Source organism: Ambystoma mexicanum, chromosome 12, assembly GCF_040938575.1.
Source record: "Ambystoma mexicanum isolate Mex_15411 chromosome 12, UKY_AmexF1_1, whole genome shotgun sequence".
Classification (NCBI taxonomy): Eukaryota; Metazoa; Chordata; class Amphibia; order Caudata; family Ambystomatidae; genus Ambystoma; species Ambystoma mexicanum.
In genome coordinates, this window is record NC_090936.1 from 549,225,287 (window position 1) to 549,297,375 (window position 72,089).

Sequence of the window (72,089 nt, forward strand, 5' to 3'; positions counted from 1 at the left end):
CGTAACAAAGGCAAACAGTTTTAATTCATTTTGCAAGGTAACTCATGACAAAACTGAATTGGTGTAACTAACCAACTGTGAATGGGAGTATTTCCCAATGCATTTTCATGGTGCCTTTCTCCAAAATAATGACACTATAAGAAAACATGCCCATGGTGGTTCTGCTATCTGCCAGTACCCCACGTAAGAACATAGTCCTGTTGGCTTTGCCATTAAAAATGTTGCGTAGTAACACTTAATATGTTAGTTTTTATCATAGATGCCCAATATGAACAAGTTAGATACTATAGCTAGACTGGCTACACCAGTATGGAAGAAGTCTAGCCACAAAGTAATGCTTATCATGCTTGCTTTATACTTGACGACCAGTAAATATTGACATGCCACAGAAAGAAATAGGTATAGTGACTGCACCAAAAATCCAGTCTAGCCACATAATATCACTTATCATGTTTGCGTTATCATAGAACCCAGGAAAATATTGTTATGCCACAGTAAGAAATAGCTAGTCTGTCTGAACCAAAATGCCAGTCTTGTCACATAATACAACTTAGCATACTTTCTTCATCATAGATGCCTAGTAAAATATGTCATGCCACATTAAGAAATAGCTAGACTGGCTGCACTAAAATCCCTGTCTAGCCATGTATGTAAAACATATCATGTTTGCTTTATCATGTATGCTTAGTCAAAAAAATGTCATGGCACAGTAAGTAATGGTTATACTGGCTGCACCAAAAGGTCAGTATAGCCACATAATAATACTTATCATGCTTGCTTTACATAGAGGCCCAGTAAGATGTGCCATGCCATAGTGAGATATTTTAGCTAGACTGGCTGCACCAAGAATACAATTCTAGTCAGATCATAATGCTTATCATGCTTTCGTTATAAATGATGTTCAGTAAAGGATGTCATGTCACGGTAAGAAATGGCTTGGCTAGCTGGGCCAAAATTCCAGACTAGCCATGAAATAAAAATGATTATACTTGCTTTGTCATAGACGCTCAGTAGAAAATGTCATGCTACAGTGCACAATGGCTAGACTGGCCTCACCAATATGCCAGTCTAGCCCTGTAATAACACTTATGGGGTTGCTTTATCGTCTATGGCAAGTACAATATGTCATGCCACAGTAAGACATGGTTTGACTGACTGCACCAAAATGAAAGTCTAGCGGCATAATACCACATATCATGCTTGATTTCTCATAGATATGTACATACACCAGGGTCCCTGTGTAATACAAACACAAGGGAAATTACTAATTAAGCCCGATATCTTCGTAATATACAAAAGTAATTCAAACTATGATTGTAAATGGAGTGCAGTAAAATTATTTTCTTAAGTGTGGCTAAGTAGCCTACTCTTTACTAATGGGTACTAAACCCTATAGTACCAACCTCTTTAGTTCGCCATAAACACAAGACATATCTTGCTACTGTGGTACTTTCTGAAAATGTCTTCACTTGTAAGGGTGTTTTCTATAAGCAATACAAGGCACCTCAATGGGCACTGCCATTGCTGCTAGTTTAGCAAATGTGTTAGTTGAACAATTTGAAGTGACTAATATTTTTACTAAAGAGAATACTTTTCTGTCATCACTAAGGTTATACTGTAGCTATATTTATGATATTCTAATAATGTGGCATAATTATTTGGAACTTCTTACCTTGTTTATATTGCGGATTAATTTTCTACAGTTTATGGCTTCATATAGCCAAACAGACATCCCGATTTTAATCGATTTGCTCATTAGAGCCAGTGAAGGTCAGCTAGAAGCAACTCGGTTTCGAAAACCTGCAGACATAAACACTATTTTACACAGTAATATTCAACACCCTTTAAGCCTGAAAATATATACTCCATTTAACCAGTTTCTGCGGGTTCACAGAAACTGCACTACCCTATAAAAATGTGTACTGAAAAGACAACATAATGTTGGCTCATTTACTCCTACAAGGTTATCCTAAACAGCTTTTGAAACACTCATTTAATAGAGCATGGTGTTTCCCCTAGTAACCGTCTAGTATGTGTTACTACATTTTGCCATGAGTAGCTTCTCAAGGAATCTTGTGCTACGAAATGGGCACACTTTACAAGTTTACGACACAGTGTTAGCTAAACCTCCATTCGCTTTCAAAAGACTAAGCTAATTTACGGCAGTCCCTTGTAAATGCTTTGAGCAAAAAAGATTAACCAATTTCATGCACACGCTACATCTTTGGGCTACCCCCAGTTATTGGTAATTGTAGTGCGTGTGGCCAATGCACAGTCTGTCAGTTCACCACAAAAACCACTTAATATGAACCCTTGGGTAAAGTTTGGCCACTCCCAAAATTCGCTAACTGCAAGACATCTGATGTAATTTTCATGATCTCATGTCAGAAAAAACACGTGACCGGTGCACAATCGAATCAGTGAACATAGGTCACAGATTCATAATAAGGTAATGACAGCTCCACTAGTCACTAATTTTTGCAAATATCAACATAGGCAAGATGATATAAAATGGCTAATTATTGAAAACGTCAGAGAAGATATCAGAAATGCATCCATAAATGCTTTACTAGCTAGGTGAGAACAATTTTGGATTAGCAATTTGCGTACACAAAGTGTGGGATCAAAGAACCATATGGAAGGGTCTGCACTGTCATGAATGCTGTAGTTTATCCTGGAGAAAACATGTCTTTGTTATATTAATATTGTTTCATCAGTAACTATTGTCATCAGTACCCATTATGTATTATTGCTTGAGCCTTAGTGCGGATTAATGTTAGCTTTACGAATCACATGCGTTGTCTGCATGAATTAGAATATACGTTAACACATAATTGTGCAAATGAATGGTCTTTGGTTAAAATATTTTTTGTGTCCATTTCCTTCATTCATTTGAGTTTGGGTTCACATGCTCTGTGGATATATGTTCCTTAAACAAATGATAGGTCTCGCTCTAGCGTGGAGTTTTTTGACATGTCGTGATGTTATGTCTATAACGTTACATTATGCACTGCGCTGAACTGACATTTTTCAGGAAGTGTTCTAAGTGTATCGGAGGAATTTAGGAAATCTATCCATGCCACTCAAGGGTAAGCATATGTTTAAGCGTGTGATTTGCTAAGAGGAAGGTGTTATATTTGCACATCGCGGCATTTAATTTTAAAGTTAATTCTTAGGTGAATGTATTTTGCTTTTCTAGACTATTCTGCTAAAAAGTTGGAACAATGGCTCAAACAGCAGCCTTGTGCCTTTTTCACATGGCACTCAAATTAGTGAAGAGGTAATCCTATATCCTGTTCCCTCTGAATACAATTATACTCTATCATATTCCACACAATGATTAATTGTTAGTTGTTGTAGAAGAAACTTCTCTAATGGAAGACTGATAGCACCAGACTAATATGAAGAGCGCTCTTCAGGTAATATACTTTGCCTATATAATCATTCATCTAGTTCGTCCAGGTTCACAATGCACATCTCCTAGCTAATTGCATGTATCTATTTATTTTCTAGTTTTCAATTGGCCCTGATGAAGACGAAGGCTTTTGAGCTCTTTGTGAAAACGAGTACTCTTTCACTGGATTCATCAATCTTGATTCAGACAAATGTATATCAACCTGTATAATGGGAAACAAGTATTGAAATCTTGGACATAAAGGAGACTACTAATAGATCTGGCTTGCTCACTACATAGTGGCTGTGGTCTGGTATGTACATTACTGAGTGGCTGTTGCTACAACCTACATTTCTATATTCGGGTTACATGTTCAGAAAGACATAAAATATGTGTATTGCACTCATGTGTATTGCACTCTATTGTAAGAACTTTCTGCACTTTGATTAATTGGTGCTCTCAGTACCCAACACAGTGGTTTCGGTTTAGGTAGAATTGATTTTGAAATTAGATATGATGTTTAACTTGTGCAGCTTCTGCCGTTGATGTATGTCTGTTTAATTCTAAGGGTTAGTATTGTCCTGTTTGTGCCATATTGTTAGTCAAGTATACAATTTCAAGGTGAGAGCCAGTTTAATCCATTTCCAATAGTTTGATTTTCACACAAAGACTCTTTATTAAATTTCAGAGCTTTCAATATGCATTCTCTTCTGAGCTTTCAATGAACACTCTCTACACGTGTTTCACCCTCTTAGATTCAGGGGGCTCATCAGGAGAGTATCTGATAAAAAAGAAAGATTCATGAACCTTATGTTACAGAGTTGTTCACTCAAATATTACATAGTAAGAACCGTAAACCAAAAAAAACATTTAAGAAATAACATCCGCCTTCTCACATTTCTGACCTGTTCAGGTCAATCTTTCAAGTTAGTGTATTGTTTAAAACATTGCCTGTCTGCCTATCTAGTTGGGTTGGAAGAGTTGTTTGAGTAGACAACTATAAAGGCTACTCACCTTATACAGTTTTGATCACTTGTGTGTACTTCAAAGGTAATTTTACACTTTCTTCAAAATGAATAGTTTTCAAAAATAGTGGAGTCTTTAAGGGTCCAGAGCATGACAGTCACCGGAACTAGATGAGGTGAGAAAAGAAATTGGTAAAATTGCTAAAGATTCAAGCGGTTTAAATTTAGACGTATTTGGAATATGGGAATGGGATTCAGAATGGGATGCAGACAGCCAGCTATTTAGTTTACCTTTAGGTTACGTTTTTAACCTTTTTTCAAGCAGGATACAATTGTCGATTGGAACGCTGCAACTGGTCTGCTGCATTTGTCCCCAGTCGATTTCACCGTCATTTAAGGCGCTGCACGATGCCCGGGTGACGTCATCACGCTTTTTAGAGTACGTGCGTGATGACGTCATTGCGTCATGTGTCGCGGCCATCTTGGGGGTGAATTTTAGTGTGTTGTTGTTGTCTAAACAATCTTCTATGAATTAAAATGCAATTTTTGTGACTGTTAACCAATGATTCAGATAAATCATGTATCTACACAATTATTTATGATGTAGATTAGAAGGCTAGGTATGTAATTTTACTTTTATCATTCAATCGAAGTTTGCCCTGAATACCTGGGCAAACTTACACGGTAAGTTAATGAATACTGAATACTGGTAACGGTACACGGTTTGGAAGATACTTAAAGAAAATGAATTTACTGTGTGTGCACAATGCTTATTTGTCTTAATAGGATCACTTAGTGATGACATAACCTATTGGTCCTGAAAAACATTTCTTAATTTCCTACTTAGGCCCTAATACATCATTATGAACACTGGGTATCATATTCTTGAGAGATTGCAGATGCTAAGCATTACTGAATTCATCATAAACAAAGGCTTGAGAGTATTAGTTACAACCAATTGTAAAACTCATTATCACAATGTAACCCTGTGTCGCATGTGTCCATGAGGCAAATCCATTTAGCTTCTTTTTGCCTCATTAATAGCTCCCTATTACCACCCCTGGGTAAGTCTTTAATCTGTTCTAGCCCATTGATTGTCATCTGCTCTGCATCAGAGTCTGGATGCTCCGTACAGAAATGTATAGTTAAACTAAAGGGTATCTCAGATCCTTATTTCAAATTGCAGGATACAAATGTCCTTGGAAACGCTACAACTGGTCTGCTGCATTGGTCCTCAGTCGATTTCACGGGCATTTAAGGCACTGCATCTACTATCCAGAAAATACTAAACAAATCCTGGCACATCTTGAAAATAGATGACAATGTTCGTAAATATCTGGATGCAACGCCACATATTTGCTATCGGAAAGCCCCACCCAAAAAGAACATGATTAGCCCTAGTCATCTGAAACCCTTGAAAACAAAAGACCTAAGGAGCATGTTGAACCAGAATACCTTATTTGGAATCTACAGATGTGGAAACTGCAAACTATGCCCTCAAATATCCAATGGAACTAAAAGCATTGCCTTACCAAATGGCAAAGAGAAACAAACAGTACAACTAATGAATTGCAACAGCAAATTTGTAATGTATGGAATAGAATGCGATTGCAAAAACTTATATACTGGTAGCACAATTAGGACTCTCAAAACCAGAGTATTTGGACATTTACGAGCAATTTGAAATAAGGATCTGAGATACCCTTTACCTATTCATTTCTGTACGGAGCATCCGGACTCTAATGATTTTGTTTGATTATATTTTATTTTAAGTAATGCCACTACTGGATTGGATAGTGACTGAATGAAACTTGAAGTGGTCGATTTATACATTTTTTTCATGTCTTTTTTGGTGCTTATTTTTGGGCACTGCCTCTACTGCATTAGAAATCTCTAATTTTTCATTCTGTTTTTTTTTTATCTTCATTGTGCTTTCTTCTTGGACAGCCAAAGATGTTTTTGCAGGGTCTTTTGGGGCCGGGCTCGTTGAGTCGCCTTCTTCTGCCAGATCTTTGCTTGTCAACAATCTCCTCGCTCTTCACTACATAATGATAATGATGTTTTATTTATATAGCGACTTTATCCAAAGCGCTTTACAGAGCACATATTTACATGCAATATCACCCAACAGAAATTGGTACTCATTTATCGACCTCAGAAGGATGAAAGGCTGAGTTGGTCTTGCCGGAATTCGAACCTGCGACCTGCAGATCACGCTCAGATCGCAGCTGCAAGCACTCAACCCACTGAGCTATCTTACCAGCATGCGCCAAACACCTGAACTCTTCAAGCACTGAGTTTGATAGAGGGGTGTCTTCAAAGATTGTCATTGTCGATGTTTCTGCCAACTCCACTGTGGCCCCACCTAAAATTCCAGTCGGCTCAACTACCGGCGTAGATTGACTGTCAGACTTTTCCAGAAGCTTTTCTAGTTTTAACAGGGGTTCCAATGTTAATACCTTCTTTGCTACCATCTCTCTTGAATGATTAGCCAGATCCGACTTCAAATCCAGGATATTTGTCATAATAGAGATGTTTATTACATTTTTCCAGCCCTGTCAAAGAAGAATCACACTCTCTCATTTCTTTTGTGAGTTCCATAAGAATTCCCAACTGGTCCTGAACTTCCCTATTTAGTAGGTCAAAGAAGTTTACCAATGAATTCTGTACAAAGTTCAAGGCCTGCAAGGTCCCTTCCATAGCTGCCACCCCTGGCAGGTTTTCCATCATTGTTTGCAAGGGGGTAGGTAGTTCTGATTCCTGGTGTCATGGGGGGAGAGGCCAATATTCGAATTAAGTGGAGTAGCGATTCCGAAAGCCCTCCCCAGCATATGGGAGACTTCCAATTTGTCTCCTTCTCTGGTGTATCAAAGATTGGTCATCCGCACCCCTCACCTCCAGATCCGGAATACTTGCCTCCCTCCTTATACCCACCAACCCCAGATCTCCCAGACTTCTGCTTCTTCTTTTTTAGAGAAAAAGTCTTGGATTTTAATTTTAATAGTGGTGGTCGTAACTGTGGATTCCAGTCCAGGCAAAATTAGTAAGCTTTGTTGTTGATTTAGGGGTGTAGTCATTCCTCCTATGTCCCACATAACGGGTGAGACCAGGTCGCCAACCTTAACTGCTCGTTTTGCCTTGATCAGGGGAAGGCACCAGGCTCAGTTGTGGGGGGCTATCAGTATTTTCATAGACTTGCGCCTGGATTTGCAGGGAATTCGAGATCATGGCCTGCATCTGTACCAGTGAGCCCTGGGAACCTGTCACAGTCACCTCGGCAATGATGTTCCGGGGCCTGTAAGTCATCTATTAGGGCCCTGCTTCACAGGAAGTAAATAGAGGCCATATATCTTATCCCTCAATGAGAAGAGAGAAGAGGGGGGTGCAAGCAGGAAAGAGGCACCACAAAGGTGCCAAAACCTCTGATGTGCCTCCTTAGTCCCAACAGCTGGCAAGTACATCAAGTATAGCACAGTAAAAGGTAAAGTTAAAGGTACCCCCTCCAGGCAGCGTCACTCATTGTCTTCTCTAGTAATTGCTCACCACTCCCCCCTCTCCTTTTTGCTTTCCCAGACTTTCCTGCAGTGTAAACAGTGCAAACAGTAAAAGCAGCCCCCAGACCACCAATGCAGAGACGTTGGAAGAAAAGGTGAGTGGAACAACTTTACCAGGCTTGCCGGAGCTCCTCTCACGGCTCACAACATGCAGCTCTCCTTATGGACCTATCCGGCTACGGGTACAGGCCTATGCTCAGACTGAAGCTCCTGGCAGTACCCGGCACCTGGCACTCGGCACCATGACGTTTCTTTCGCCTCTTGACTCTCGGCAAGGCAGGATGCTAGAGGAATATAAGATTATACTGACAAACCAAGCCATTGAGGTCATCAGTTGTAATGTAGTGAACCCAGTGGAATGTATCGCACAGGCGAGTACAATCACGACCATGCATCTTACATGGACAGACTAGAACGGAAATCCCAGGTGAAGGAGTAAGCAATAGGGAGGGGACATGATCTTTGTTGATGGGTCATCAATAATAGATTTGAACACTAGGAGCAGGCATATGAGTGCTGCGGTGGTGGGCCACATAAGGTCAGAATTTTACGTTTACTTGCAGGAACAATTGTCGGTTCACAGTCGAATTGGTGGCCCTCATAAGAGGATAAGGCATGTCAGAAGGGCACATGGACTCTGTTTACGTCACATCCACAGTGCATTCATTGCTAGCTCCATGGAAAAGGATGGGGTTCAGGAGAAGCGATGGGTCCCCGGTCCAGCATGCAGAGTTATGAAGCAGCTAATTAGGGTACTATAGGTTGCATTAGAGGTAAAAATAGCAATAGTAAAGGGCTCCACCCACACAGGCGTGCAGGACTTTATTTCCCAGGGGAATGATAGAGCCGATAGAGCTGTTACGATACGGGGAGCACCGACCCCTCCTGGGACATCTACACTTAGCCCTTATCGTGTCCGGAGGCATACTGCCAGACATGGCACATTTCTAGCGCACAGAATATGGCATTTTGCCCCTTCCTGTCTCTTGGAGGGTGCATCCAGTGTTCTACATCTCCCTGCTGAAACCCTGCTCTACCTCTGTTTGTCTCCTGGCTGCTCCTACCCCAGTGGATGTGGCGGGTGACAAGGAATTTGAGGTGGCTGGCATCATGGGATTCCGTTTCCGCAGGGGCCACCCGTACTATCTGGTGGATTGAAAAGGATTTGGCCCTGAGGAGCGTACCTGGAAACCTTTGGGCAACATCCACACTCCTGATCTGTTGCACGGCTTCCATTCCCGCAGTGGGTTGCCGCCGCCTTTGGGGGTGGATTCTGTTACGATACGGGGAGCACCGACCCCTCCTGGGACATCTACACTCACCTGTTATCATGTCCGGAGGCATGCTGCCAGACATGGCACGTTTCTAATGCACCGAATATGGCGTTTTGCAGCCCCATTTTATAGACGCTGGAGGTTACAGCAATACAGGGCGTAATGTGGATGAACTACGTTTCCCATCATTCTTGGGCTTCCGGGTTGTGTCATCCAATGAGAAACATAGAGCCTGGCATTGACTCGTATTTTACGTTCTACGTAATGCAGAAGTTTGCTTCCTATTGAAGTTACTACAGTGTTTTTGTTCTTCCGAAGTTCCGTCTTCCTTACGTTCAGAACCTGTTTCTAGTAGTGAACTTTGCCTACTATTGAGGATCCCGAAAACTGGTTCCTCCTTCTTTGCAAGCTCCCGGTTGTTCCTTAGCCGTGGTAGTCCCTTCATTACCTCTGGACTTCCTTTTTATCAGCCTTTTCTGTGTACCGGACCTTCAGACTGCCCACAGACTACTCCCTTGGAAACTGCAATTGTCACTGGTCTCTCCTTTCTGTGTACCGGACCTTCGGACTGCCCAACGGACTATTCTGTTGGAACCTGCAATTGTCACTGGTCTCTCCCTCCTGTGTACCAGATCTGTGCTGTTTAACGGATTGGCCTTGGGCGTCCCTTTTCTGCAGCGGGTGCTGCCAAGTATTTCTTACCTGGGTAACCTTTACTTTCTTTCAGTGTTTACATTCCTGTACTGTTATCCTTGTCTCCTACAACTCTGGTTGTGTGTTCTCTCCTGCCTGATACTTACCAGATTCCCCGTGCACAAGAACGCTCTGCAGGGAAGTGCACCACCCCGACTCTAGTGTGATCCACGTGCTGTTGGGGTTAACTCCCTTACTTACCTTCCCTGTTTGTTGGTTTGCACCAGTTGGTGTGGACTTTTCCTTCCCTTTCTGTAATCCTTCACTTTTCTTTCACACAGTAAGACTATAGAATCATTCCCAGTTACCAGACATCCATTGACCCTATTTTGTATAGTTGAGCATACCCTTAATTAAATTGTATTTCTGTCCCCAGGGTCAGGTTACCTAGAAGAAGATTTTGCTGCTAGTTAGTTCAGGTATTGTTAATTATGATAAATCCCTGTTTAACTCGTTATCATTACCTGATATTAAAACCTTGTTCTTTCCTTTACAGCCGGTGTTTATAGCAGTGTGTGTTCCCCCTCTTTTGAGTGATCAGTCTCCTTGATTGTCTGTTTAACAGTCTGGGGCCATATTGCTTTAAAGAGGTTTTATCCCTCAACAGAGAGGAGGCCCTTGGTTTAGGTCTAACTAAGGGCTCTACTATCAAGTAACCGGTCAAGTTCTGCAGTTTCACCAGGAATACCCCCCCGGTGAGTGACAAGAGCAGCCATTGAAGCGGCCTACCTGCCCGAAGGAACTACCAAGCTATTTCCAGTTACAAAAGAAAAGGTGCCTATGAAGGTTCAAGGTTAAAAAAGGACTGAGAATGCAGATGCTACAGAATCATTAAATGCATTGCTCATTGTCCAGCTGATTGAACTGCAGGGAGAAGCACCCCAGGAAGAGAAGGAGGTATGAATACAGAGGGGGTATTCTCTTTTTCCCACCAACTTGGTCTGGAGACTAGCAAAGGAAATCCAGTGATGCTCAAAAAATTACTTACTGTAGCATTAGAGCAGCTTAATTCCCGGCCCACGTGTCAAACAAACATGTGGATGCAGAAATAAACAAAATATGGTTTGTTCCAAAGTTTCCTGAACTAGTATCTGAATATACAGGAAATTGCATAACGTGCCAAAGATTTCTGGTTGAAAACATGTTAAAAACTGTTAAGGCAACACTTCCTTGACCAGATATCGATATGCAAGACAGATGTAACTCTTACAGGTACATGCTTGTTGTTGTCTGTCTTTTTTTCACATTGGGTTGAGGTGGGACCCTGTGCACACAATGATGCCAAATCGGCGGCTACATTTTCGGGTGTTGGAGGTATTTCCAAGATGGGGTATATGCGATGAATTAAGATCAGACAAAGGGCAACCTTTTTCCAATTACCTTTTCAAGGAGGTTACAGCCCTCCTGGGGATAAAGTACTGCCTATGCTCACTTTACCAACCACAAGCTAACAGCATTCTTGAAAGACTAAATGGTCTGCTTAAAGAGTGGTTGGCAAAGCTAACTACTAAACTTGGCAAAAACTGGCTTTATTGCCTTCCTCTTGCACTGTTTGCATTACGTAACTCACCTAGCGCGGATCACCATTTGACTCTGCTTGAAATTGGCACTGGCAGCAACATACATGCACCTTCCTTCAATATATGTATAACCCCTCAGGTAAGCCCACAGTCAAACTGGCTGGCCATTGAGACATCGCCTGCAAGCATGCAAGAAGAGGACTTAATCCCACCAACTGCCCCCCAATATCCGGGCGACAAAGTCTTATATGGAATTTTACGAGGAATTGGAAAGAGCCTAGGTAGAGGGGGCGCACACCATGGTGTACACATCCCCCAACACCATAAAAGTGACTGATAAGGGACCATGGATACATCTGTCAGACACCTGTCAAGACAACAGCCACAACAGCGTCAGCAGCACCGGCTACCCCGGAGAGGGGCACACCAACTTGATGGGAACAATCCAACAGTTGTCATTGACATTTTTCTCTGCTTTGGATTTTACAGGAGACCCATGGAGGAGGAAGTAGATTTGCCTCGGAATAATGGTGGCAATATACGAAAGCAGAAAATTAATGTATTATGAATTGTTTTGGCTTTTTCTGTGTCTCTCTTCTCTGGATTTTGATCAACAAAGGGACAGCAACTCTAGAAAAAAAATTACAAAGATATGAGAGCAAAAAGGAGTGTATTCAATTCAGATGTCCTCCACAATGCTATTGGGGGCAGGCAAGACACGACATCTGGCAATGTCTGCTATGATGATATGCTGTATGTGGGGAGAGAGAGGACAAATGACACTTGTTATATGTGCTCTCTCATCCCACACGTCTTGGGGCTCAAATTCTCCTGCTGCAAGAAGTACCAGTGGGGGAAGGGATATGCTTAATTTATTTATTTTATTTATTGTTTGCTTGTTTGGCACTTATACAATAAGAAAATACTGTTTCAAAGTGCCCACAGGGCAGGGAGGGAGCAAGGGTAGGAAAACATTAAAAACACAATATTTAAGAGCAGAGGGGGAAAAGGTAGAAGGGACAAACAAACTATGCCTTGTGAGTATTCAGAATGTGCAAGTGCAGCAAGAAGAGGGAAGAGGTGGTAAGTGCTGGGGAGTCTGAGCTCATGGATGAGCCACAAATGAAGTGCTAGGAATGTTGGGTGCTACAAGGACTGGGACCGCACGAGGTGTAAGTGCAAACTTACAGGGCAGAGGGTGTGCAGATGCAAGTGCTGTGGTTCGACAGGAACTGGGTAGAATTGGTATGGGAGGTCAGGGCCCAGGACACCGATTGCAGCAACTGTGGGAATAGCGGAGGAGAGAAGAAGGGAAGGAGGAGGAAAAGAGGAAAGTCTTAAGCAGCTTCCAGAATTGGAGAAGATCCTGCTCAAGGTGCAGAGGGAGGCTATTCAATAGGAGGTATTCCATAGCTTAATGCACTTGTCATTGTGTAGGATGCACAGCCTCTTTCAGGGCCACTCTGTGACAGTTTATTGGATAGATGAAGGGGAAAAGGTATATGCTGACTATATAAAGCTAGATAGGATGGCCACAAAAGAAGGTATATACCAGAAGGTGCAAGGAAATGAGAACAGTTGTTCACCAGTCACAAGAGAGTGCAATGCATCAGGGCATGATATCCTGTGGTGCCACACATGCCCTTTGATGGGGATAAGGAGGCAGTACTTATGGATGCAAATGGGAGGGGGGAATGGTGCAGTGTCGAGCAGAAGGACTAGTGGGATTTGAAATGGATGTAGTAGCAAAAATGAATGACACTTGCAGGGCAGTGTGGGATAAAAATGTGTGTGCTTTAACGTGGTTAGATGAGAGACATCAAACAGTCCACAAAAAGCCTCTTACATGATTTTCCTTATGTTTCAGGTCAACATGGACAACACATCTGGGGGCCAATGCAAGGTGCATGAGGGTGATGAGTACCACAGGACAGCGGCAGTGATGGACCACTGGTGGTCTTGTGGGACCAAGGCATATGCCCAGCTGCCTCCTGATTGTGGGGGACTGTGTTCTCTCATCATGCTCAACAGCCTGGCCCTGGTAGTGCCTCAGATGGACCAGATACCATTCAGTGATCACCCAGCACTGTTGAAAAGGAGATTGATGGAGGAAGACCAGGAACAAGAAGTGTAGGGGCACACTTTGAATAGAAGGAAGCAGAGTAATAACTATTGGTTGGAGGTAAGTATATCCTATCACTTCCGGATTTTCTCAAGGACATCTGTTTTCTTCAACTCGTTCTTGCTTCCTGGGGTCCAAGCAGCCACGGATGCCAAGTGGTTGCAGGTGACCAGCTACAATCTCTTTGCAGCTGGCAAATTCGACAGAGAAAGGACTCAATGCAGTGTCAGAAGAACACAGACTGTGGTAGGGGATTCTTGGTTGTAACTCCCTCTTATCGTGGGTCCACACTTGGCTTGCAAATTTGTTCAAAGTGACTGTCCCCCTGTTCGTCCTGGTGCTCATCAGCTTCTGTGGAGGCCAGCTGTTATTACAAAATTGCAAATGTATAAAGGGAAAAAGGAGATACCTAATGTCAATGAAGGTGGGTGGGGAAGAGGCAAAACACATGGGGATAAAGAAAGTCCCACACATTCTGAGGCAACTCAGGGAGATATGCAAGTGATGCTTACAGTGCCAACTGTGAACATGGATGAATATGATGCTTTTTGGGTGGCATGTTCCGCAAGTGGACACGAGTCTATGGTACTGGAATCATCAATGGGGACATATGTTATGTTATTGTACATATGTATAGTGCCTTATTTACCATTGGTATGATCCCAAAGCGCTGTCAGTTGAACACCCTCAGCGACCGTAGTCCAGGTCATTGGAGAGAGTAGGGTAGTTTATAGTACTTGGGTGCACTGATTATATGTGCAGCCCGTGGGTTTTTGGTGGTGAGTAGCTGCATTATAATGGTCAGTGTGGTACCGCAGTTGTGTGAGATCAATAGAATGAGTGTGGCAAGGCCATTGACCTCATAGTCTGCATTCTTGCGATGGTGATGAGATTATGTGTGCAGCTAGGCCGACTTTCTCGTGGGGTACAGCTGCGTTCAATTTTTTGTTGGTGCAGAGAAGAGAGTGAGCACATCGGTCTGTGTAAGGGATACCCCTATTCCTGATTCCCCTTACCGTACCTACTCTAGAGGTTCAGAGCGTTGGTTCTCTGAGTCAAATCATCTGACTAATGCAGAGTTTGCTCTAATTACCGGGCTAGGTGTTGTCTTCTTTGCTAGCCCGTGTCTTTGGTGACTGAGCTGCCCTATTGCTAATCTTTATCATGTAAAGTGAATTGCAGGTCTGTTGTCATCCCTGTATCTTGTTGAGTCTCCATAGTTTATTGGATGATACATTCTCGTTTTGCAGTTACATCCAGTTATCTTCTTTTGTATAGGACTTACGAATACTAACTAGTTTTGATGATTGGTGTTCAGTGGACTTGAGGACCAGCAACAGCTGCTGTGGTCATCTGTGTGTCTTGTAGGGTTTGCAGATTGCCCATGGGTTGACATCATCCCAGTGTGCATTTACTTCAGTTTTGTTCTTTCAGACATATGAGTAGATCCTAGGTAGGAAGCCTGGTACTCAGAGAGCCCGAAGGTCAAGTAACATAACAGGCCGTGATGCTAGTTGTGTGTCTGACTGCCATTGATATGCAGTGGGGTTATAATGTTCCTGATGTGGTGTGTTGTTGTAGTGTTTATCACAGGCGGCCACAGCTCATTGTCACTTGCAGGGACTTGCATGGGCTTTCCTTGCCAAATTCCTCACCTGCTTAAGAGCATATTCCCTTAATGTGGAACAGAATAAGTTTGTTTCTGAAGCTCAGTTATGAGTGCTAGTGGGGCCATTTCCCGGGTGCTGGGTAATTGTTTATAGCCGGTGGATGGATATTTCTGTCATGGTTTATGGTTTTAGATGTGGAATTATATCGCATCATTGTCCTTTCCAAGAGCTAAGAGTGCTAAGAGCCCATCTGAATGGAGGGTGTAGTGCATATCTGTAAGTGACAAAGAGCAAGTCCATCCAGGCATACTTTATACACCCGCCTGATTGAAGGAGTTCATGGCATCAATTCCAAGGCAGATTAGGGTAACCTGACTTGATCAGAGACAACCTTGTGTACCCGGTAGATGTCCAGTCATAGCGTTTGAAACATATGTGCTATTAGGCTCTGGGATTGTAGTTCTGCACATTAATTCCCAGATAGTAAGGCATATGAGGAAGAAGGGAGGGACATGACCTGAGTGACAAGATTGTGGGTCCCCAAGAAGGTAAGTAAGAACATGGTGGGCCAAAATGTGTTGATCACTAGATGGATGTAAGTGGGGAATGCGGTAAAGGTGCAGATACTGCGCTGCAAAGGGGGGATCAGTCGTGGGAATTATAGGTAAGGGGAGGGGGCAGCCCTAGAGGGGGGAACACCATTGACAGCTGCACCATGTACATTATGTACCCCGTGCAGAGAGGCAGCTTGACAAGTTAGCAGGATAAAACTAGAGGTGCGGTCACCCAGGGTGGGGGGAGCTGTGGGGATAGAGACCCTGAGAGAGGGGCAACAGGCAGTGTGGGTTGCCCTGTATAATTTGAACTATACAATTGCTACAATGGCATATAGGACACAGGTAAGAAAAGCCACTTGGGTTTCCACACTAACAGACCCTGTATTTTGTGGGCTGAAATGAACTTCTCGAGCACTCAGCCCTTGTAGTATGCTGAAGAAATGTTGCAAACTGACCATTCCCAGTTGACAGTAGGTGCTGGGAGATGGGTCCAGCTGATACTTTCGAGGTCAGTGAGTCAGGCTTCTTGGCCCTGGCTGGGAAAAGCAGATCTTTAGTTAACAAACACTGGTAAATAGAATGAGCATCACAGTGGTGTTAGCGATTTCAAATCAGCACTTAGCAGATGGGCGTGGGTAGAGGGCTGTGGAGTGAGAGGATGAGCCGGGAGGGGACAAATCAGGTGGAGAGTTTTGATGCCCTGAGGGTGCAACAGTGGTTTGTGTCCTTGTCGACATTAGCAGGACACCTCATTGGTTAGATGCTGTGTAATTGTCTCAGTTTGCATTGTGTTTCTCATGAAACTGGCCCTTGGCAGGCGGATAAAGTTCTAGTGGTCATTACAACTATGTCATGTATTTATTTATTTATTTTATCTATACAGCGCGATACAAAATTCTGTACACATGGAAGCACTAAACAGGACAAACAACGAAAAACAGTGCATTTTATAGGCAAGTCAAGGGAGCAATAGATCAATAAAACAGAGTTGTTTTCAATCCACGTTTGAAGACAAAAACTGATGTACATGTTTGCAGATCGAGTGTCAGCGCATTCCTCAGCCTAGGGACTGCATGCGGGAAAGACCTCTCTGCCACACGAGAGAGTTTGGTTCAAAAGGTGACTAAAAAAGAGGTGTTATTCGAACACGGTTTCTATGGGCAGGCAACCATAAGAGGCATTTGGCCTCAGGACCTTCACCATAGAGTCATTGATGTATTATTTGGTTTACACAAAACAGTATACGGCTGCTCACAGGGAGCCAATGCAAGGCTCTTCTGGCCTAAAGAGACATGGTTGGCTCTGAGCAACTCCTTCACTACATACAACATTGTTCTGAATGACCTGTAACTGTAAAGGTTCCCCTTTAGCAATCCCTAACAGAAGACGGCTCAATAGTTCAGCTTGACTCCAATGATGGTGCGTGAAATCATGGCAAAGTTGGGGGTGTTCAGAAAGGGCCAAAGCTGAGCCAATAGTTTCAGATAGTATGATGTACAGGAAACCAGATTACTCACCTGCACTTTCATAGACAGGTCTTGATCCAGAGTGAGTCCCAGAGTCTTAACCATGAATTGTGTTTTAATGGAGATGCCTACGATATCAAACTGGCAGTACTCTTGGCTTAACTTCTGCAGTTGGTGGGGTGTGCCTACAACCATGAGCTCGGTCCTAGGGTTATTGAGTGCAAGAGTATTGACCTGCATCCAGGTTTGAATCCGACCGTACGTAAGGTTCAGGGCAGTGGAGTCGAGGGCATAGTCTCCTTAAAGCGGCATGAGGGACTGGGTGTTGTCAGCATAGTTTGCATAGATAATACCTGTTGCATCCAACTGATTGAATAGTGGGTGCATACATATATTAACAGCATACAGATATTAAACAAAGTTGGTGACACACAGGAACCCTTTCATATGCCGCGAGGGACCAGAGACCCTTCTCCCATTGATTCCTGGGAGAAAACTCTGTCCTTGCAGTCAATTAGGAAAGATTGAACCCATCCAGCAGCTGAAGCAGAGAAGTGTGCTGTGCTACATAGTTTGTCCGTAAGGATGGAGTGATCCGCCAGTTCAAATGCCACAGACAGCTCTAGTAGCACCAGCAAGGCTGAGTTACCCTTATCAAATATGTTAAAATGTTTAGTTTTTAGATCAAGAAGAGTTGATTCTGTGCTATAGCCCGATCAGAACCATATTGTTTTTGGCCCAGACTATTGTATTGAAGCAAGAACTCTTAGATCTGCAGATGAGCCACTTTGTCCAATATTTTCAACACAAAAAATGTATGATTGGCTGATAATTGACTGGCACACTCTGGTCTAAAGTGGGCTTTTTGATCAGAGGGGAAATCCAGGCTGTGGATGTTAGAAGGGACGTTGCTTTCCCTAAAGGAAGCATTTCTATATATGGAAATCAGAGGGGCAAGTTGTACACCATACTCTTTGACTGTGGAAGCGGGACAGACATAACACTTACAGTTTGTTGTTTTATTTACGTAAGGTCTTCAATAAAAGGTTGCTCAGTAATGGACTGGAATTCTAATTTTGGACAGTCAAGATTAGTGCTTGGGAATGGAGTGCCTACGTTAGCTCGTCCTCACAGATTCGTTTTGGTGGAGAGGTCTTTTTGAATGTTCTTTAGTTTGTTAGTCCTAGCATTTTGAATAGAAGAACACCAATTAGAGCTTTTAGTAACCTGTGAGGAAAGTGGCCATGGGTCCTCCGGTTCTTTGAGTATTATAAATAGTTCCCCAGAATTGGGGGTTGCCTCAGCGATTCTTTGATCATAGTAGCATTTTCTGGCATCCAAAATGCCTTTTTTGTGTGCTCTTGCTAAAGCTGAATAAAAGAGTTTTGTCTTCTCTAGAATTTGTTTTTTCCCATTGTTTCAAGGCCCTGAACGTTGATGTTTTTAAGGTGTGAATATTGGGAGAATACCATTTTTTATAAGGTTTGGATTTAGACAATGTTTGTCATTGTGGGGTGGTTTGGGAAGGTTTGTGACATCACTGAGAGGGGTCATGAGTAGAGGGGGTTAAGTGTGCTTGCTCCAATTATGTTTGAATAACATATGTCTAGCTATAGGGGAAGGAAGTAGTTCCACCAATACATGTTTTAGGATGATCAAACTGTGTTGCTAACTTTGTTTTAAGCTAATATTGTCTAACCCTATACAAAGTTCATCTGTTGGCGCTGACAGCTCCCTTCTTTCAGTTCTGTTCTACCATGCTGATAGAATTGTGCTCTCCCAACTGTATCTGGACCTGCAATAAACAGTGTTACTTCTTGCTCAGTGTAACCTCCTTTTTGGAGTACTTTGGTGTTCTGACATTACCTTCCTGAGAGTACCCCTTTTACAAAACCATGGGTATTGTTGTCAATACTAATCTATATTTAATGGTTATATCTCCTCAGAAATTCAACATCTGCAGAATGAATGGAGGGGAATAATAGGACCTCTGTGACTGAATTCCTTCTCTGTGGACTCACTGATGACCCAGAGCTTCAGGTCCCTCTTTTTGTTACCTTCCTCCTGATCTATGTTATCACACTCATTGGCAACATTGGCATCATTACTCTAGTTTGGAAGGATCCTCGACTTCACACACCCATGTACTATTTTCTCAGTAACTTATCCTTCTCGGATGTGTGTTACTCCTCAGTTATCACACCGAAGATGCTGGTAAATTTCGTAACAGAAAGAAAGACAATATCTTTTTCAGGTTGTGCTGCACAGTTATATTTCTTTGGTCTGTTTGTGGGATCAGAATGCTTCCTCTTAACTGTGATGGCATATGACCGCTACATGGCCATCTGCAAACCTTTGCTTTACCCTGTTATAATGAGCAACAACACTCAGCTTTTATTAGTAGCAGTTGCCTATCTTGGGGGTATCCTGACCTCGGTGATCCATACAAGCTGCACATTCCGTCTACCCTTCTGTAACTCCAACAAGATTCTTCATTTCTTCTGTGACATCCCACCACTTTTGAAGCTCTCTTGTGCTGACACCTATACTAGTGAAGTTGTCATGTTCCTTCTGTCCAGCTCCCTTGGGTCGGTATCAGTACTGGTAATTACAATTTCTTACACTTATATCCTGTCTGCAATCCTCAAGATCCAGTCCGAATTAGGAAGACGCAAGGCATTCTCCACATGTGCATCACATCTTACAGTGATCTTCCTTTTCTTTGGTACAGCCATCTTCATGTATGTACGTCCCATCTCAAGCTATTCAGTGGACCAGGACAAGGTGGTTTCAGTCTTCTACACTGTTGTGATTCCAATGTTGAACCCACTCATTTATAGTCTGAGGAATAAGGATGTGAAGGACTCTCTAGCAAGAACATTGATTCACAAACAGAAGCATTAGTGGCACACTAGATTACCTTAAATATGAGAATTTCTGAATAAGCAGTGAGTAGTGGAAGGTGGCACCCTCCATGTGGATCAGATTGTCATCCCTGCCGATTGTGCAGTACTCTTCAGAAGACTCATTTAAAAAACATAAACATAGGTTATCATCTATTTTCAAAATGGCTATTAGTTTCCAAAGCTAATATTGTAGGAGGCTATGCAGTTATATGTGTTTCGTCAAAGTGAATTACTTCGTTGCAATTCACTTTGATGCAGTTAGTTTGAATTTGCTTTCTTTTTCTTTTTTTCTTTCAAATGGGGGGTTCAACCCATACTTCCTTCCAAAATCCCACCTACCATCCTACCCTTCCCTCCCCACCTGTATACCCCTTTCCCCGAAATATATTTTATATTACTAATAATGCATATTCATTCCCCACAAAGTAACTGAATCGAAGTGAATTTCAACAAACTAATTCAATTTGACGAAACAACCGAACACCCAAGATAGTGAAGAACATGGGAGTAGAAGAAAGAAGCAAATGAGAGGTGTGTTAAGAGTCTTCACTCTATAAGCCTTACGTGGGAAAAAAGATTTGTCTGTGGTAGAGTTCATGTCTTGGCAAAGAAGACCAGCGTGAGGAAGGACAAGATAACAAAACATAAGTGGTATTGAGTCTGTCTTCAATCCCATATCACATACTGCATGTTGCACAGTCTGTTTTCCATCTCCTGTCATTATTTACGTTCACAGAAATACGCGACTTTCTTTATTTTAGCATGCGAACATTGGACTGTTAAAATAAGGCCTAACTGTTCAAACAACTTTGAGGCCGATTCATGGAATAATTAGCGCGGCGCAAGTGGGCAAAAACGTGCGAATCGCAGTGGAATAGCGAAAATCGCAGTGAACGTGCGAAAATCGCACGAAAAGCAGCGCACGTCGATTCATGGAAGTCCGTGCGCAAGAAAACCAGCGGATGTGCGATAAAAAGTGCGCGGCGCACGTTAGCGCACAGGCCATCTAACAGCGTGCGCCAGGTCACAGCGAAAATCGCACAGGCCACAGCGAAAATCGCACATAGCGCGGCGCACGCAATAAAAGTAGGCGGAACACGGGCGTAACACTCGGAATGGGGAACAACTTGCCAAAACGTGGGCGTCACGGGGGAAGTACAGGGCACAAGTGCGCGGAACGCCCACACGCTCGCCTACAACACGTATTCATGGAATAGAATAGGGGAAAAAAGCGCACGCTCAAACCAGCGCACAGGCACAAACACGACCGCCACAAGAAAGGAGGCGGTAGCGTCTCTGCGGCTGTAAGAAATGTGCGCCAAAAGGTGCGCCAACAAATAGCACCTATATACTGCCATGATGAATGTCCCATACTGTGGCCCTCCAGGAAAAATGACGTGCAAAGGGGTACCCACAAACACGGACACCCGCTGACAAAAAATACGTGTGCATGTATACCGGGGTGCGCGGGAAGTGTCACACGCGATTTGCAGGGTACGTGCATCACAGGGGTTCGCGTGAAGTTATTCACGCGATCGGGCCTGGGGGAGCGGGCTACGTGTATTACAGGGGTTCGCGTGAAGTTCCACACGCGATCGGGCCTGGGGGAGCGGGCTTCGTGTATTACAGGGGTTCGCGTGAAGTTCCTCACGCGATCGGGCCTGGGGGAGCGGGCTACGTGTATAACAGGGGTTCGCGTGAAGTTCCTCACGCGATCGGGCCTGGGGGAGCGGGCTACGTGTATTACAGGGGTTCGCGTGAAGTTCCTCACGCGATCGGGCCTGGGGGAGCGGGCTTCGTGTATTACAGGGGTTCGCGTGAAGTTCCACACGCGATCGGGCCTGGGGGAGCGTGCTACGTATATTTCAGGGGTTCGCGTGAAGTTTCACACGCGAATAGCCTGGGCGCGTGAATTTGAGGGGTGCGCGGGAAGTTCCTCACGCGATCGGGCCTGGGGGAGCGGGCTACGTGTATAACAGGGGTTCGCGTGAAGTTCCTCACGCGATCGGGCCTGGGGGAGCGGCCTACGTGTATTACAGGGGTTCGCGTGAAGTTCCTCACGCGATCGGGCCTGGGGGAGCGGGCTTCGTGTATTACAGGGGTTCGCGTGAAGTTCCACACGCGATCGGGCCTGGGGGAGCGTGCTACGTATATTTCAGGGGTTCGCGTGAAGTTTCACACGCGAATAGCCTGGGCGCGTGAATTTGAGGGGTGCGCGGGAAGTTCCTCACGCGATCGGGCCTGGGGGAGCGGGCTACGTGTATTACAGGGGTTCGCGGGAAGTTCCTCACGCGATCGGGCCTGGGGGAGCGGGCTACGTGTATTACAGGGGTTCGCGTGAAGTTCCTCACGCGATCGGGCCTGGGGGAGCGGGCTTCGTGTATTACAGGGGTTCGCGTGAAGTTCCACACGCGATCGGGCCTGGGGGAGCGTGCTACGTATATTTCAGGGGTTCGCGTGAAGTTTCACACGCGAATAGCCTGGGCGCGTGAATTTGAGGGGTGCGCGGGAAGTTCCTCACGTGATCGGGCCTGGGGGAGCGGGCTACGTGTATTACAGGGGTTCGCGGGAAGTTCCACACGCGAATAGCCTGGGCGCGTGTATTTCAGGGGTGCGCGGGAAGTTCCACACGCGAATAGCCTGGGCGCGTGAATTTGAGGGGTGCGCGGGAAGTTCCATACGCGAATAGCCTGGGCGCGTGTATTTCAGGGGTTCGCGGGAAGTTCCACACGCGAATAGCCTGGGCGCGTGTATTTCAGGGGTTCGCGGGAAGTTCCACACGCGAATAGCCTGGCCGCGTGTATTTCAGGGGTGCGCGGGAAGTTCCACACGCGAATAGCCTGGCCGCGTGTATTTCAGGGGTGCGCGGGAAGTTCCACACGCGAATAGCCTGGGCGCGTGTATTTCAGGGGTGCGCGGGAAGTTCCACACGCGAATAGCCTGGCCGCGTGTATTACAGGGGTGCGCGGGAAGTTCCACACGCGAATAGCCTGGGCGCGTGTATTTCAGGGGTGCGCGGGAAGTTCCACACGCGAATAGCCTGGGCGCGTGAATTTCAGGGGTGCGCGGGAAGTTCCACACGCGAATAGCCTGGGCGCGTGTATTTCAGGGGTGCGCGGGAAGTTCCACATGTGATTTGACAGTGTGGCTCCTCCCAGGTGTACCCTGTACACCCTCCACGGCCCCTGCAGGCAGCCCACACCACAGGGGACTACCCTGCATCCCTGGTCATGTCCCGCAGGCAGCCCACCCAACATGGGCATGCCCCCCAGCAAAGGCACATGTCTCCTTGAACTAATGAACACCAACACATGTCCCCTTGCACCCCCACCCCCCAGCACTGTGGGGCACCTGCCAGCAGGCCCCCACCCATGTCCAACTCATGTCTCCCACCACCCCCAAACCCCAGCCACCAGGGTCACCCTCCACCAGGGCCCCACTCATGTCTCCCACCACCCCCACCCCCCAGCACTGTGGGGCACCTGCCAGCAGGCCCCCACCCATGTCCAACTCATGTCACCCACCACCCCCAAACCCCAGCCACCAGGGTCACCCTCCACCAGGGCCCCACTCATGTCTCCCACCACCCCCACCCCCCAGCACTGTGGGGCACCTGCCAGCAGGCCCCCACCCATGTCCAACTCATGTCTCCCACCACCCCCAAACCCCAGCCACCAGGGTCACCCTCCACCAGGGCCCCACTCATGTCTCCCACCACCCCCACCCCCCAGCACTGTGGGGCACCTGCCAGCAGGCCCCCACCCATGTCCAACTCATGTCTCCCACCACCCCCAAACCCCAGCCACCAGGGTCACCCTCCACCAGGGCCCCACTCATGTCTCCCACCACCCCCACCCCCCAGCACTGTGGGGCACCTGCCAGCAGGCCCCCACCCATGTCCAACTCATGTCTCCCACCACCCCCAAACCCCAGCCACCAGGGTCACCCTCCACCAGGGCCCCACTCATGTCTCCCACCACCCCCACCCCCCAGCACTGTGGGGCACCTGCCAGCAGGCCCCCACCCATGTCCAACTCATGTCTCCCACCACCCCCAAACCCCAGCCACCAGGGTCACCCTCCACCAGGGCCCCACTCATGTCTCCCACCACCCCCACCCCCCAGCACTGTGGGGCACCTGCCAGCAGGCCCCCACCCATGTCCAACTCATGTCTCTCACCACCCCCACCCCCCAGCACTGTGGGGCACCTGCCAGCAGGCCCCCACCCATGTCCAATCCATGCCCCCCTGCACCTGGGTCCCAACATTCCCCAATCATGTCCGTAATGCCCATCCTCCCCTGCCAAAAGGCCCAACCAACTATCACACCCACCCACATATCAAAGGCAATTACATGTTACACCCCCAATGTAAATAATGCAATTTAACACATGTCTGTCACACACAATGGCTGCAAGTGAATGACAAAACACCCAACATGACATGCCTGAAAGCAATGAGATGATACGACACATTGAAGATTAAAAAAATAATATGTATTGAACAGCAAATAAGAAAAAACACAAAGCAAATCAAACAAAACAAGATGAATGTCCATGAAAAAAATTATGAAAAAATAAAATAAGCCAATCAAGAAGATAATCCTGGGTCCATGAGCCCTACCAAATTAAACCTAACTGACTACTAACTAAAAAGGGAACTATATACAAAAAAGTGGTGCATTGTCCAATCGCAACCCAAAAAAAATTCAAAAAAACAAAGGAAACCTAACCCTAACTATACAACTATATACAAAGGCAGCGGGCTATTCGGACGGCTCACTGGTTGTTGTCATGGGCCAGGGCATCCTCGAACTCCTGCTCAATGGCTTGGAGGCGGGCATGTTCCCTGGCCCCGAGGTCCCGCAGGGATAACGCAGTGTCAAGCTCAAACTCCCTGCGAAGACCCTCGAGGCACTCAGCCCGCCTCAGCGCCCTCCGCATGGAGTCCTCCGCCCTGACCATCGTGAGCCGTTCCTCCTCTGCCCGCTGCCGCTCCGCACCTATCCGCTGGCACAACCTCTCCCACACGGAAGCCACTCCCATTCCAGGGTTCTCCTGCCCTCCGGCCGATGCCTGCACCCCTGATGTTGATGGCCCCGAGCCATGATGCCTCCCACGTTGAGCCTGCTGCTGCCTCCGACGCAACTGCCTGTGCCAGCACGACGGCATCCAGGCTGATGGAAACCACCGACGCCGTCGTGCACGTGCCCTGCCCGATGATGCCGTCACATCCTCCATCTGCTGGGGTCCAGTTGCTCTGGTGTCCACCCCTGCTGGATCTCTGACTCCCGACTGTGGCAGGGATGGGATCCCCACCGAGCTGGCTGCATTGGTCGGGGCAGGTCCACAGGGGGCCCTGGTGGCATCTGGGCTGGAAGACGGCAAGGAGAACGACTGGTGGATAGCCTGCACAGAGGAGGAGAGGGCCGCCACATTGGCCAACACATGCAGGAAACCCCCGAACATGGCCGATCCCAATTGGGCCACGTCGGCACGGTGCACTTCGTGATGACGTGCGTGCTCCTCCCGGGAAGCACGCACGGCATCACGAATCGCAGCCGTGCGCAACGCGACCCCAATCAGGACCTTCTCCGCACGGCCAGGGGTTCCCACGTCCGCAGGTGGAGGGGAGTCAGGTGACATGGACATCCCCTCTACCTGCGGACAGGCCTGGGACGGGGCATCCCTGCTGGTGCATGGTGGTGCACTCACAGGGTCAGGGACAGCGACATGCACAGGCCCCTCCACGGTGACCTGTGCTGCCTCCTGCCCCTGGCCCTGGACTGCACCACTGGCACCAGCAGGGATGCCCCCACCAGGCCCCATGTGTGCCCCAGTGGCGGCCTCCTCCTCCTCTGTGCAAACCACCAACCTGGATGGCTCCTCACCGTCTCCCACCGTAGCAGGCCCCTGTGGGGGCTCACCCACCCCTTCCGCTGCAGCCGTGGGGGCATCCCCGCCGCCTTGCTCCACAGCGCCGTCTCCGCCCTCTTCTTCACTAGCCGCTGCGTAGAGGGAGACAAAGAACACAAGCATCAGGGCACTGTACAATGGTCCCCTAGACAGGAAGCAATAGCAGATGAGCACCACTGTCAAAGTACACTTCCATCATGTCCCTCCACAACACATGGGCCAGTCCAGGCAAAACACACACAGTAACAGGCATGGTGCATGCCATGGACATTTCCATGCATGTCCAATGGACTCTTGAAACATTCAATGATATGTAACTCACATGCATCATGGCTCATGCCCATCACATGCACACACATCACCTCAGTCACATCCATCTGGCCCCAAACACACCAAACACAGCGGATACAAGGGTAATTTTGCTGCTTTACTGAATCTCTGCATTGTCACACACATGTGTCATGCATCCATGGCATGCACAAGTCACAGACACGCAGGTCAGGCACACAGACATGGCTACCATATATGTACCTGGCATCAGCACCCATCCCTCACCCCCACCCATGTTCAGGTACAGAGACTGGCATGCTCTCATGTTCATAATCTGATTAGGTCTCCCCATGCGGCATTTCAACACATGCAACAACCATGTGCATCACACATCACTGGTCGCACATGCATTACCATGATGTCCCTGCACACATACATGCATACATGGGCTATGGCACACATACAGGCAAGTATCATAGAACCAGCACACCGCAACATGCCCTGTCTCACACAGTAATGCATGGACACTTACCGCTCAACTCCAGACGGGCCTCCCTCTCAAGGATCTGGGCGTGGAGCGCTGGGCGTACGCGTTCCAGGACCCTCATCTGGATGGTACTCATGCGGCCCCGGCCCCCCTCCACGAGGCGCCGGGCCTTCACAAGGGTCCTGGACCTCAAGTCCTCCCAGCGCTTCTTGATCTTCAGGACGTCGCGGGTTGCCACCCCCTCCGCGTTGATGGCAACCACACAGTCGGCCCAGATCCTCTGCCGTCCTTCCTTGCTGGCGCGGGACGATCCAAAGAGGGCATCATACTGCCCCAGGACATGCTCCACCAGGACACCAACTTCGGTGACAGTGAAGCTGGTGCCCCTCTGCCCCTCTGGCCTGGGGTTGCCACTGGTGCCAGATGTGGAAGTGCCCGACATGGCAACCCCAGAGGCAGGTGTGGGTGGGCAACTGGGTCCTGGGGCTGGGCTGTGGAGCGATGTAATACCAGTCGGGAGTCTTCAGTTCCAGCAGGGGTGGACACAGCAACTGGACCCCTGCAGATGGCTGATGTGCAGGCACCAAATGGCAGGGCACGGTGGCAGCAGGCAGGCAGGCAGGCAGCAGCAGATGGCACGTGGGAGGCTGCTCGGGGCACTGGGGGGCAGTAACTCGGCCTTCTGGGCAGGAGCGTGGGCTTCCGTGTGTTTTCGCGTGGCCAGCTTGATACGGAGTGATTTGGCACGTGAAAATCCTGCACGTCAGCGTGAAATCCGAGGAAAGGCCCTTAGCGCGTAAGCGCGTCAGCACGCATACGCGATTCTATTGGACCAGAGTCCCTCAGCGCGTAAGCGCGTCTGTGACGTGACCCGCACGGGTGTTCCCCACTCAGGACGTGATGACGGGGCACACGTGGAGATACTGCACGTCAGAGTGTCATCGCGTGTAATTGGACAAAAGTGCGCGTACACGCGATTGGCCTATGTACGTGTATTTAATGGGTGCGCGGCCACTTACACACGCAAGTACGTCAGCGAACCTGTATCCCGTGGTGCGTGTGAATTTCCACACGCTATTGGACTGGGAACAGGATTCCAGGGCTGCGCGGGTCACACGCTGTATCCCGTGGTGCGTGTGAATTTCCACACGCTATTGGACTGGCAACAGGATTCCAGGGCTGCGCGGGTCACACGCTGTATCCCGTGGTGCGTGTGAATTTCCACACGCTATTGGACTGGGAACAGGATTCCAGGGCTGCGCGGGTCACACGCTGTATCCCGTGGTGCGTGTGAATTTCCACACGCTATTGGACTGGCAACAGGATTCCAGGGCTGCGCGGGTCACACGCTGTATCCCGTGGTGCGTGTGAATTTCCACATGCTATTGGACTGGCAACAGGATTCCAGGGCTGCGCGGGTCACACGCTCGCCTAGAACACGCGCTAAGCATAAATTGCGGACTTTAACAATAACAAGCTCAGACGCCAGGATGAACATACCGTTCCTAGCAGCAGTGGCAGTGGGCTACCAAAGGAGGAGGAGGAGGATAGTCAGGGCCAGAATATTCACACCCAGAACCAGCCTTTTCGGGATGCCTGATGACCAGGTGTATGGGAGGTACAGGTTTCCACCACACATCATACTGGACCTGGTGACTGAGTGGGAGGATGACCTCACATCACCCACCCTGTGCTCCCAAGCACTCAGCCCCCTGGAGAAGGTCCTCAATGTACTGCACTTCTTAGCCACTGGATCATTTCAGCGGACAAGTGCCATAGTGGGTGGGGTGTCACAGGCCACCCAGTCACGCTGCCTACACCAGGTCTTGAACATCATGACTGCACGCCCATCAGTCCGCAGGCACATATACCTGCCCAGAACACCTGCAGAAAGGCATGCTGCCGCCCTGGATTTTTACGCAGTGGCACGATTCCCCAAAGTGCTAGGTGCCATCGACTGCACCCATGTGGCTCTACGTCCCCCCAGGGCATCTGAGCACATCTATAGGAACCGCAAGCACTGGCATTCCATCAACGTGCAGGTAGCATGTAATGCCAAGGGAATCATCACCTCAGTATATGCCAACTATCCCGGCTCCACCCACGACAGCTTCATTTACCGAATGTCCACCCTAAGCCGGGACCTAGAAGCTGGGCGGCATGGCGATACATGGCTGCTTGGTGAGTATGTATGCCACTGCACATGCATGCATGTTGGATACTGAGCAAGGTCACAACCTCACCAATGATACCAATCCCCACCTCCACAGGGGACAGTGCCTACCCTCTCAGCCCCCACATGATGACGCCAATTCGGAACCCCACCACGCCACCCTAGGTAAGATTTAACACAGCCCACATTACAACCAGGGGCATAGTGGAGCGCACATTCGGAGTGCTGAAGTCACGCTTTCGCTCCCTTGACCGTTCTGGCGGGCAGCTGTTATACGCTCCCCCAGTAGTGTGCAGGATCATAGTGGCAGCATGTGTCCTGCACAACGTTGCAACACGCCGGGGCCTGGCCGTGGACATGGTGGTGGCCCCACATCCCCAACCACATGCACAGCCGCTGCGCATGGGAGGGGAAAGGGCACGGGGGGAGGCAGCCCGTACACAGCTAGTGGCTAATTACTTCACATAGAAATCACACCCCTGTGGAGTGCACACTGCCCTGGCACATTCCATCTGACAATCAATGATGACTCAACCTGACACTGATCCTGAATGTGTGGAGAATGAACCGGGAATTCCATGTCAGCCTGAGATTGTTCACCTGGAAGTGTCACAATGTGTGCATCCCTACCCACACAGACACCACCAATGCAGTTTTGTGAAGTTACACATTGAAGCAGCTAAAATGAATACCCACTTGCAAAATGCAACAAGAGGACAGTGCCATGTCAGCCAACCCAACCCCAGCACTGCCACACGACACACCGTGCCATGTCATGCTAATTGCAGGTAAACAAAGTAATCCCCACAACATGACATCACTCTCACTATGTACAGTGGCACTATTAGAAACCTGCAACACCTGAAATGCTCACAGCAATGCCGGACCAACAACATACTTGAGCACGTAGTACCATTAACATGACATCAAAAATGTAACATATTAGTAGTCTCACCACCTGGAAATGCCTGCACTCCCACCACTACCAACTGTGCAGTGTTGGCGCCATGTAGAGTTGTAGGTGCACTGCTGCCAACATGGTCCCCATCGCCAGACTAGAGGTCCTTGTGTGGACTTGAGGAAGGGACCTGCAAATTGGGAGGTAGACACAGAAGAAGAGTTACACATCAATGCAACATGCAGTGTACAACACAACAGCAATATGCACTAGGAATGTATACACAGTATTGACTACAGACTGGCCACACAGGTCATGGGAGTCCAACGTCACTGTGTAATTCACTGTCACTTGGGCACACCCTTTGCAAGCCCATGGAAACGGGAAGCAGGAGGGGTGTGTGTGACTCAAACCCAAGCATCTGAACCAAATACATTACAAGCCTGCATGTGCCCAGCCACAATGCAGCGTATGCCCACAGGAACCACGGAAGCCAACAGATCGGAGCCAACAGATCGGAGCCAACAGATCGGAGCCAACAGATCGGAGCCAACAGATCGGAGCCAACAGATCGGAGCCAACAGATCGGAGCCAACTGATCGGAGCCAACAGATCGGAGCCAACAGATCGGAGCCAACAGATCGGAGCCAACAGATCGGAGCCAACAGATCCTCCCAAAAAAATTGGGAATAAAAGAAATCAAAATAAAAATAAAAATAAGAAAAAATAAAAAATGGCCATTGATGGGCCCGGGGGGGTTGGGGAGGCCACCCAGGAGGTCCGAGGACAGGATGCACACCAGAACCCACCTGCGTGGATCCTGGGAAAATAAAACACCTCCATGGGCTCATGGCCCACACGGCTACCCTATTGTGGGAGTGTCACTGCTGTCGCTATTATCACCCTGTGCAGCTGCATCCGGAGGTGGTTGCACTATGGGAGGCAGCCCACGCAAGGCCCTAGTCTGCTCCTCCATGGCTGCAAGCATGCGGGTGTGGTAGGTCTGGTTCTGGAGGATGAGTGTGCGGAGGTCCCCATGCAACAACTCACGGGATGCCCGGACCTCCGCCCTCGTTGCCTGCATCTCAGCTGAGAGCGTACGGGTGAGACGCTCCAGCTGCTGTTCTGTCCTTTGGTGTGTTGAAGCCTCAAGCTCAACAAGAGTCGTCCTGAGGTGTAGGAGCTCCTGCCTCAGGGCTTCCCTGTGGCCCTGGGACTCAATGGAGATGGCCTCCTGCAGAGTCGCCAGTGCCGCCCGCCTGTCCCTGTTGGACCCCAACATGTCCTCCCTGTGTGACTGGCAGATGGAGTCAGTTGCCTGCTCTAGTCGCTCCATCAGCCTTTCTGGGGGGACAATGGAAGTGGCCACCCTATCCATGGCCTGAGCCATCATCTCGGATGATGCAGCCTGTTGGGTAGCCATACCGTAAATGGATTGCTCCCATGCGGTATTGCCAGGTGGCGTACGGCCACCACGTCGGCGGGCACCACACCTGTCTGGGGCAAGGCGAACTGCGCCTTGCTGTGCCGGCACTGCCTGAGGCTGCAGGACTGCATTCCCCCTCTGATCTGCTGGCCCAGGAACAGGATCAGATGTCGCGGAGTGTGACCCTGCATCCGTAACCACCAAAGGCGTAGCTGCCAACACTGACATCCCCATGGAGGGTACTGACCCTGGTGCAGGTGGGTGAGACAGAACAGAATCCCTCCCTGGAACACTCACCAGCGACGGCACGTAGGTCTCATCCGAATCAACACCTGAGTACAGCTCGGGGGAGGTGCAGCCAGAGACACCCCTTGAGAGCACGACCTGCAGCACTTGTGGGTTCTCCCCCACCACCACACCACGTCCCTCACTGGTGGTTGGTCGGCCCTGGGACACCTCCTGGGTCTGCACCATCTCCACAACCCCAGCAGTATCAGGTGCGTCTTCCCCTGCAAAGACATGAAAACAAAGTAATGGAAACAGGCATTAGCACCATGGCACACATTGAGGGCTGAGAAGCAAGAGAACCAGTACTTGATTGACATGTCCCACATGACTAAAACCCTCCCATGCATGCACCCTCACTGCGTATGAAGTGCAGGCAAACGGCACACACTGATGACACCAAGATGGAAGATGAACAAATTTTCTGCATGCTGCCTGGCAGTGGCATCACACATTGGCCTGTGATTGGCAGGTGAAACACACATGCCATCACACAGATGGCATGTACCATTGCTATTGAGTGAAGATGGAGAGGAGGGCAGCACCTATTCATTCAGTCCAGTTCCCGCATGTAATAGCTTTTCTGATTCTAACAGGTCAGATTTTTCACCTGGAGCTGCCAGTCTGTAATGGTCAAATTGCACAGGGACATGTGTGTACAAATGATATCCAGGTAACAAAGTCACTCCCCTTTACCATACCCATGTCAGACATGTGACTAGTGGACAGCGACATGCCTAGTGAAAGTGGTGGAATGCAAACAAACTGACTGAATGAACAGTGAAAAATAAGCAAATCTGTTGTGTCAAGGTGACACTTCAAGGGCAACTGGCGTGCAGTTGTGCTAGATGTCTACTGTTGGCAGAAGGGATACTGCTATGGCCAAATGCAGCTGCGCAGGAAGTATTGCATGAAGCACATGGCTGACCCATACGACTGAGGCGCACACACTCTCTCCTGGCACCCAAACAGAAGCCCTCACACACACACCATGCACATGTATGACACACACATGCATGTGCACTCACCGGACAATGCCTCGTAATCAGCCAGATCTCCCACGCCTTGGATCTGTTCCTCCGTGACGTAGGTCCCAGCGACTGACTCATGTGGAGTGAGTTCCATGTCTACTACTGGAGACCCACCTCCAGTCACTAGAGTTGCGGCATGACTTGAGGCCAGCTTACTCTTTGCCCTGCGCTTTAGGTCATTCCAGCGCTTATAGCAATCATTGGCTGTGCGCCTCACGATTCCAAGGGCACTTACGATGTCCGCAACGGTCTGCCAGTGTGCCTGGCGTTGTGCAGGTGTGGTCTTGGATCCTGCAACAATGACCATCTCGTTGTCATGTCCGGACACATACTCGACAAGTGCATTCAGTTCGTCATCCGTGAAGCTGGGCTTCCTGGAGGGGCCGGACTGTGTAGCCGTGTCTGGGGCATCAGCCTGTGCCGGACGAGCACTCTTCCTCTTCCGCTTGGAAGGTGGTGGTGATCCTGAGTGTCCTGCGCCGCTCTGGACACTAGGGGCAGGAGCCCTGGTGGACTCTGTATCAGGAGTGTGGGATTGCACACTCAGCATGGGAGTTGGTGCAGGCATTGGCTCGAGTGTGATGGTGTCAGGGGGAATCTCAGCAGCATGGACTAGGACCGACACTGTCCTGGCTGGGTGTGTGAGGGCTGGGGTGGATGGAGCCGCAGCTGCCCCTGCAGCCACTCCGCCCTGCCTCCTTGGTGCAGTAGATGACCTTGCTGCCCCAGATCCACGTGGCATGATGGCATCAACGTGCACCAGCGCACGTGTCGTAGCCCTGCTGACCTGGAAGTCAGCCATGGAGTCAGCCAGGTCTGGTGCCACAATGGGCTGGTCCAACAAGGGCTGAGCATGGATGGTGTCAGCCACTTCAGCCTCAACGGGAGGGGGGGAGGGGGAGAGGGGGGGGGGATGATGGGTGCCCTTGACTGGTCCTCCACACATGGGGGGACAGGCTCACCCTGCAAGTTACGACCACGTCCCCTACCGGATCCACCACGGCCACCACTTGTGGCTCTTCCACCTTTGCCACCCTTACGGAATCCTCGCCTCCCAGCCATGGCACTGATATTAATGTGCGTATGGGAGTGGCTGTAGACAATTGTCCTGGGCAATTGGGGGTCAAAGGGGTTGGGTACCAGATGGTAATTGTACCCTAGTGCTCTAGCACGGCTGATTGTAACCCCTGGGGAAAGATGACGGGTCACGCAACGCACAGGAGGCCCAAAAAAGGGAGATGACGTGCACGCAACCCCTCCTAGACCACGTGTGCAGAAAGAAAAACCTGCACTACGCTGTGGCACCCAGTAACACAAGAATGAACGTATGCGTGTCACACGCAGCCTAGAATGACCTCTGAAGGGGTAGGCAACACACGGGGCAAGCACAGAAGTTGGATACGTGCGTGACTCACCGTCTGCCAGGTAAAAGAGCGTGAAGAATGAGCGCGTTTGGCTGGCTAAACCCCCGCCAAAAGAAGATGTGTACGCTGTCTGAGAAGACAGGACAACAGTAGAAGGGGACACTGTTTGAGGGAACAGGCCCAGGTAAACCAGTAAAAGAGAAAAAAGAGAAAAAGCTGTCAGAGGTAACAGGGAATACGAACTGGAAACGCCGTGAAGTAAATCGCGTGTGAAACGACAAGAAGTACAGATTTCACCCACTCGCTCTCCACGAAAAGCACGTACAAGGAAATGGTGTTCTACATGTACCTTATATACAGGCCCACACGTACAGCGTCACTTACGCGGCGTGTACGTTCACCAATCACACGCTTTGTCACTCCTGCGTGTAGATCCATTTTCACCAATCACACGCTTTGTCACTTCTACGTGTACATCCATTTTCACCAATCACACGCTTTGACACTGGGACGTGTCACGCAACAATTTCCTGCACGTGCAGGTGACTATAGGCGCGCATATGCTGTTGACGGGTTTACGCGCTAAGGGCCTTTGCTGACGTGTGGGATTTCACTACCTATCAGGCTGTCCACGCGTTCACACACGAGAGACCACGCTCCTGGCCAGGAGGCGAAATTACTGCCCCCCAGAGCCCTGAGCACGCTCCCACCTGCCATCTGCTGCTGCCTGACTGCCTGCTGGCCACGTGCCCCACAGTGCTGGTGGGTGGGGGTGTTGGGAGACATGGGTGGGGGCCTGGTGGAGGGTGCCCCTGCACTGGTGGGGGTGGTGGGAGACATGGGTGGGGGCTTGGTGGAGAGTGCCCCTGGTGGCGGGGGGTGGTGGGAGACATGGGTGGGGGCCTGGTGGAGGCTGCCCCTGGTGGCGGGAGGGTGGGGGTGGTGGGAGACATGAGTGGGGGCCTGGTGGAGGCTGCCCCTGCACTGCTGGGGGGGTGGGGGTGCAGGGGGACATGAGCAGGTGTGCAGGGTAGTCCCCTGTTTTGTAGACTGCCTGCAGGGGCCGTGGAGGGTGTACAGGGAACACCTGTGAGGACCCACCCAGCCTAATCGCGTGTGATGATTCCCACGCACCCCTGTAATACACGTACCCTGGCCAATCGCGTGTTAAACTTCCCGCGTACCCCTGTAATACACGTACCCTGGCCAATCGCGTGTTAAACTTCCCGCGTACCCCTGTAATACACGTACCCTGGCTAATTGCGTGTTGAACTTCCCGCGTACCCCTGTAATACACTTACCCTGGCTAATCGCGTGTTAAACTTCCCGCGTACCCCTGTAATACACGTACCCTGGCTAATCGCGTGTTAAACTTCCCGCGTACCCCTGTAATACACGTACCCTGGCCAATCGCGTGTTGAACTTCCCGCGTACCCCTGTAATACACGTACCCTGGCCAATCGCGTGTTAAACTTCCCGCGTACCCCTGTAATACACGTACCCTGGCTAATTGCGTGTTGAACTTCCCGCGTACCCCTGTAATACACTTACCCTGGCTAATCGCGTGTTGAACTTCCCGCGTACCCCTGTAATACACGTACCCTGGCTAATCGCGTGTTAAACTTCCCGCGTACCCCTGTAATACACGTACCCTGGCCAATCGCGTGTTGAACTTCCCGCGTACCCCTGTAATACACGTACCCTGGCCAATCGCGTTTTAAACTTCCCGCGTACCCCTGTAATACACGTACCCTGGCTAATCGCCTGTTAAACTTCCCGCGTACCCCTGTAATACACGTACCCTGGCCAATCGCGTGTTGAACTTCCCGCGTACCCATGTAATACACGTACCCTGGCTAATCGCGTGTATGACTTCACGCGTACCCCTGTAATACACGTACCCTGGCTAATTGCGTGTTGAACTTCCCGCGTAGCCCTGTAATACACTTACCCTGGCTAATCGCGTGTTAAACTTCCCGCGTACCCCTGTAATACACGTACCCTGGCTAATCGCGTGTTAAACTTCCCGCGTACCCCTGTAATACACGTACCCTGGCCAATCGCGTGTTGAACTTCCCGCGTACCCCTGTAATACACGTACCCTGGCCAATCGCGTTTTAAACTTCCCGCGTACCCCTGTAATACACGTACCCTGGCTAATCGCCTGTTAAACTTCCCGCGTACCCCTGTAATACACGTACCCTGGCCAATCGCGTGTTAAACTTCCCGCGTACCCATGTAATACACGTACCCTGGCTAATCGCGTGTATGACTTCACGCGTACCCCTGTAATACACTTACCCTGGCTAATCGCGTGTTGAACTTCCCGCGTACCCCTGTAATACACGTACCCTGGCCAATCGCGTGTTAAACTTCCCGCGTACCCCTGTAATACACGTACCCTGGCTAATCGCGTGTATGACTTCACGTGTACCCCTGATATGCACGTTACCCGCTTTGCGTTCCTTGTTTGGCTGCCCTGTAAACTGGTCCAGAGTTAGCGCAGCCCTTTGCGATGATTTAGCGATTTTGCTGGCTTTTCCTTGCGAGAGGGCGTTCTTGGGGGCGTTACTGGCGCTGCTGCAGGGTCGCTGCGATACTCTGCGCCACGGCTGGTTTGGGAGCATGTAATCCATGAATACGCTGTGCGCGGAAATCGGTTTTATCGCACGTGCCTGGCGCAGTCAATCGCACGCGGACACTCTGCGCCAGCCGATTGCGACACTTTTCTGCGAAATTCTATGAATTACCCTGATAATCAATTGATTTTTGTGCGACAATGCAAATCCCAGAAAACAAAGCTTGCAACTCAGATGTAATGATAATAGCATTTTGAAGACAAATATATTTGTAATGTAAGCATTTCATCACAGGTTCATTTGATATTAGCAGATATTTATGGTAAACCTAGAGCAGGCAGATATATCTTTCAGCAATAAGGGCCTCTTTCTGAGTATGGTGGTCACTGTATCTGCTTCATTTACCCTATGCAATACTTTCCATGAAGCCCATTCAGTGAACCCTCCATGTCATCCCATCTCTGAATAAGGTGGTATTTAAAAACAAAACAATTGGTATTTAAAATGTCATGGACAGAATGAATTTTAAGGTGTGCCTGTGTAATCGCATTAGTTGCAGCCCACAAACAGTACACAGGCATTTGCACTGATTGCTATTTCTTTGCACATAAGCAAATGATGTGAACACATGCACAAATGTACAATAGTTACATGTGTGCTTCCACACATGGTCCTTTCTCCCTCCAATATAACTCCATGCTATTGTTTGGCAACATTCAGTTATACTTTACCAGGAAGCGACGCTCCAACAGAAGTCCTGGAGACATGCTATTAGATGAATATAGACTGGCAGATTTTGGTCCCTGAGAAATGCATTGGACCCGATTGTTTGCCTCTGTCTCGAGAATAAATTCATCACTGCTTTTTACTATGGAATTCTTTTTGTTGCATGCAACAATCATAATCTCTGATTACCGCTGAGCTTGTCACTTGAGAAATTACGAAAAACTGTGTTTTTTCTCGTGTTTTATACATGAAAGGTCCTTGCAATTATGTGGTCAAGAAAGAGTTTGCAATAGTTACATTGCACATGTGTTACTATTACCACCATTTGCATCAAGACCTAACTATCCCTTTGAAGTCGAGCACAAGTGGTACAAAATATTATATATGCAAGGATGCCCAGGAACATCACCCTTAGGTTATGTTATCATGATTTATACTGCACACCTCAGACATGTGTATGGTCCCCAGGCAATCGGGTGGATCTGAAAAGGAAGGAGGGGTTTGAGGGCTTCAGTTAGTTGGATAGAGAGGGAAAGCGCTAGAGAGCTTTAATGTGCTTGTGTAGCTTCAGTTCTGAAAAACTGGTCACTTTGTGCTGGGTTTGTTTATAGTTGGTATGGGTTGGTTGTGCTTGTTGTACAAGTGTGTGTGTGGGATGATTTGTGTGTAAAAGATTACGTTTTCTGTGGCGTGTTGTGTTCAGTTGGGTGTTGCTCAGTGTGTGCGTGTTGTAGTGCATTTAGGTTTCTGATGCGGTAAAAGTCTGCCTGTGTTTTGTTTGGTGTTTGAGGGTGAGTATGCAGGATATTGAAACGTTTTTAGAAGGGTTAGTTAGTGATGTTAGTGGTCCGTGCCCTTCAATGCGATACTTGTGTTGGTCTGGCAGGGTTCATATTCGTCTATGGTGGTTTGTCTTAAAACACTTTCTAGTGTCTTGTTATCCTGGTTTCTGTTCATAATGTTTCAGTTGTTTTGGCTGTTTCTCTTGTGTTGTATTGGCTGTTTCCCTTCAACAGTGTTTCCTGTTTGGCTTGGTGAGTTAAAGAGCCATGTTTTTTTAAATGTTCTGAATTTTAGGTGGTGTTCTGTTTTCGTTCATTGTAAACTTCATGATTAGTGAAGCTTTGCACAATCAGTGTTCCTTTTGTGCCATGTCATTACTTTTACGTGGGTGTATTCTGTTTTCTATCTTCTACCAATGTAGTCTAATAAGATGTTGGATTGTATGTGACTCAATGGGATGGCACAGCTGTAGAGGTTGGTGGTAGGTAAGAAAGCTATATGTTCTAAAGCAGCTTTAATGCTTGACAAAACTATTGCAATATTGCAGAATAATTACCACATCATATTGTGTATACATTGCATCTTTACACACTCTATGGAACAGCAACACAACATTGGTGCAGTCATTGGCAGAGGCAGGTGCCAAGATTTGGTGTCCTGCACACGTTATATGAAGGACTGTCTCATGTGGAGATCCTGTCAAACATGTCCACTTGAAGAAACTGGCAAGCGTGTAAACTCTGGAGTTTGTCGGAAGGGGCCATGATGGTGGTCCTCCAGCTCAGCATAGTCCAGCTTGATGCATCAGTGGCTGGAAGTCCTTTCCTTTAATGCTTGTGGTACTGCAAGGAGCAACAGGACTGTAGGGGGGCCTGGTAATGTAGGCATTTCGGAGTGAAATCGTGAGGAGGGTGGGGAGTAGTTGTGATGCCATATGTCCCCTGCCCAATTGCTATCTTGCTCCCCATGACACATAAGGGAGATTGGTGAGCTCAGGACTTGAATCCGGTTTCCGAGGTGTGTGCACACTGAGGCCGAGCAGTTGGCAGCAGGCTATCCATTGAGTCTGGGGAGTCGTGGAGGGGCAAATGATTGAACAACTGGTCCTGACAGAACATGCAGCCTAGGTAACATGGCACTGCCCCCCTGGGACATAGTATTTTCTAGGCAGTTCTGAAAACTACAGTAAATAACCATAGCATTTATAATAACACCGGCAATACTGTATCTGTGCCATACCTGTACTATTGCATCATACCATACTCCTGCCTTACTGACAGCCTTAATCTATAATAGGAGGCATGCAAAAGCAGAGGTAGCCCTTGAGACCCAGATAGCCCAGGTCGAGAGCTCTCTGGGAGTCCACTCAAAAAGAGCTTTTCAATTCCCTCTGCCCCTCCCTCCAACTCATCAATTAGAGCCTTCTACTGCCTCGGTCTATGTATTAGCCTCATCCTGGGCAAACACAGAACTCAATCCCACCAGTGGGAGACCCTGAGCTGAGAACTCTGCCTTGCTGAAAGGGAAGATGGAAGTCAGCAAGCAAATTACATCTGCTGAAGGCTATTGGACTGCTGCACCAAGAAGAGAGAACCACATCTTTTGATCTAAGATCCATGAACAGAAAAAGGAAATTGAAAACTGAGGATCATGCCTCCATCAATCATCTGAAGGGGATTAAACAAAATAACTTTGCTTTAATGGCTTTAGTCAGTCCAGCAAGGAGCAAACAAAAGCAGGTGCGATTGGTAACCAGTGATTACATTGCTGCAAAAAGCAAAGACGCAATAATAGAAGGTGTAATTATATCGAAAATCAAAACAAGTTAGTGTATTAAAAGTTGAATCGATGTAAGAAATCTCGAATTGCAGGAAAAGTGCAGTTTTCAGGTGTGACTGTGAAAATAGGCTCCAGATTAAAACAGTGCAAAAAAGAGTGATGAAGGGTGGCTTCAGCAGCAGATGGGGGAAGGGTAGCGGGGGGGTCCCCCGTTAAAAGATAATTTTAAGGACAAGTGTAGGAATAATGAGTTAGGTTAGGAATATGGAATTAAACAAATGCAGAAACTGTAATTATATTACCACAAAATCCACTAGACCGCACTTTGACAACATAGATTGTAAAAGGATGTAGGTAATCTGTGTGTTGAAAAGGGCATCTCCATATTTTTCCGCAGTTATTTGCAGATCGTTGTTTCCATTTTAGGGTTTTAATAATGATTATATCACATGTAACCGTACAATTGAGGATGTAATTTTGAGTGTTAGCCAAACATCATATTTTTAGGAAATGCCACTAACAAGCTGCTTATTGTAATTGAAAGAATACTCATGGATTTGGCGGAAAGCATGGAGAGACTGTAGGTCACTTTGGAGGGGCTAACTTCAAGCATGCCTCACCCAGCATAGCCTGGCCATGTGACAACAAGGGCAAGAGTAAGACACAGAAACAGAACCAGACTTGGAACCCCATCAGCTGTGCCAGAGTCGGAGAGAGATGGTAGATGTCATAATCTAACTCATGAGTCAATTGCTATCTTAAGGAAATCACAAGACACCCTGTGGCAGCACAAGAAAGAAACTATAAAAACATTGCAGAAGCTCTTCCTACTTAGAAGCACAGATAAGAAGACAAAATATTCCACCCAGACACCTGGTCCCGCAAGATGAAGGCCCTAGACATTGCACTAGAGCTGCTACCAAGTGCACCCCAACTGTGTTAATTCTAACCAATATCTCAGAGGTTCAGTCCACCCTGTGGCAGGAAACTGTTAGTCCTATTAAAAGCGTGTATTGAACCTAACCAAGGGGCCCTTTCTTTGCAAAAGGGTGCACATTGGTGTCCTTACCCTCTTTTGAGTTATGTTTCTCTACCCCAGGATGAGGAATGCAGACACCAACACCAGTACCAGGGTCTTCCCTATTGTTCCACTCAGACTCCTGGCCTCACAAGTGCAGGGCCCTAGACATTGCATTAGACCTCCTACCACAGTGCACCCCAACTGAGTTCATTTGAACCAATATCCCAGAATTTCAGCCCACCATGTGGCAGGAAACTGTCAGTCCTTTTAACAAAAGCTTGGATTGGACCTAACCAGCGGGCCCTTTCTAGGCAAGAGGGTGCAAACCTTTGTCCGTACCCTCTTTTGATTTTTGTTTCTCTAAACCTGGAGGAGGAATGCAGACGCCAACACCAGTTCCAGTGCCTTCTCTATTGTTCAGGATACGGGGGACACAGAGCTTCAGCTTGTCTGGCACGCTGGATGCTGTGAGGCCTTCGCAAAGGACTCAAGGACAGGATGCTCCAGTTCAGGGTCTGCTCTTCTGGCACAGAAGATGTGTTGCAGAGTGGTTGGTTCTGGTCCACAGCACTTGTCCTCCCGATGTTTCATGGGAGTGGTTAGGGGACAGATCTTCCTTCTGTCTTGTACAGCTTCTTCTTCACCTCAAGCTGAGCGCTTTAAACAGTAAAACTGTCCCAAAGGAAGTCCAGATGAGAATAGTCATAGCATCTGTTCTGCCTTAGAGTATCCTTGCTGAACTGAGGGGATTCTGCTGAAGAGGTGCAAAATCCCTTCTCTTAAATAAGCTAGTCCTCAGGCGATTGGTCTAAAGCTAGCCTGCTTTAGGGGACCAATCCCTGCTCCTGGCTGGAGTGGACTTCACCTTGTTGATGTCATACCCAAAGTGCTTTGCTCCAGAGGAAGTGGACGAGACAGGAAAGGGAAAGAGAGATAGCAAGACACAAGATGGTGGAAGGCTTCTTTCAGTGTCCAGAACGCTCCTGCCTACCCTACTCCCACCCCCTTACCTCCTACTGACAACAAAGACCTTTAGATATGCATCATCCTGGTGTGAGGCTACTCCTCCTGAATGGTTGTGCTCCTTTGATACCTGGGCCTAGGACAGCTGGCCGGCTGTCTCTGTGAGAAAGTGTTACTGGCACTCCAAAGAGAATTAAGAGAGGCTTGATCCTCTGTGTGGCAGTCTCAGCCTGTCCGACCCATATACACATTCCCTTCCACAGCAGAGTTGACTCACAATAGCTGGCACATGTGTGATATAAATTGGGATGTGGGGGCAATGTTCATAAGTAGCCATGCACTATGCCTAAACTCAGGCATAGCGTATTTTTAGAGATTACCCTTCCACCAGTATGGGGTTCTTAATGATCATCATAGTTTAGGTAGAGGGGGCATATCTTAAATGTCTCCCATGTGCTGCAGTGACATTTCAGTTGCTGCGGCAGTCGAGTGGGCATTTTATGACCTATGAACCTGCTCTGCGCCACAAGCAGAGTGGTTTCTGTGGATCAGCTAATGATGTAGCAGGGCATAAGCGCACTCCTTTGCTGTGTAGAGCTTAGTGATAAGTGTGAGGTTTATTTTAATAGATTCACTTCACATTTGACTGGAGCGATGTCTAACTTGTTTTAGCAGTATTGCTTAGCGGGTACACAACTTCATTATTGTTAGCTGTTTGTTTTCTGAGGTCTTTGCAACTTGAATGAATTACTTTTATTGTGTTTTCAATCTTATGAATTGTATCAATTTGGTGTTTATGTATTTATTCTACTTGTCATGATTTTTTTTCAAATTGTTATGAGTGTATTTGATAATAATGAAATTATGTTTGGCCAATTTGTCAAAGGTTAGATAATCATATAACAATAAAATAAAACAATTCATTAGAAAAACAAGTGCACTATGCTTTTGGCATGGAGTTGTGACAAAGGGGGTTCTGGTTAGCAGAGTACCCCTTTCGAGAAGGAATCACCCATGTGATTTTATGCGCTAAAAATCCAAAATGGTTGGGCTTTGCACCCTTGCCAGATGGCATTTCCCTACAAATATAAATACAGAACTCCTTTTAATTACTACCTATAAATATTAACTTTTATTTCAAAAATAGTACTCAGAGCCAGAACTACGAAAGTACTGTGACGATGAAGAAGAACGTACTAATATGAAATCCAGATTCATGAACAATATCTATATCTTTGGCTATTGAGATTGAGAATTAACAAAAAAGGTAAAATATAAAGACACAGGCCTCCTTACAAGTATGGCGGTCTGAAAATAAGGGTGCCTGTCACACCGTACCGGTACCCTTTCTCGACCTCCACACTACAATTCGGCCTTCCTAGGGCATTGCGACCAGCAGGTCTGGCCTGCCGGGCGCATTGGCCCCGGTATGCAGAGTTGTCACAGAAGCACTGACACTGTTAGGAACTGTGCCAGTGCTTCCGTGTCCCCATTCCCATGGAGGACATGAGGAATGTGCACTTATACTTTCCACCGTCTGAACTCCGGGGCCGCCTGGACTTGTAATGTCCCAGTGGCACCGGGATCTCAGGCGGCAGAAACAGTGTTACGAGTCTGGCAGCAACTCACGGGTAACACTAGTGGGTTACTGCTAGGTTCGTAATGAGGCCCACTATTTGACTCGAGCAGTCATAATGCTGCACATTTTTCAGTCGATACCGCGATGAGCAGCGAGATGAGCAGCAGCAGCACATTAAACAAGTCAGATTGAGAACCATGTATATACATCATATAAAATCAAAACTTCATCTTAATGTTCCAATAACTTTATTTTATGCAAAGGGAGCATTTAAACACTGAAACTGAATAAAACATTGATTTTGCGAAAAGCTCAATAAAAACATAGAAAAAAACAGACAATTTTCTTTTCGATTTGCGATTCACTGGTAGAGAAATTCTGCAAACAGATTGGCCCAGGGGCAACTGCAAGGTATGAATCACATATATATACTCCAGAAATCATTGCATTTCCTCATTTGTCATATTATTCATTTGTTTTTTTATTTGTTATTATTTTCTGGAGATGGTCACGCAACATACCAAGGCATTCTACAGTGATGAAGAGATCAACCATGTCACTGGCCCTGGAGGCCCGGAAGATTGTGAGAGGGCAGAGCAGCTGGCTCGACCCAAGAAATACCACCACAGGAGCTTCACCCAATCCCTGTGCTGGCATCACTTTAAATTGCCTAAAGAAGACACTCCACTATCAGACGTCGAGAAGGAACAGTGTATATTTCATGGTGAGGTTAGCAGCAGAAGAATTTCCACGGTTGCTGCACAAAGCCTGGGCACCAAAACATTTGTCCAGCACCTGATCTGTTACCACGGGCAGCAAGTGGATGAACATTTCAGGAGCATGTTCTGGCAACAGGCAATCTGTCTTGGTTCCAATGCCCAGCAACCCATCGCCAGACCTGCAATGCCACAGGAGGAAGCAGGACCGCCATCACCAGCTGCATAATCTGCTGGACCTCTCCTATTAACTTCATCTGGTGACAATGATGGGAATGTCACCTCTGCTGCACCAGCATTGGACCTTCCACACCAACGGAGGTCTCAAGCACCTCCAGGTAGTGCTATATGGCAATAGCACTAAATGCAGCAAAGGCAATTGAGGATGTCTGAGTGCAGCATGGGTGAAATGGGCAGTAGTTTTTGTGTATTTTTTAGTTTCTTCTCCCTTTTTCATGTTTGTTTTTACGTGTCAATTAAAAATAAAAAAAATAAAAATATAAATCTTCACCTATCTGTACACCATCCACTCCCCCTCCCCAACCCCTCCTTAGCGCCACAACGTTTTTTTTCAGAACCACCATGAACGTTCAAAGAAAGATCTAAGCTGGGGTGAAGTAGGTTTAATATTAAGCAGCATGGAAAAGGGCTAACCATACTGGTAACGACCCACCGCACAAGTTAAAGGCCCAAATGAAACAAGGGCCCCTTAACCACTTAACTGCTGAGCTTTAATAAAGACTATGTAAAAAGAAAGGACAAGCATACTTGCTCATAGCACTTAAGGGGTTAATGCAGGCAAGGGTAAAGTTATATCAGTCCAATGCCACAGATTGAAATTGAACACCCTTAGCCCCATGCAGGTGAAAATGAGTTTAATTTGGAAAAAAAACATAATTACCTTGTGACACACTTTGGCGCCACACTGTACTCCCTCACATAGATCTCCTCTGTTGATGACTATGACATCATCAACATGTAAATAGACTTCCGAAAATATGTCACAGCACAATGCCACACCACAAGGTTATATATTTTCTTTTAAATTAAACACCTGTAGCGCCATACAGGTGCCAATGGTGTTTAATTGGGGAATAAAACAAACCTTGCACACACCTCATCTCCACACCCTATTTTCTGTAATCCATTTTCTCAGCGAATGACGGTGACATCAACAAAGAAACCAAATTCCAAGGTGCTGCATGGCACACCACCACACTACAAAGTCGTATATTTTTTTTTTGTTTTTTTATTGAACACCCTTAGCACCATGTAGGTGATAGGGCTATTTAATTGGAAAAAACACACTTACCTCGCGGCACACCTCAGAACCATGCCCTAGTTTTCGAAATCCATGTTCTCATTTGATGACCGTGACATCATCAACAGGTAAAAAGACTTCAGAAAATATGGCACAGCATATATTAAAAACCCTTTGCAGCATGCAGAGAATACAGCCCACGTTTCAAGCATCCTGATTAGCTAGTGCCCTCATTCACGAATGTAATGAAACATAGTGGCTGCACCACTGTCCAAATCCTTCTGAACTCTTTTTTATATAAATATAAACATAACAAAGGTAACTCAACACCATCAACTCCTAATATACAAATGTGCAATCTGAATCTGGAATCACACATTTTTTACTTTTCAGAAAATAAACTTCACCTTTTTTACATTGTATACTTTTCTTTAGTCATGTTTTACGAATCAAGAAATCATGCAGAACAGCACAGATTTGTCTCTGTGCTCACTGACTCTTTCCTAAAACTAACAACACTACTCTACCTCCCTCATACCTCTCACATCCACGCTTCAAACAAATCAAACATTAAACAATCCTAAAAGCAACTTTTCAAACATCTGTACCAATCATGACTTTGAGAACTGCTCCATACAGAACACTGGATAGAGAAGCACCATTTTTACATTTAATACTCTGCATTAGTTATGTCAAACGAATTGAGAAATCATGTAAAATATGACAGATTTGTCTTTATGCCCACAACCTCTTTCCCAAAGCTGACAACATGTATCTACCTTGTTAATACCCTTCATATATTTCCTTAAAAAAAAATCAAATGTTAAACAAACCTGAAAATCAATGTTTACAGCTTCTATACAAATCCCGACTTCGACAATCGCACCAAAGAGAACACCGAATCGTGAAACGTTCCTTCAGATCACGTGAAAATCGTACCCAATCTAAACAAAACACAATGTAACCACGGCTTAGCAATGAACGCATCTCAGTAGTGCATTTTATATTCACTAAACAAAGTTAAATAAAGCAGTTGTCAATCTGTAAGGATATTTGGCGTGTTACAGCACAGAGTACAGCACTACTGCACAGGTAGCATTTTTTTTTGATGCAGCAACACCACATGGGTGTGGTGCATTGCTATATGTGTTGCCAGAGTAACATGGACATATAAGTAAAGACAGGATATTCAGTCAAAAACGATTTTCACATATAAGATGCAAATCTATTTTTACAGTTAAAAGCACACATGTGCACATTCAAAATGCACACTATTTTTCACCTGAAATGCCTATGTTGCAGGAGACACATTTGAAAATGAATAACTAACCTTATTAATAACTAACCTGACTAATAAAACTTCATTTAACATAACCCGCTAATAAAAATGTGTCTCCACTGCAGAATTAGGCCTACTCTGAAAGTGAACTTTTAAACGCACATTCATTTTTTTTTTCTCTGCTGCTCTGTCCACATAACTACAGGAAGCAAAGAGCTCGAAGGAACAGGAATCAGGTTGTTACAATTGCCACTGTAAAAGTGAGCCGTTGTGTAGTGAGGGAGGAGATGACATGATTGATTCTGATTGGAGCAGCGTCATAGCAAGTATCATGCTAGAGGCTGTGATTAACTTTGCTGGAGAAGCTTGAGGGGAGGAGGAGGGCAATCGAGATCTTGCAGAGCTGGGAGAAGGATCTGTTTTCCTGGCTGAGGCATTCCTGCTGCAAAAGCTGAGAGTTCCAGGCACTAACCCCGGTTTGAGAACGGCAGACGCTTGTTTTCACTGGGGTTAATCTTCAAGGGAGCCAAATTCAGAAAGAGAATAGCCGGAGAAAACTCATGCTGAACAGATAAGGTAATTACAGAAGCGAGTGGGAGCTGTGCGAAAGTGTGCAAAACTGTTCAGTCAGTGTATTCGAGGGAGTCCCAGTCTCTTATCAGCATATTTAATGTTACCAATTGAATATATTCTCGCAGCTCTCTGTTTATTTTATCACAAATAATGTTGTACTATTTCATTTATTTCTGTAAAAAAAGTTAAACTGTGTTTAAAAGAAATTTCTATAATACAAAAATATTTGAAAACAGATAGCTAGTGTGTATTATTTCTCTCTTTAATTTTGCATGGGAAAAGGTTTAAACGTGGGTAGATTTTTAAACAGTGCAATTGTCATTTTAAAACAGATGTGTGCATGATTCTATTCAGTATGGACAGTTGTGAGTGACTGTTTGTAGCATAGCTTGTTGGAGGTACATTAGTCAATGGGAAGAGAGACTCTCTGGACATAGTTCCCTACCGTATATAAGGTAGTGGAAATTACCACAAAAATACCACAAAAGCCCATGGTGGCATACAACACTAACACTGAAAATGTGGTATCCCTAAAATGTAGGCCTGAGGTCTCTCTAGTGATCAAGAACAATCTAGATAAAAAACAAGGGATGTTGGATATTGGGGCCACAAATAAACCAACCACTATACCAACCAACCACGCAAACTACCGCGCATACCATCTAAATAGGTCTGAATTCTGAAATAATACAATATATTATTGTCATGTGTGACCCAATATGAATACAGAGAGTGATTATTGCTAAAGATATTTTGGCGGTAAGAAAATACCGCAAAGCCCCAAATATCCACAAAATACCCAACATATTTATGGTGCGTTGCAGGCCGGGAAAGTGATCATAGAGTACCTACTGGGCGTGGCAAGCGTGTCTCACACTACCATTTGCACATTAAAGGGAACCCATTTTATAATAGCAGTGTGCCACTAAAAACGAATTTCAGAATGTCACAAAGGGAAACCACATTTTCAGACCTAGTGCAATATTTAGAGGCAAAGTTGTTTGCACATGGGACGTGGTCGTCGAACAGCACCTTAGAATGGCGTGACCGCATTCAGGCTGAGGTGCAGAAAGAAAAACTAGACAATATTTTTGCAGAAGGCAGCATAATTCAGGTCTGCCTTACAAGATTATTGAATGTAGCCGATAAAAGTGCAGAGAAAGACTGTTTAATACGGCTATGCGGCAAAATATGGTTTATTTTGAATAAGTCCCTTCGAATGCAGGAAAATGATACCCAGCTAATTAACAGGTTAAAGACTGAATTAGATGGGGCAAGTAAAAATCAGGAAATGTTAAGAGCAGAATTGGATGTATGCCAAAAAGACATGCAATTAAAATGCAGAGACTTTGATGCTCAGTTATCCAAAAGCAAGAAACAATTTGAGGATAGTGAGCAAGAATTGGTACACTTAAAAGCCTTAGTGGACCACATTAGACAGGATAAAGATGAGGTTGTTTCAGAAATGCAGATTTTACAAAAATAACATTGTGAAAAAGAATGTGATCTCCAGAGTGCAGAACAAGAAATGATTAAAATGATTCAAGAAAGAGACAAGAGAAATAAAGAGTTCATGAATGCCAAATGCAAATGTGCGACATGCAGGAGGTGATTAATAAGATGAGTGATGAAAACAACTATTTGCAAAATGAAGCAAACAGACTCCTTAAAAAGTGTAAGGACTTAGAACAGCAAATGTGCATTCCCAGGTCCCAGGAGAGGCGGCAGGGTACCACATTCAATGGAGTGGAGGTGAATTCTAGCTCTGCCCAAAGAGCTAGTGCTCCAGTGACTGGGTCGGTGACTGACCTTGGTTGCAGCGCCCTTGGGGGATTTGATACTCCCATTGGGGGCAGCCACCAATCTCATACACCTGAAAACAGGATTGAATCCCAAAATAGTGCAATTCCATGCATTGCAACAAGTAGCCCCATAAAAATAATGAAATCCATTAAAGCCCTGATCAAACCATTTAAAAAGGGAGGTGAATGCTGCATTGAGGATCACTTAGAAGCGGTGCATGACATTTTTAAAGCGCTCCAGATACCTAAGGAACAGTACAGACAATATTTTCATTTAACTTTAGATGCCCCGACGGCCAGCATCATAAGGGGATTAAATGAACAGCAGAATATGACCTGGGTGGAGTTTGAAAAAGAAATTAGGCGTCATTTTTCTCCTTTTCAGTCATTGCAGGAGGCAAAGAAAGTCGCTTACACAATTACTGCTGGACCTAATAAATCCCCTCGCCAATTTTTACAAGACTTAAAAAGAGCATTTTCTCGCTTTGATGTATCTTTTGACCCAAATTCCTATGAGTTTAAAACTGCATACTTCTATGGGCTACAGAAAGACATCATATCCCAATTGGTCCGTGAATTTGACCGTGACAAGTCCCTTGAATGGATTGTACATCAAAGCACAAAACTATATGAGGTACTCTATTGTCAGGGTAGAGAAAGTGATAAAATGAAAGATACTAGACCTAAATCTAAAGAACCCTCAGCCACAGTAATGGAAATCAGGTCAGCCAAAATGTCCCTTGAGTCTGCTCAAAGCCAAGTGTAAAAATAATGTGACACCTGAACAAAGGGGTAATCAACAAAGATCGCCATTTCCTGTACCAATGTTCCAATCACATGATCCTAGTAATAGGGAGAGCTACGTCAGCCCTAGGTATTTAGGGGACAGACCCCGGGTAGGATATCGGCCTGATATGGCAGGTATGAACAATAACCAGAGACAAAATCAAGATCAAAGAAATGATGGTCCCTACCAGTCATTGGGGACACAGAGCAGATTTGATCCCAACACCATGATATATGGTAATCAGGATAGACTCCGATATGTGGATGTATTTACTGATAATGGAAATCAACATAGGGGCCAGTACCACAATCTGAGCGACAGGACATGAGGCAAAACATGAACTACAATCCACGTCAGTACAATGATTCCCCACCAGGGGACTATAATCAAAGGATGGGTGCAACCCGCTCCCCTCCACAAATGAATCAAGAGTTCAGAAACCATCCCAACCGACATCAATCACCTGAGAGGTATCAAAATAGATCCAATCAGGGGGAAAACAACCAATATCGACCTAGGCCACAGAAAGAGGATTCTAGAGAGATGGAAAGGTTGCAGTGCCTTGAGTACCAAGTGAAAATGTTAGCTGAGCAAATAGGAAAGCTCTATACAGCGCAAAAACAACCTTCCAAAGAGGGGGCTGATGGCCATAGCAATGACCGGGGGGCTTCTGAAAAGTGACTAAGTACTCATGATAACGGCAGTGCCAAAATGACAGATTGCTCTGATATAATTTTGCATAACGACTCTGAGATGCCTAATGAATTAAAAATGAAAGTGCCAGTAAATGAACTTGTGACAGAAAGTGCAAATACTTCTAAAAAACAGGTACGGTTTAACCTAGAGCTAAATAAAACAGTAAAGATTTGCACAAATGAAAAAGAAACATTAGGAATTCCAAAAGAACAAAGGGACAGATTTAAGAAAAATGACTCATGCATGGGGAATACCAGTGAACAGGGAGTAAGTGGGGATGCTATAGCTCCTTCCCTGGGCAAGCAAAACAACGACCAAACACAGGTAGAAAAAGGAAATACTCAAAAGGAGGGTACAAGTCAATCACCTGAAGAATTCTTTGAGCCACATATTTTTGAAGAGGCTGAAAGGGCTGGTATCACACTAAATGATCACAAATGCACAGAATTAAAAAATGACAAATTGCTGAATGATGTTGTTACACATGTTCAGTTGGAAGGTTGTAATGTGGTCTCTGATGTTACCTAGATGGATGGGCGAACAGTGGCCACACTCCAAAAAACCTCTGATCATGGAGAAATGAATAAAGTCTCTCGCGCAGAAATGGGTAAAAAGGAGGGAAAAATGTCTTTCCATTTACCAATGTGCTTAGCCAAAAGTGAAAAAGGCCTGAGAAAGGTGAGCCCTGAAATCAGTGAGAATTCACACTTCTTATGTGTATTAGAGGAAGTTGAGGACAGATATTAAACACCCATCACTGTAGAAGAAAAATGCCACACCTTTGCTATGATTGACAATGGCGCACAGGCCACAATTATTAGGAGCTGGTAAAGAGTATCAATGAAGGGAGACCCCCACAGAGTCAGATCACAGTGAAGGAAAATCAAGGTCCAGTGCATAACTTTAATGGGGAGGAGGTGCCCATCATAGGTGTAACTGAGGTTGACATAAAAATAGGAAAGCACAGAATGAAACAAGAGGTATTGATCACATCTATTTGTGAAATTCCATTTCTGATGGGGACAGATTGCCTGAAAAGATTGTCTCCTCTCATAGATGGGGTGAATGGAGTGCTGTGGTCCTTAACCAAAAAACCATTGAGGCCTAAGAAACTAAAATCACAAAACAGCAACATAAATGAATGTCACACCGTTGCCAAAACAAATGATGCTGTGGAGGTATATCTCCAGAATAGTTGCATACCTAGTGTCACTGTTATATTAATGTGTCAAGACATAATGCAGAGCGACAATGAAAAACTACCTGTACCAATATACTTGGACCCAAGGAAAAATTGGCAGACTGCCATAGATGAGCACACATTACGTTTTTATTTAAAAGATAAAATATACAAACAGAATATTGCTCCTAAAACAGATTCAGAAAAACACATTACCACTCTGGCAGAAATACACATGGAAGATGAGCAACCATGGGTTCATGTTGGTATAAATGACTATTTTAAAACAATAAAAGCCACTTTAGCGCTTGGACATGAAAGGAGTTTCATTAATGAGAAATTGTTGCAAAAAATAATGGAGAGGGAAGAAATCCCGAAATTTAGGATTAAAAACCAATATGTTTCTGGGTTGGACAGTCCAGACTTTGAAAACCGAATTGCAGGCAGATGCATGCTTAAAATTAGCATTGGGCAGAAAACAATTTACCATAATGTATGGATAGTGAGTGGAGCACAAAATGAATTTTACATGGGCAATGACATCATGAACAGAATGTGTATGGTGTTAGATTTCCTTAATCAAAAAATATGGTCACGCCTAGGTGGTCCGGCACCTGAATTTGAAGACAAAAGAAGGGCTTATCATTGTGCACAACTGGTTCCTTATGCAATCGAATTACAAATGAGGAAAGATACTATTATTCCTGCATTTACAAAACAGTTTGCAATAACACTGAAATGCAAAAATGGACAGCAGATGAAATGCTCTGATGCATTTGTATGCCTGAATGAATCCATAAAACAGCAAGGCCTGTATTATGAATACATTCCATTGGTAGATATTGGTGAAGGATCTGTAAAAATTATGGTAAATAATAAAGGTTGTCAGAATATTCATTTAGAGGAAAACTCCCCATTAGGAATGGCCAAACAAAAATCACATTATACGGCAGATTTAAATAACATGGTGATTGGAAATATCCCTGAAAAGTATGTAGATGCCAAGGGTGAGTTGCCAGAACACCTGGACTTTCAGCCCAAAGGAATATTTAAAATTCATTCTGTGTATCCTTATGATTCATATGAGACAGTGTGCTGCCATCAAGAGGATTGCATAATATTTAATTTAAATGAAAATGAAACAGAAAATCAGCCCATTGAAGTGGAAGCTGATATGCCAAAATATTTAAAAGTGGCAGCTTTACAAAAAGACACAGCCACACAGTTAGAGGAAAGCGCCGAGATTCCCTTACCAGAAGATTTTCCAGAATTTTCCAAAATGGTAGAAGAGCAGATCTCCTTAGCGGATGCGTGTGACAGCAATGAGGATAGGGACAATCTGAGGGAGATATTTATGGAGTTTAAGGATGTATTTGCAAAAGATGTTTATGATTGTGGTTTAACTGATTTACATGTGGCCACACTACCAGAAGGGTGCAGCAGAAGTCCAGTGTTTGTACGCCAGTATAGACTACCGCTTGCATGTTTAGAATCAATTGCAGAGATTATTAAAAATTTGGAATCGCGGGGAATCATCAGTCCCATTCATAGCACATCCAATACACCTATTTTAGGTGTGTTAAAGCCAAATGGTCAATGGCGGCTATGTGCAGACTTGAGAGAGTTAAATAAAAGAGTACCAGTATCTAGATGGCCACTGCCATTCATTGATCAGGGCCTAGCTCAGGTACATGGTTCAAAAGTATTTACCACATTAGATCTCACCTCTGGATATTGGTGCGTGCCATTGGCAGAGGAGATACAGAATTTATTTTCCTTTACATTTGACAGGACTCAATATGCCTGGCTAAGAGCTCCGTTCGGGTACATCAATAGTGGGAGTGAATTTGGCATATTTTTGAGAAAGGCCATGCCGGATGCAGCGGAAAGAGGAACAATAGTTTACGTGGACGATGTCCTGATAAAAAATGAAAGCCTGAAAAGCCATTTTGATGAAATAAGACATGTGCTTGGCCAATTGCAGAAAGCAGGCGCCAAAGTATCTTTGCAGAAAGCACAATGGTGCAAGAAAAAAGTGAACTTTCTAGGGCATGAAGTGACTGAACATGGGCTAAATCCACAAAAGAAGAAAATAGAGGCCATACAAAGATTAAAAGATCCTAAAAATGTGGAAGGAGTAAAAAGTTTATTAGGGATGACAGGCTATAACAGAAAGTTCATTGAAAATTATGCAGAAATCACTCAACCATTGACTAAACTGCTTAAACTGAATACTCCCTGGAAATGGGAAAAAGAGCAGTCTGATGCAGTGGCTAAATTAAAGGAATGTCTTGTAAAGGCACCATGTTTAGCATACCCCATAAAGGACAGGGATTTCTTTACAGAAATAGGTTTTTCTGAACATTGTATGTCAGCAGTGTTATCACAAAAACACGATTTGAATCATAAAACCATTGCCTATGCAAGTAAGGCATTTTCCCAAGTTGAATTGAAATTTAATGAATGTTAAAAGGCCCTATTAACCACTGTGTGGGTGCTACAACATTTCCGCCCCATTGTTCAGGGAGAAAAGGTGATTATTGAAAGAAATCATCAACCTTTGCAATTTTTAGAGAGTAAAAGAAATAGATCAGGTAATCTAGCGCAGTCCAGGATCACTTCATGGACGCTGGCATTACAAGGTTTTCCTGTAGAAGTGAGATATGGACAAAATAAAAAGAATCCAATTGCTCAAGGGTTAGCTGACTTACATGACTGCGCAGCTGAACAAATACCAAATGAAATGGAAGTGGAAACTAGTTTGCAGGAATTTGAACAATCACCACACAAAGCTTTTGATGAAAAAACATGCAAGGATTTGCCAACTGTATATGTGGATGGTTGTGCTTTTCACATTGAAAATGACAGTAATAAACAATTAGTGGCAGGAATAGGAAATGTCTGGTTGAAATGTGAAGGCGTCCCCAGTATAGGGATGAGGATTGGAGCTAGGAGCAGTCAGGTGGCGGAATTGGCAGCCGTTTATAAAGCAATTGCTACTGCAGTTGATAAAATGTTCAGTGAAATTGTCCTGGTGACTGATTCTGACTATGCACGGAATAGCTTTGTGGAGTATTTGCCTGATTGGAAAGCAAGCGGCATGGTTACATACAACAAAAAACCACTTAAACAAGGAAAAATGATACAAGCCATAGACAAATTGGTGTCAGAGAATAATTTAACAATATACTGGAGAAAAATGTGTGGGCATTTAAAAACACCAGGAGAGGATAAGGAGGGAAATGATAAGGCAGACCACCTGGCTAAGATTGGGGCTGTGATGGGAGAATTGCTACCTATTGATCATTTAATAGGTGAAATACAAATTGATGCAGTAACACGTTCTAAAGCACCAAAGGAGGTAGATCAACCAGTGGTAGAGTGGAGTCATGACACGCCAGACCAAGATTTGATTGAGGCACAAAAGAATGATCGAATTTTGGGAATCTATTATAATCATTTGATAGATCCTGAACAAAATCCTTTAACAGAAAATGATTGTATGGGAAAAGAAGAGTTGAGGGTGCTATTAAAGAATAAAACACGAATTAGATTACAGGATGGACTCATGATTATAGAGTCCATAACAGGACAAATACAGTGGGTGGTACCCCTTTCATTCAGAGGGCTAATGCTACACCATGCACATGATGCCATAACTGCAGGCCATAGAGGTTCACAAAAAACATTAGCAATACTAAAAGATTATGCTTACTGGCCACATATGTCCCAAGATGTGGAATTATATACTAGAGGATGTCTAGTATGCGCCCAATTTAAACCTGCTTCACCAATGCATAGAGCCCATTAATGAAAAGAGGCCTAACTCTTCCATGGTCAGATTTGCAAATAGACTATGTAGGGCCTTTAAAAAGGTCGAGCAGAGGAAACCGTTATATTTTAAGTGTGGTATGTTTGATGTCAAAGTGGATTGAATGCATTCCTGCACCAGATTGTAGTGCGCAAACAGCAGCCACATTGCTGGTGAACCATGTGTTCTCAAGGTTTGGGTTGCCACAAAGAATTGAGTCAGACAGAGGAAGTCATTTCACAAGTATTCTAATGAGTAAGGTATGGCAAATACTGGGTGTGAAAAGAAAACTACATATTGCATATCGGGCGGCCTCTTCAGGTGGAGTTGAACGAAGCAATAGGTCTGTTGTGGATATTTTAAAGAAATTCGTGGCAGAAGCAGGTTCCAGCTGGGATTTACGTTTAACGTTGGTTTTGATGGCAATCAGATCAACTCCTGCCAAAGCAACAGGTGTTAGCCCCCATGAGGTCTTGACAGGTAGAACACATGAGCAAACACTTGTGAGTGTATCCACAGTTCATGAATATATTGATGAACTGAGGAGGCATTTGCAACATGCATTTGCTTTTGTGCAGAGAAATCTGGAAAGAGCTGCTGACAGTGCAAAGTATTATTATGATAAAAAGACATCAGTAAAGGAATACAGTGTAGGGGATCAGGTGTACAAGTTTCATTTTGGAAAAAGTAAACAGAAAAATTCTAAATTTCTAGCAGCCTGGCAGGGGCCATTTCGAATTATAGATAAGGTCTCTCCTGTGGTTTATAAAATTTTGAAAAATGAAGGTGAAACGGCGATAGAGCAGTTTGTCCATGTAAATCAGATCAAACCATGCCATCCCAGACACGAGATCAGGCGGCTTGAGCATATAGAAACAGAAAGCCCTGGGGCTACTACCCACTGATGCACACAATACAACATAAAGTCCCTTGAACACAAAAAGAGAAAATAAATGGATACAATCAGGAGGCAGGAGGCAGTGACAGAGAAGTTAAAAAGTTGATTTTTATAATGGCACACAAACACTGTAATATATGTAAAAATATATAATATAATATAAGTAATAAGTAAATAAATATAAAATAAGTAAATAAATAAATAAATATATATAATGGAAGCTCATGGTTGGTGTGCAGAGAGAAAATGTATTAAATATTGAATGCTGTTTTATATATGCTTGTTTTCTTTTTAACTTGTTTAATTTCAGGAAAAAAAAAGAAAAAAAAAACGAAATGTTTTTAGCAAGCATGTTTTATTTTTGGAAAAAGGGTGAAGTTAGTATTGTGCAATATACTTAATCTGTTTCTTTTCTATTTTGGTTTAGAACATTAACTATTTATACCGGAGGTCACGGGAGACAATGGAGTCCTGGAGCCCACGTGGACGGATTCCGGGAAAGCCCCAAAGAGGGGTGAAGACCAAGGCTGCAAAGCGATCAGCATTGAAGATGATACCGATGATATGGTTAATGATGATGATATTTGGAGGGATCTTCAAGAATTCAGAAGCACAGGTTGTCATTGAACCTGGACCAGCATCTGGTATCGCGGTGGAAGAGGCACCAGGATTCATCATGAGTGATAGAAGGATGATTTTCCAAAATATCTACATACCATTGAATCCTGATATTTTGATTGAAAAACATTTGAACAATACCGGAATTAAGATTGAACAGACTAAAGAGTGGCTGGAAATAAGAAAAGAGGACACTAAGCAGTCAATAAGAGATATATTAATGCAGTTGGAGAAAACATTTGTGAATTCAGCAGACATTAAGAAGAGGAGAGGAAAGAGAGGTGCGGTGATGCTCGCGATATCATTGGTAATGTCTATAGTTGGAGCCATAATAGGTACCACAATATCAACAGCCAATTCTATTTCGGTAGGAACACTGAGTACTAAAGCGCAACAACTGAGTATTGACCTGGAAATAATACAAAAAACATTAGATGGGATTAGAGGGGGACTGGATGAACAAGTAAGATTCATAAATGAAAGTGCAATAATTCTAAATGAACAAGCAGATGTGATGCAACGGGCGACTAAAATAATACTTAAGCATGACAGAACTTTAAATGAAATATTGAACATAATGAGTCCTGTAGACTATTAACGAATTATATGAGAAGTTCAAACTGCAGTTTCACAATTGATTCAAGGACATATCCCCTTGTATTTTGTTTCGCAGGATATTATTCATCAAATGATAGAAAGATTGACCAGGAGGGAAATTGATATAATACAGGTAAAAACTGCATTTGAAATGGGTAATGCAATGCCGTTATACGTGGACTTGGAAAGACTAGAGATCGGATTTTTGCTATGCATCCCATATGTATCTCCTGAACTTATTTATCAAACAAAGTGGGTACACAACGTGGGATTTTGGCAAGAGGACAAATTTATTAAGATTAAGACTCCAGAAGTGGTGGCATTTCAGTCATGGGAACCTGAAGTTTATTTAATACCAAACCTGGAAACATGTGCCAAATTTAAAGAACAAAATTATATGTGTCCAGGTAAACCGTTTGTTCCTGATGCCACAGATGCTATTTGTGGTTTGAAATCTGACCCAAGTATATCAGAAGGATGTGAAGTGATTATTAGCAATATGGGGAGTGAAGAACTGGCACAGGCTAAGATGGTCAGAGGTAAATGGTTGGTCATCACCTGTATAAAGAACATGACGGTAGTACATTTAAACCATGGAACATACGTGGTTAAAGAGGTGAAATATAATGTTTTTTTTTTACAGGTTCCAAAGGATAGAATTGTGTCAATTGGGTGGTTAACATTGTTTCATGTAACAAATGATGTTTGGGAAAGCCAAGTGGAAAATATCGATTTTTTTCAAAGGGATACTTTTCCAATAGATCCGGATGTGGAATATTTATTGAATCACAAAGAAAGACATGTTATAAAAATGAATTTGAGAAAAAACAGTATTACAATTAGTAATCTGGGGATAATAGAAGTGGAAAGATTTAATTGGGGAACCTGGGGGGAACGCTCAATAGTGGGTTTGGCTGTCCTGGTGCTAATCATGGGTGGATGGTTGATTGTGCTATCAGTAAAAATGAAAATGTTACTGATTTTAGTAGCTAAGTCAGGAAGAGAAAGATATCCCAATACACATGCATTTTAAAAGAAAAAAAAAGAACAAGTTGTTTTTAGGAATTGGCTTGGATCGTAGCCAAGTTCTAAAAACAAAAGGAGGGTATGTAAGGATATTTGGCGTGTTACAGCACAGAGTACAGCACTACTGCACAGGTAGCATTTTTTTTTTGATGCAGCACCACCACATGGGTGTGGTGCATTGCTATATGTGTTGCCAGAGTAACATGGACATATAAGTAAAAACAGGCTATTCAGTCAAAACCGATTTTTACATATAAGATGCAAATCAATTTTTACAGCTAAAAGCACACATGTGCACATTCAAAATGCGCACTATTTTTCACCTGAAATGCCTATGTTGCAAGAGACACATTTGAAAATTAATAACTAACCTTGTTAATAACTAACCTGACTAATAAAACTTCATTTAACATAACCCACTAATAAAAATGTGTCTCCTACTCTGAAAGTGAACTTTTAAACGCACATTCATTTTTTTTTTCTCTGCTGCTCTGTCCACATAACTACAGGAAGCAAAGAGCTCGAAGGGACAGGAAATCAGGTTGTTACAATTGCCACTGTAAATGTGAGCCATTGTGTACTGAGGGAGGAGATGACATGATTGATTCTGATTGGAGCAGCGTCATAGCAAGTATCATGCTAGAGGCTGTGATTAACTTTGCTGGAGAAGCTTGAGGGGAGGGGGAGGACAATCGAGATCTTGCAGAGATGGGAGAAGGAACTGTTTTCCTGGCTGAGGCATTCCTGCTGCAAAAGCTGAGAGTTCCAGGCAATAACCCCGGTTTGAGAACAGCAGATGCTTGTTTTCACTAGGGTTAATCTTCAAGGGAGCCAAATTCAGAAAGAGAATAGCCAGAGAAAACTCATGCTGAACAGATAAGGTAATTACAGAAGTGAGTGGGAGCTGTGCGAAAGTGTGCAAAACTGTTCAGTCAGTGTATTCGAGGGAGTCCCAGTCTCTTATCAGCATATTTAATGTTACCAATTGAATATATTCTCGCAGCTCTCTGTTCATTTTATCACAAATAATGTTGTACCATTTCATTTATTTCTGTAAAAAAAGTTAAACTGTGTTTAAAAGAAATTTCTATAACACAAAAATATTTGAAAACAGATAGCTAGTGTGTATTATTTCTCTCTTTCATTTTGCATGGGAAAAGGTTTAAACGTGGGTAGATTTTTAAACAGTGCAATTGTCATTTTAAAACAGATGTGTGCATGATTCTATTCAGTATGGACAGTTGTGACTGACTGTTTGTAGCATAGCCTGTTGGAGGTACATGAGTCAACGGGAAGAGAGACTCTCTGGACATAGTTCCCTACCGTATATAAGGTAGTGGAAATTACCACAAAAATACCACAATAGCCCATGGTGGCACACAACACTAACACTGAAAATGTGGTATCCCTAAAATGTAGGCCTGAGGTCTCTCTAGTGATCAAGAACAATCTAGATAAAATACAAGGGATGTTGGATATTGGGGCCACAAATAAACCAACCACTATACCAACCAACCACGCAAACTACCGCGCATACCATCTAAATAGGTCTGAATTCTGAAATAATGCAACGTATTATTGTCATGTGTGACCCAATATGAATACAGAGAGTGATTATTGCTAAAGATATTTTGGCGGTAAGAAAATACCGCAAACCCCAAATATCCACAAAATACCCAACAGATCTTAATACACAAACGTGAGGCGTTAAATCACCCTAATACAACACCCTACACGTTTTAATTTCATTTGGAAAGCATGTTTTTTAATATAATTAAAAAAATCTATTTCAATTTACTTGAAATGCTCATCTTCTGCTAACTAGCAACCATACTGATTACCACAGCACAATGTATTAGAATTTACAAATATTTTCTCTTTATTTTCCCCGTTTACCTCTATTTTGATCTTGACAAAACACTCTAAAGAGAAAACAAACCTGCCCTATCCCCAAGCCCCAAACCTTAACCAATCACCCTTCCTCACACAGCCCATATGTTCCCTGTCCTCGAAACACACCCATTATATCATTTTCGGGCATTTTTCAATTTCGATTGAGAAGTTGATTCTCAAATCGCCTAATGACCACCTTTCAGAACTGAAAAAGGTTGCCAATAGCAATTCATCATGGGAGATGTAACTAATTTTTGACTACAGGGGTACCCCATTCTGAACCAAATACAAAATAAAAAAAATGATGAAGTTGCACCAGAACAACAAAGGATTTCCTTTGAGTGCTTTGTTTGCTTTATTTGGCGCACATCCTTCCAGCAGTTGGGGTTGCGCATAGGAGCAGAAATGTTACTTTTTCCATATGGGAAAATTAATGGAAAAGTGAAAACACAAAACATTTTTTGACCCTTTATATCTTTTGAACGATAGCACAGATTTGCACAAAACATTCAATTCCTAGGAGGGCTGGGCCCTAATATATGAATCTCAAATGCTGTGCTGATACATCCCATGGCTCAAACGTTATTACTATAGGCTCTTCACTTTTCCCATAGGTTTCACTTTAACTACAGGGCGGCTACAATATTCAAATTCATGCATCAACACCCAATACATTATATTGCATGACCACAATTTAAGAATTCCATTTAACATCTTCATTTAAACAACGTCTTCAAAACTTCAAATATTAGTGTTCTCATATATAATTAGAGTCATATTGCAACACCCACTAGAATATCAATAGTTTAAACTGAGGTCAGGATCACAAATACTTTATATATTTTATAATTATAGGACTTGTATAGTTCCAAGGCCCTTATGTATAAATGTCATGCATATTTGGCAGGCTTGCTCAAGGAAGTGCAGTATTCCAATAGTTTTGCTCTCATCTGATAAAATTTCAACCAAGCAACTGCTTCTTTAAGATTCATTATAGCATACTGGTTAACTAAATCTATTTGGAACTGTTTTCTCAGGGCTCTATATAAGGGTCAAATACAAATAAAGTGATCAATAGTTTCTTCCCAAGATTTACAATATATGAAGTTACCGGAGTACCCTCCCTTACAACGTGCCTTAAAGCTTTGTAGAGGTACTCTATCTAATGTAAACTAACCATTAGCATTTTCACTATTTGTTGGCATGGTACATCTAGGTATTTTTCAACACCTATATTATTCTTCCTTTCAAGGTATTGTCTCACTAATGGCAATACCTAAGAAGTCGGAATGTTTTTTCAACAGACGCTGCATATATATGAAAGTTATACAGAGCTTAGGCTAAAACTCTATTTCTATTCACCACAATATTCTCCTTAGGGATTTGTATTCATAACTGGATTTGTTTAGCGTTCAGTTTGCCTGATGCTAGGACACAGAGCGAGCATTGGAAATGACAATGAGAATTAACATGGTGTTTAGGAATTGAAATACTACCCAAGTTGCTGCCAGGAGTATTCAGTCCACAAAAGACCATTCTTGTTCATGTCATTCATTCACTGACCCCTTTCATATACGTGTGATGGGGCAGAGGTGCCAACTGACATCTGCCTGACAATAATCCATATCCTGAAGGACAAAGGACTCTTAAAGGTCTTTAACATGAAACATGATTCCACAATGTTCATGCACACTTTTGAAGCTGCATGTAACTGTTGTCACAAATGCACCTGAGGATGTGCTTTTGGCCTATGATGATGATGGATGAATTCATGCATTGAATGGGCAGCCATTGTATGAACTCACTACGACTTTCAGCTATCACCTGTTTGCAATGTAATTTAATTTAATTTAATTTATTTAATAATGTGTTACAGTTGATATATAAACTTTTCACATGATTATTTAAAATGAGAACAGATAAAATATAAATAGCATAATTCTAGAAAAATTATAAACACTTAAAACTAAATACCGTATATTATCACATATTATCTGAGGAAAATTTTAAATAAACAAATAAGAGTGTGATTGACTAGTATGGTGCTACACTAAAAATGTATAAAATGTATAAAGCAATTGTTTAGGAAATGGTAAGTGACACGTGATTATTAAAATAAAAACAAGAATACAGATAAATCACGGTGGCCAGTTGCTTGGATCTTAAATGGATATACCCAACATTGTTTCAATCCTGAGCCATATATTATACATAGCCATATGTACTTTTATACTATTTGAATTCACACAATAATACCAAAACATAGGTTCCTCAATGGATTCCAGATCATAAACATGATTACCATAGTACAAATGGTATACTTTTAGCATGAGGGGACACGCAGACAATAAATGTTTAGCTGTTTCAATGATTTGAGGGTTTTTACACACCCGGCAAAATCTATCTCCTGAGGTCAGTTGGTTATAGCATCCTTTATTAGCAAGGACCGGTTGATGATCTATTCTCAATAGAAGAAGAAAACATCAAAGTCTACTGGAAGGGCACAAATTCAAATAGTAATCTGATAATATCCTTTTTCCTATTTTGTTTGTTGTCAGTGGAGTAATCTGCTTTTTAATGCTAGTTCTACGATCCTAGCTGAATTACTTTTATATATTGCTTTATGATTAAGAAATGCACTTTCATTAATCTTGGCCATTTTTTGTCTTAAGAAAGTTCCCCTTAGTTTCATTGATTGTTCTTCTGCACTAATCCTAAATATGAGACATGCTTTGTACGTTTACAATCATTATTGTTTGAACAAAGAACATAATTTTAAAGAATTATGTAATGGTTGTTGATAAAGGTTGAATGTCTGAAAAACATGATGTGCACACTCGACCCCTGTAGTTATTTGGACTGATTACATCACCATATACCAGAAATCACCATCCTTAGGATAGACACTGAACACAGAAATTATTGTAGCCAATATCCTTTACATCCTGTCATGAGGGCAGTGTCTCCCACTGATGTTAGGACATGTATATGCACTTCATAGTTCCCATATTAAATCACTGAAGTTCCAGCAGTAAAAGGACTAAATATTGCATGAATAAAATATACAATAGCACAACTAATTACATTCACTGTCCTGAGTTGTTTAAGTGACATTTGTGTTTGCACTGTCAACTTCTAAAACCACCTACTGGAAATATTGTATTGCAAAGTCTATTACAATAGGTTGAATTATGTTCATTGCCACTAACAAATAACTCATCTTAATGTTAAGCAGGTTACATATTGAAGGTCACAACTGGACATTTGGAAGGCCTCTAATTAAATGGCCATTGTCTTTCTTGGCAAATATGTAACAAACAAATACATATTCCCCTTTCCTTTCATCCTCCTCCTGCATCACATATGGCATTCTGAATGGATCCTCTTTATCTTGGAATTGTATTAATTCGACAAATTCCTAGTGCCAGATACCATCCGTTAATTTAATTTTAGTTAATGTATTCCTGCAGATGAAACCAAAATCCTGCTCAGCATAACAGGAAGCACAGTCTTTTTAAGCCCACCTTACTTCCTGCTGCAAAAACATCTACTCCACAATTTCCAAAAACATGCTTAAATTGAACAAACTAAAACTTGATGGCCTATGCATCTGTGCTATCCCAAAACTCTAGAGTGAATATTTGGTGCATCCTCTGTGGGCTCTTCCACAGACAAGCCAAATATGCTAAGAATATTGAATTCCTCCTCAACAAAGTTCCCTTCCTCACTGCTGAAGTAGGTGATATTATTAGTTCTTGCTTCTATCACCTCAAACCCCTAACATATCTTTCCTTTCCTTCACACACCAAATAATTTTAGTACATTCCCTAATCTCTACATGCCTTTACTTGCGGCTGCAACAGGGCAAAGAGCAGTGCCTCCAATATGTCCAAAGTGGTGCATTAGATATCTAATACAGATTGATCACAGAGAAGGTATCAGCTGACCAGCCCTTAACCCCAGTGTCTAACTGTTAATGCAATGATTTCTCCCTATACCAGGAATCAAGAAGATAATCAAATAATAAAGGTGTTTCTGTTACCTCAAATCCAGACTATTCATGTCCAAATGTCACATCTTTTGTCTGCAACCCACCCAACCTTCATCCATAATTTGCCTGCACTCCTGACCCCTCCAGAGAAAATGTCCTCTACTACCCAGGATTAGGCTTTTTGCCTATTGCCAAAATGTAAATAAATAAAACAAGGTTTGTCAAAGCCAAAATATCTTTGAATTTTGTGTAGCGCAATGAACCTTTTGAGATCTTCACTGAAAACCTGGTATGGGTCTCCTCTCATGTGGCCAGTGGAAGGCAGCTGCTACCTGATCCTGACCCTGGGGATGGTATTATGTGGGAGAATCACATGGGAGGGGACTCATATCAAGGAGTACTGTGACCTCTTTAATTTGAGATTCCCGTATTCCCCCCTAAAACAGTGATGGCATATTGTAAAACAGAGCCTGTTATACAATCTATTAAGGACTTCAAGATCCAGAATGCCTTTGGTTCTGAGACAAGGAAGAGGGGTTCAGAATCAGTAAGGATCCAAAGTGCTATTAACCAGAATGTGCGGTCCAGTTATTGTGAAGGAAAATACCTGAGCGGTACATTTAAATTGAGAAATGAGTTGTGGATGAAGAAAGGTTTGGACGGTGTAGCTGAACCAGAACGGAGTGTTGAGGTCACTATGAAAGCAGCAGGAAGCCCAGCTGATGCCGATGTGAGAAGGGAAACTGTGCTAGAGTGCAGAGTGCACTCAGCGAGAAGCTGCATCAGGGAAGTAAGGCCAGCTGAAGGAGAGGCATGCTCCCATTCAGGCGAACGATGCTATGGTGTTCCAGAAGAAGCAGAGGATCAATGGAGCTGCCGGACATTCCAAGAAGGAAGAAGCAGTCTGCTGAAGTTACACAGACGTTGTCAGCAGAGCGGGCAGGACACCGGAGGTCCACCACATTAGCTAACAAAGAAGCGAAGAAGCCAAACAAGATAGATGAGTTGGCCTAAAGCCAATGTTGACCCCAGAGTGCTCCGAGAAGTCCATTTGATAACAAATGACAACTTTGAATACCGAATAAAGAAAGTAACACAAAGGCGACCAGGGGACAATTTCCCTTTCATGGGACACCAACTGGGAGAAACCTATAACCCGCATTGCAAACAGCAAAGAGGCTGTAAAGAAACAACACAGAAGAAACCAGGATGTAATTCTCTTTATATGAGGAATCAATTGGGGGAAACGTATAACCCGTATTGCCAACAGCCAAGAGGCTGTAAAGAAATAGCACAGATACAATAAGGGTGCAATTCCTCTGTTGTGGGACACCAATTGGGGGAAACCTTAATCCACGGGGGAGCAAGTGATGTGAGAGCATGTTTGTGATTATGGTGAATATGACACACCATGTCCAGGGAGGATTTTGTTAACATAGTGCTTTATTTTTGGGGATGAATTCGAATGTTTTAGCATACATGTGTGCAATGCACAGCCATCATTTTCACACACATATTGTAGGAAATCCTTGAGGGAGCTTCCATAATTCAAAGAACAAAGTAAATAAATGTAAACAGGCGGACCAAACCGTTTGGAATTATTATTTCAGCAAAAAGAAAACTAGTCTTGGTTGTGACAGAGTTCTTTACCTGTGTCATTGTATCCCTGGACAGTACTGTGTGGACCCGTCCTGAGCATCTTGATATATAGCTAATTCCATCTACCAAGTAAGTGCAAGAAACCGTTTCCAACCAAGCTCTAAGACTAACTAGTGGCCCAAGTGTTCATAAACTGTCACCACATACTGTATTATCTATACTACTGTAAAACACAAAGAAGGGTTGCACTTTTCAATTTGAATTCTGTATTTCTGGAACTAAAAATTGTCACTGTATATGTGGCATTGGTGAAGCTTAAGCCAAGATCCCACCGCTTCTCCTTTTTTAGAGGTGAGTTCTCTAACAACGTCACTGCAAAAGCCATAAACACAAAGCCCTTGTGCTTGGCTGAACCAAACACTTGCTTTTGGGCAGCAGAAATGGGCCATGACGTCAACGCGCACGGAAGCTATGGAAAAAGAAAGCAATAGTGTATGTAAATAAAGCAATCCCAAGGCGCTGGTAGTCCGAGGCTCATGTGCAATGAAGTGGTGCTTATGCACACTGAGGGTGAAACGCTAACACGTTATAGAGTGACTATGGCCCAAATTAAGTAATCTTCACTGAAACTATGTTATGTACTTTTGTGAAACATGTTTTGACTTTTGTATGGGTATATTTTATTTTTTTTCGAACAGCTACATGCAATCTGTTTTGCAGATGGCTTGCTATAATCAGCAAAACATTGATATGTATCTATTTATCCAATGTTGTTTTTTAAAGCAGCTCATTACAGTAAAAAGTTTCAAAGTGCACAGGAGAAAAAAATGGAGTGTGGGCCGAGGAAGATGGGGGCCAGTTATACTTTGACAGGGTCACTCAACAGTTCTTCTACAGTAAGGATTATGCAGTTGGGCAGGCTCCAAGGAACGGCATGTACTTGAACTATAACTTGAATCTGCCACCGTTCCTTTCATCTCTTAGGCTCTGAGGGAGGTTGTTCCAACTATTAGGTGCAATTACTGCAACATGCTTTCCTCTGTTTCACTGTCTGCTGAATTTGGAAGCTAAGAAGCATTGACCAATCTGTTCAAACAAGATTTCAGGCTGAGCCAGAATCAGTTAAGGCGGATGAGGGAAAAGGTGACGATGGATTGGAAAGCAACGTGGGAGAGGGGAAATTCCATTACACGTGGCAGACCAGTCACAGAGTAGTTGTCAAGTGCAGCCCTTCCTTCATTGTTCAGTAATACATGGCTTACTTAAATAATATGCAATGCCTTATTATAGGATAGCAATAATGTTCACACCATTACAAGTGAAAACAATCATTTAGCATAAATTAAAGTACAAACAAAAACACACACATAGGTCTCAAGCGGCACCTCACAAAACACTTTTTGAATAAGCAATGAATAAATAAATACTCAAGTGCTGATCATTGCAAACACTGAAAAGTGTATTTAATTCTTGACTAAAAAGATGACAATAATGTTGTTTAGTAGCCTAAACAACGTTATCGATATCTTTCTTATGTTTGTGTTTTGGTTTGGATATTCATTGGCAGACTTCTGGCAGACTTCTGGGAAGAGCCTCCACTATTCTTAACTGCGTCTCCAACACTTGTGTACGAGAGCGATAGTAATAAAATATCGATCAATCAATCAAACATATCTATATTCCCGGGTGTTTAGCGCAGGTGGTTGGTTTCATTCCCACTCAATTCACGTTCGTTAAAGTGAACAAGACAAACAGCCCCACTCTTCAAAACAAAAAACAACAACACAACAAGCACTGTTCTGTCAAAACTCAGTCATCGTTGGACAGTCACTGTCTGTGCTGCTGTACTTGTGTATTGTTACTGCAATAAAGCATGTGGCAATGTTTTGGGGTTCTGTGTTGAATTACCTATTAAATAAATTACATGAGAAGAACATAGCACCCATAATTCTCTTATAGTATGTGCAATGTACTTGTATTCATTGGCAATAATGACATGGGAAAAACATGTATTGTACAGAAAGAATGGGGATGAAAATCAGAAGTAATAAAACATTAAAAAGTTGGTGTCTTACAGTGTTCTCTCAAATTTGCTACACAACTTTGTGTACACAAATGTGCTACACAACAACAAAAAACACCTTCCAAATATTTTTTATCATTAATTCACAGGTGCTTGTTGCCCTAGCCTTCTCCAAATTGTCTAGATGACCTGCAAGAGTTCAGCCTTGTTAGTGGCCGTATGCACACCGTTTACACCTTAAAGGAATGGTTCAGTCAACATTTTTTATTGTCCCTACGGGTCGGCCATGTGTTTTTAAGCCTAAGTCGCTCGATTTTAGAAAAATGTCCTATGGACCTTACCCGAGTTTTCGTCCATTAAACGCACGCAAAATCAGGCATCAGGGCGCTGCCATTTTGTGATAATCCTATCACTTGCCCCATCGCCCTGGCTGACCTGCTTTTGTGGCACTAAATCATATCCCCCGCCCCTGAACCTGTCATCAGCACACGCTTACCGCCCATTTCACAATGCCAAAGCACGTCTCGTGTCAACATTCGCTGCGCTTCAGCTAATGACGTGTCATCATGGAAATGGCAGGACGCCTCTTTCCTCAATAAGTATAAACAGACCGTTTCACAACACACAGCAGCAGATGTGCGATTCCATTCCTCTCTCTGTGTTACTTTGAGTATTCTGTGACTCGTTTCTGTGCTCTGGTCAGCTATCTTCTTTGCTTGTAGCCCGTGTGAACAGATACCAGTACCACCGCTATAAATTATTTTAGTTTGTTTAACACACAATGGCTACAATAATGCCCTACATGTACGAGCCCGAGTATACCGAGGAGGAACTACTGGAAAGGGAAACACGAGAAAACGATGGGTCTTCGGATGGCAGTTGGGAGGACGATTCAACAGCTGAAGAGCCTGGACCTAGTCGCATGGACAGTGTTTCCACCTGGTGCACATGCAATCGGTGCAAGCTAATGCCAACCGAGGACGAGAACTGCTGCTGCTGTGAAAACTCGGGATGGTTGGCCTACATTTGGGAAGGCGAGCCTCGACCGCAATGCATCACCGAGCCACCAGACTTCAGGGCAGCCTGCCTCACACGGTCCGTGCTGAGGATAATGATCGTGCTTATGCACGAACTTCGCGCAACTGTTCATCCTCGTAATCTGAGTAACGAGTAAGTATACTCTGCTTGTCATGCCACTCCTATTTCATGGTCTTCTACTATATCCAAAATTACATATACATATCATTGTAACGCATGAAAGTCGTTCAATAGTGTGCAGTGTCTAGATAGCATTTGTCCGAGCAGAATGCCATTAGTTACAAGAATAGTCATTGACAACAAACGTTTATTAAACTTATCTTGGTCATTTAAAAACAGTTTGTTTCATTCCTTTTCACAGGTGGTACAGGCTGGTGGCCTATCGTTCCTTTACATGGTGGCTTCACGGGAGGCTTGGACACCGAGTTCAAAGAGTAATACCCGCCTGTGCTGTTCGTGCCATAAGAGAAACTTTCCCAAGTGACAGCGGTCAGTACAGGGGATTTTCTCTGGCTGTGCTGCAACCTGACCTGTACAATGAGTAAAGTCTTGTATTTTTGTGTCATCAAAATAAGATACAAAACAAAACACCACATATATTTTAAAAACGGTTGTTTCGATTTTTTAAATGAATCAAGTATGTCTCCATTCAAGGATGGATGTCAGACATCTGTGCTCCGAATGGGTGAAGGTCAGGTCGCTGTGAAGCAGGGTGGTCACTATCTAAGCTAACATAATATATTCTCAATAATGCATGCACTAAATAACACTTGTTCAAAGTCTTTCAGTCGGTTATGTCGCTATAAAAGTCACACATATATCTATACTATCAATCAACATTGGATTATACAGGCCTTAGGTTAAGGGTCTTGACCACTATAATACACTAATTGAAGTGTGGGTCTGTGCTCACAAGAATCTCCGGTATGTGGCATTTGTTATTGATAGGCAACGATATACTGCAGTTGGGGTCTAATGTTAGTTGGTGATCTGCTAGGTGGGCATCATGGCGTGGTCAGTGGTCTGGCACATGAAGAGAATACCTTGCACGGACACAGGGTCAGAATGGCAGTAAGTTTCCACTGGCAACGGTGCGTGGGCAAGGACACTTTTGTGGAGATGAACGCGCCATGTGCTTAGTTCAGGCTGGTTCACATGCAGGACAGTGATCTCAGAGGAAGAGCGATGTGTTACATTTATTAGCTGTTGCAAATACCTCTGGAGTTTTCCAGTCAGAGTGGGAACGAGGGTGGGGGCCATGTGCTCTGCGCAGTGAGGCCTGGTCACCAAGATGGAGTGGAAAGGGGGTACAAAAATGGATGCACCGTGTCCTGCTCAGTGGTCCCATCTACGCAAATGTCAACCAAAGTTAACATCACATAAGGGCAAGGGGGCGAACCCACTACTGGAGGCACTTGGTCCGAGTTTCTACTGAGAAGTAAAGGATGAGAGGGGCCTGATGGCCCCTCGCTCCCACACACTTGCCTGCACGCCCACCGGCCCATCCATCCCACCCCCCTCTATCAAAGGCGGTTCGCACCCAGGGATGAGCGCTGGCATGGGGGGCTGTCACGGGCGCAAGCGGCCAAGAAGCCAAACAGCATGTACACTTCAAAAGGTATCTCACGCCCAGGGGCCATCGCTCACATGGCCTCCTCAGACCCCGTGTCTCCAGGCAGGCCTCCCCTGAGGCAGGCTGCCCCCTGCAATCCACATAATTGTGTCTCCATTCAGCAGTCTTTCTGTGCCTTATCTGCACGCCCCAGGCCCATCCATCGCACCCCCCTCCATCAAAGGCAGTTCGCACCCGGGGATGAGCGCTGGCATGGGGGGCTGTCACGGGCGCAAACGGCCAAGGTGCCAAACAGCATGTACACTTCAAAAGGTATCCCACGCCCAGTGGCCATCGCTCACATGGCCTCCTCAGACCCCGTGTCTCCAGGTAGGCCTCCCCTGAGGCAGGCCGCCCCCCTGCAAACCACATAATACCACGACATACACATGTCATTCATTCACAAACACACCCCTGTTTCTAATACTTTATAAACCACTTGATATGTCTCATGAGAACATCTTTGTGCTTTGCAAGTCAACTCCTGAACCTTCTACTTTAGAAGCACTAAGATCTATGCTAATCTGCTCGTCGTCGTGCTATCTGTGACCGCTTCGAGCAAACTCGTCAGTGTGCTACCTGTGGCCATCTACCTGTTCTCCTGCAACATACTCGGCCTGCGGAATCCAACTGTTTGTTGGTCAAGTTAAGGCCATGTATCCTAGTCATATTTCGGTCATTTTTACATTTCTATCTATTTGCGATTACAGTACCCAATAGTGCTATGGTCATTGGTCTCATTGCTATTGACTTGAGTTTCAATTGTTATGCTATCAATGGATCTATTTATTTTCATCTGTGTCAATTGTCATCGAATTGCATCCTTCGGGGGTCCAATCTATAATGTAAGCATGTTTCCTTCTCCTGCAAGACAGAACATCCAAGGGACGAGTGACATGTTCAGAGTTTAGTCACATCATTTAAAAGATTTCTGTAACTTATGCAAATACTAAGCCGCACATGATGCACTGGTATAGTTCCGGCGACCCAAACAAACCTTGCATTGAACATGGTATTTTACTTTTACTTTTTTATGACATTTTTATTCATCAAGGTTTTATAATAATCTTGATATTTACTTTTCAGAATTTTCAACATTGCCTGCCTGTTCGATTAGCGGCTGTCCTTCGAAGACCCATGCTAAATCTGAAGGCACTACAATGCATGTATTCCCTAAAACTGTTGATCGAATAAGAGAATGGGTCAGACATTGCAGATATTCACCGGAAGAGCTTGAAAGTAGAGACCAGCAAGTCTTTGAGGACAAGAGGGTTGATCGATACCGCATCTGCAGCCGGCACTTTTCCTCGAACATGTACGCCACATCTTAGGTAACAAAGAAGAATAAAC

The 72,089-nt window shown here is 44.6% G+C and overlaps 1 protein-coding gene across 1 annotated transcript; it reads left to right on the forward strand.

The window, feature by feature from the left end:
* The first annotated feature begins 13,307 nt into the window (after window positions 1-13,307).
* LOC138514583 (olfactory receptor 5AP2-like) lies at window positions 13,308-20,059 on the forward strand. The gene is given in 2 exon segments (XM_069630038.1): window positions 13,308-13,320; window positions 19,119-20,059. Coding segments are annotated over 2 exon segments (954 nt in total).
* The last annotated feature ends 52,030 nt before the right edge of the window (window positions 20,060-72,089 follow it).